The 72,089-nt window shown below is 33.5% G+C and overlaps 1 long non-coding RNA gene across 1 annotated transcript; it reads right to left on the bottom strand.

Moving 5' to 3' along the window:
* Nucleotides 1-29,651: 29,651 nt before the first annotated feature.
* LOC149926070 (uncharacterized) lies at nt 29,652-67,934 on the bottom strand. Its single transcript, XR_016477009.1, has 3 exons — nt 67,807-67,934; nt 65,869-65,954; nt 29,652-29,923 (listed from the first exon to the last, which is right to left on the bottom strand). It is a non-coding gene; the product is annotated as an uncharacterized LOC149926070 (long non-coding RNA).
* Between the last annotated feature and the right edge of the window lie 4,155 nt (nt 67,935-72,089).

Below are 72,089 nucleotides of genomic sequence, written 5' to 3'. Positions count from 1 at the left end.
TCTTCCAAACTATATTAAAAAAAAAGGATAATAGGAAGCGATCTTATTTTAACTCGTCACTCACTGGAATGTTTTGATTTCCGCTTACAAATTCGCTTCTGCTGGGATTCTGAAACCTGGAACTCGAGGTTAAGGGCCCGTTCCAGAGACGAAAAACGGGGCGTGTCTAGTAGAAATACGAAACTTTTTCAATAACGCGTTCCACCCCCCAGCCCCATACTAAAAAAAGCTATGGGCCATCTATACCGCAACCTAGAGGACAGCACCAAGCCTTACGCATTAAGTATCGTCAACCCGATATTAATCCTGCACTCCAGCTCTTCAATTTCGGTTCCCAAAGATCCTATTTTGTACTTTAACTCAACAGAATAGGTGCATTGTGACTGACTACCACCTTCCAAAATCTCGGAAAAGGCTGGATTTTTCCCCGCCCAAAGCTCCTATTTAAAAAAAACAAACGACATTAAATTATCTAAGAAATAGGCATGAGCGGCGTTGTTTTATTCAAGCAACTACGATAAATAATTTACAATTGCAGTCCAAAAATCACAAAACTTTTATTAATTCGAATTCTAGGCAGCAGCGCAGTTCAAACTTTTTATTCCGTTCGTCGTTGGTGCATCTACAGCAATCTTTCAAAATATTGCCAAACTTCGACGCAGCGGTTTTCGCCGCGTTAGAAAACCAAAAAAATGGAACAAATTTCTGAAATATTCTCAAAAGCGGTGGCTTATTCAAAAGGTAACTAAATTTTCTATCTTTTAATACCTAAATAACACTTTTATTACCAAAATAACTAGGATAACATCAGTAGTTGAGCGGATACCATTAATTAAAATTGTACCAGGATGTGCTTCTCCAAGTTCTCCAGCGCAGCGAAAGCCGTTAATTTTTAAAAATTTACCCGGAAAATTTCGGCGATAGGTAGGATTCGCGAGTAGCGACGTTCGACGATAACAAAATTTTTAAAAACCGTTAGGTAAATATCTGTTAATGGTTGGCAACCCGGCCACACGCAGTAGGTTTTCGGTCAAAGACTAAGCGGATAGTTTATTAGGATATGTAACATAATTACTCATAAGTATGCCACTGTACCTTTATTTCATTTAAAAATCTTCACTAACGGTTTGTTTCACCACGAACCAGTAAAAAGGTGGACTACGTTAGATTTTAACATTTTTATTCATCCTAGTAATTTCGGGAGTCACACTATTGGCTACTAACATTAATTTATTCATTTTACCCATGAATATAGAACTGTACCTTACCTGTATGGTGCTATCCCGATCCGGTAGAAGCCTAGAAGGCAGGGCTTACGAAGCTATGCCGCTACTACGTCAAATTGTTTAGCCAATTAAAAGCTAGAGGAAATGACGTCGCAACTCACTGGACGAGGTTGTAACTACTGTATAGAGATAGAAACATATCTAGAGCGGTTCTATATTCATGGATAAAATGAATAAATTCATGCTACTAACATATGTATTTAAGACAATGGAAAACCTCGATATTGAGAATGAATTTTTTGTGTCGGAATTTTAGTCAGCCCAATGTAGCTTTATTGAAATTTATAAACTCGCTCGGTTTGTGCGGATGAAGTTAAATAATGAGTAGTTTAGAAAAAGAAAAGGTTAGGGAAAATACCAATTCGGTTTGTGGGAATCTCGGGTTAAGTAGACTGTTTAGTTAAATTTGATAGTAAGAATTTTATTTAAACTGAGACCGAATAAGACTATTAAATAGTGTTATACTATTTACAGACGAGGCTTATAAACCCGGGTTTAGATCCCGTTTTTGAAACCAGAGCTTATTTAGCTATACTGAAATGTGCTATAAAAATTTAACTTTGGTTTACTGAACCCAGTTTTATTAGCCTCGTCTGAATAGGGTATAAGGAATATAGAGTTAAAAGAGTTATTATAAAATGAGACTAACAACTTTAAGTGTATAACAGTTATTTTTTATTGTATTTCAACTACAGATCTTGCACACAGCACACTAAAACTCAAAGCTTTAAAACTTAATTTTATGGAGAAGACAACAATTTTAGGTGGTTGTTTCGTAATTAATTTTTAAAGTTTGGCGCCATCTTCCGAATGTTTGACGAAAACGACTAGCGTCCTCCAAGTGGCGTCTGTCACCTAAGAGCAACAACCACAAGGAGAACGCAGCTAGCCTTTAAACACGCTAACAAAGTGTTGTGTACAAATTTCATTGGACGAGCCTTTACGGTGAGCGTTTTACAGGCGGGGGGAAGACAATATCCGAATTTTTCCCCTTCCGACGGCAGCAGGCGCTAAAACGTTTAACCAATGAAAAATGTACATAAGAAAATGCGTTTCCTTGTGTAGGGTGCTGTGTTTGTTGCTCCTAGGTTGCCTTTAACCTTGATATTGAATTTTTTTCCGCAGTTTTGCTCATCTCCGAGGGGGTAGCCACTTAAGCAATATGGTGTACAAATAGCGAGAAATCCAACTAATTATTTTCGGAAATCTATAAATCCACAAGAAATATAGGAAATATTAGAAATCCACGAGAAATATTAGAAACCTCGAGAAATCCACGAGAAATATTAGAAACCTCGAGAAATCCAAAGAAATATTGGAAATATTTTAGAAATATCGGAAATATTTGAGAAATATCGGAAATATTTGAGAAATATCGGAAATATTTGAGAAATATCGGAAATATTTGAGAAATATCGGAAATCTTTGAGAAATATCGGAAATCTTTGAGAAATATCGGAAATCTTTGAGAAATATAGGAATTATTTGAGAAATATCGGAAATATTTGAGAAATATCGGAAATCTTTGAGAAATATCGGAAATATTTGAGAAATATCGGAAATCTTTGAGAAATATCGGAAATATTTGAGAAATATCTGAAATCTTCAGGGCTCTATTCTGTTTCCCCTCTTGTTCAATCTGTTCATAAATGACTTAGCCTTAATTGATGATTCCGATACCCTCACCCTATATGCAGATGATACCATTAGTTTAAACGCTGGTCCGAACTTAGATAAATACAAACTTAATTTTAAGCAAAATTGATATTTGGTTGCGGAATAATTTTTTAGAAATAAATAGCGATAAAACGGTATTCATGATATTGTCAAATATAAACAAAGACCTAACTAGAAATAGACCAGTAGTTTTTGGACAAACCCCATTAGAAGAAGTCTCTACCTATAAATACCTTGGTGTTTGGTATGATCCGTTACTTAGTTGGAACAACCATATAAATTACATTGCTAGAAAAGTGTCGTATGGTGTCTATTTAATGCAGCAAAACCGTAATATATTTGGTAAAAAAACCCTATTACAATTGTATTATTCCCTCTGTATAACAATCTGGGGTAACACATCGGAACATAATCTGAATAGATTAATGGTATTGCAAAAAAGAGCCATAAGAATTGTAGAAAACACGAAGTGTCTAGCTAATAATGCAACTATTTTTAAGGATTTATGTATATTGAATATTGCTCAAATTTATGATTTTTTTGGTCTCATATTTATTTACAAATGTCTGCATTGCTCGTCCTATAATCCGTTTAAATATAGTAAGCTAGCGAAATATTTCACGCGCAATTCTTGTATCCTTGAAGTTCCATTTGCTCATACTCGTCTAAAAACCAACTCTATATTTTGTAAAACTGTAAAATTGTTTAATGAATTAAACCCACACTCCACTGGTCCGCTGAGTATGTTTAAACGACTGATTCGGGAATTTCTTCTGACCAATGGATAAACAAATTTCTTACAACCTATATATGTATAAAAAATATATATTATGTATAATCTGTAAGTTAAAATAACTCTGTCAGCGCGACGGCCTAAAAGTCGTTTTACGACTTGGCCAGTATATTGTAAAAGACAAAATTGATTTCCACAATAAGTATATTATTATTATTATTATTATTATTATTATTATTATTATTATAATAATATTTGAGAAATATCGGAAATCTTTGAGAAATATCGGAAATATTTGGAAATCAGAAATCTGGTGTAAAAAATGTTTCCAAGTGGCTACCCCCTCGCTCATCTCTATGGGACGCCATCCAGGTCAAAATTAAGAAGAAAAAAAACGGTATTTTTCGCCATACATCCCTTTTACAAGGACTATATAAAACATATCTTGCACTTCCGGGCTCTATGTAGTAATAATTCATATCATGATGCACGTTCTACCTACTATTGACGTCTTGTCATGAGTTCATTAGTCAAGACGCGTCGTCATGAAATTTATAGAGTTTGAAGAGCCATCTGTGGCAATTTGCGAAAGACTAAAATTGCTACCATGGTGCAATCAATGGTGAAATATTGGAATTGAAAGTGCGCTACTGATTTTTTAAGTATTTTGGGAGTCAGCTATTTAATTTCGCACTCAGACAAATCCGCAATCGGTATATTACGATAGGAGATTTCCTTCTACTTTAATACAGCGAGATGCTTTACGGAATCTTCTGTTCTCGAATCATCTTGGCCACTTAAGCTTGTAGAAACCACCGCGGCAAATGAGCACTCACACCACATTGTAGTAGGAATAGGGGTTCGCACATAACTTTCACCCTATGAAAATAAACCACAGCGCTTCGTTGATACACCGTCATTCTCCTCCGTTGTGGACAAACCCGAGCTTTCGTTAGATTTGACGGTAAAATGCGAATAATGTAAACCCCGTTGAGAATGGCAAATATGTTGTCGTTAGTGTTTTGCGTATTTTAAAATAAGGAAACCTCCTCGCTGGCCCGTAAAAAGGATTTCTTTTTTGGAATAGCGTCGAAAATTCTCAGGGCTATAACAGCGCTCGTTTCGTCGCATGCCCGAAGAAATAGCGCTCTTCAATCGTTAAAAGCCACGAAGGGTGCCATAAAACAACGGGAGGACGCGATATAGAAGCCAGCGAGAAAGAACGGCCCAGTTGCACGCCTCGTACCGGGGTTTTGGGAATGCAATTTCACTCGGAAATATAATCAACGCGCGCGCTTTTCAAGATGCACTTTTTCCTCCTTTCTTCGCGCTGTTTTTGGCTTAAGAACCGTAACGTCTCGTAAGAAACTACTGTAATTGGTACTTAATTGACGTTGCAGTTTTGGTATAATGTAACGGTTCCGGCTGTCCTGAGAGTTTTACAGGCTTACGTAGAAAATATCGAATCTTTCTCTCTGACTGCCGCTGCTACCCCTTCGGTCCTTGACTCACTCTTTCTCTGACCGCCGCTGCTTCTACCTCTTCTGTCCTTGACTCAATCTTTCTCTGACTGCCGCTTTTACCCCTCGTGGCCTTGACTCAATCTTTCTCTCTGACTGCCGCTTTTACCCTTCGTGTCCTTGACTCAATCTTTCTCTCTGACTGCCGCTTTTACCCCTCGTGTCCTTGACTCAATCTTTCTCTCTGACTGCCGCTTTTACCCCTCGTGTCCTTGACTCAATCTTTCTCTGACTGCCGCTTTTACCCCTCGTGGCCTTGACTCAATCTTTCTCTGACTGCCGCTTTTACCCCTCGTGTCCTTGACTCAATCTTAGTCTGACCGCCGCTGCTTCTACCCCTTCTGTCCTTGACTCAATCTTTCTCTGACTGCCGCTTTTACCCCTCGTGGCCTTGACTCAATCTTTCTCTGACTGCCGCTTTTACCCCTCGTGGCCTTGACTCAATCTTTCTCTGACTGCCGCTTTTACCCCTCGTGTCCTTGACTCAATCTTTCTCTGACCGCCGCTGCTTCTACCCCTTCTGTCCTTGACTCAATCTTTCTCTGACTGCCGCTTTTACCCCTCGTGGCCTTGACTCAATCTTTCTCACTGACTGCCGCTTTTAACCCTCGTGTCCTTGACTCAATCTTTCTCTCACCGCCGCTGCTTCTACCCCTTCTGTCCTTGACTCAATCTTTCTCTGACTGCCGCTTTTACCCCTCGTGTCCTTGACTCAATCTTTCTCTCTGACTGCCGCTTTTACCCCTCGTGTCCTTGACTCAATCTTTCTCTCTGACTGCCGCTTTTACCCCTCGTGTCCTTGACGCAATCTTTCTCTCTGACTGCCGCTTTTACCCCTCGTGTCCTTGACTCAATCTTTCTCTGACTGCCGCTTTTACCCCTCGTGGCCTTGACTCAATCTTTCTCTCTGACTGCCGCTTTTACCCCTCGTGGCCTTGACTCAATCTTTCTCTCTGACTGCCGCTTTTACCCCTCGTGGCCTTGACTCAATCTTTCTCTCTGACTGCCGCTTTTACCCCTCGTGTCCTTGACGCAATCTTTCTCTCTGACTGCCGCTTTTACCCCTCGTGTCCTTGACTCAATCTTTCTCTGACTGTCGCTTTTACCCCTCGTGGCCTTGACTCAATCTTTCTCTGACTGCCGCTTTTACCCCTCGTGGCCTTGACTCAACTTTATCTCTGACTGCCGCTTTTACCCCTCGTGTCCTTGACTCAATCTTTCTCTGACCGCCGCTGCTTCTATCCCTTCTGTCCTTGACTCAATCTTTCTCTGGCTGCCGCTTTTACCCCTCGTGTCCTTGACTCAATCTTTCTCTGACCGCCGCTGCTTCTACCCCATCTGTCCTTGACTCAATCTTTCTCTGACTGCCGCTTTTACCCCTCGTGGCCTTGACTCAACTTTCTCTCTGACTGCCGCTTTTACCCCTCGTGTCCTTGACTCAATCTTTCTCTCTGACTGCCGCTTTTACCCCTCGTGTCCTTGACTCAATCTTTCTCTGACTGCCGCTTTTACCCCTCGTGGCCTTGACTCAATCTTTCTCTCTGACTGCCGCTTTTACCCCTCGTGTCCTTGACTCAATCTTTCTCTGACTGCCGCTTTTACCCCTCGTGGCCTTGACTCAATCTTTCTCTGACTGCCGCTTTTACCCCTCGTGGCCATGACTCAATCTTTCTCTGACTGCCGCTTTTACCCCTCGTGGCCATGACTCAATCTTTCTCTGACTGCCGCTTTTACCCCTCGTGTCCTTGACTCAATCTTTCTCTGACCGCCGCTGCTTCTACCCCATCTGTCCTTGACTCAATCTTTCTCTGACTGCCGCTTTTACCCCTCGTGGCCTTGACTCAACTTTATCTCTGACTGCCGCTTTTACCCCTCGTGTCCTTGACTCAATCTTTCTCTGACCGCCGCTGCTTCTATCCCTTCTGTCCTTGACTCAATCTTTCTCTGGCTGCCGCTTTTACCCCTCGTGGCTTTGACTCAATCTTTCTCTGACCGCCGCTGCTTCTACCCCTTCTGTCCTTGACTCAATCTTTCCCTGACTGCCGCTTTTACCCCTCGTGGCCTTGACTCAATCTTTCTCTCTGACTGCCGCTTTTACCCCTCGTGGCCTTGACTCAATCTTTATCTCTGACTGCCGCTTTTACCCCTCGTGTCCTTGACGCAATCTTTCTCTCTGACTGCCGCTTTTACCCCTCGTGTCCTTGACTCAATCTTTCTCTGACTGCCGCTTTTACCCCTCGTGGCCTTGACTCAATCTTTCTCTGACCGCCGTTTATGGACGAATACATGTTGGGGTGTGGGACCTTCAATACCTGGTTCCACTTGTTATGGGAGCTTCACTGTCATTGTTGGTGTGTGAGTCCGTATTGTCCGCGTGGCACCAAATGGACCTAGGGTAGCTACCAACATTTGACCGCCGACAACAGGAACCAATCGATTTTTCGTAGTTTTAATCCACTCCATTTGGACCAGAACGATTTGAAACACTTAATACAATAATTTCTATTCGCATTCCAGTTCTCTAAAAATATGGGAAAACAAGTTAACTTCAAAAATAACATTACTCTAAAAAACAAACAAATATTAATCACTTGTCAACATTAGCTGAAAAAACAACTTCGCGACATCATAAAACGAAAAAAAAAACGCGCGAGGTTAATTGGAAATGGGAATTGGCCGAATTGGGAGAAATGACCTTGAGAGAAACTAAACCCTAATATGTTTTTGGGTTAAGTGGGAATTGGGCGAAATGGGAATACGGGATTAGGTTAAAGGGGAGCATACCAAAACGAGAATTAGTATTTTTTAAATATTTGTAAATCTCACGTAATTGAATTAACCCATTTTCTCAAGATTCAAAAAGTACATTGACAAAGTAAAAATGTACCACCTTTTTTACGAAAACTTCTAAATGACTTTCGTCATAATATTGATATTTTCTCATGATAAGTTTTAATATTTTAAAACTGAAAAACTAACTAAGTAATTAACCAGAACATGCATCTATAAGCTAATAACTAATTTATTTTTACGACCATTTGTAAAATTTAATCCCCTGCGGTGTATAATCTTGTGGGTATAAAACATTTCGTTTCATTTCCTTATTATTATTATTCACTAACTACTGTCAGGGAAACAAAAATTAAAAATTTAATTTAATTTTAATGCCCATATTAACGTTAGGACTGAGAGATTTTGAAATTTTTTAAAAAATACCTCAATTTAGTAGAAATTATTCATGAAAGGCAATGGGCTTAAATAACAAATAATCGAATTAAAGTCATTTAAATATTGCTATAGGCTAACTTCATTGGGCGTACAAATGTTATAGAAAACGTAATAAATGTTTCTATAAAATAAAATGAATAACAAGTTGGCAAGCCAAAATATACCTCTCCTCGGAAGAGTTTTTAATTTTCAGTGAAGCGTAATTGTATCCGTGGTTCTGCGGTAGAACGCTCACCTGTCGTGTAAGAGGACTCGGGTTCGAATCCCGGCCGATAAAAGATTATACTACACCCAATGACAAAAAGAGGGCGCTTTTGGAAAAACCTTTTCCTTGATTCTAAGAAACTGGGGACGCAGTGATTACCCTTTGCCCCGAAAATGCGAACGCGTTCGCAGGCCTGACAGACAGACAGACAGATCCACCCACAGACAGACAGACACGGTGGTTGTATAACCCCTCCTAGGGTACAAAGTCCCCTCGGAGAGGTAAAAAGTAAAAAATATTATATTTTGCTCATACGTCACAAAAAAGGCTCTATTAGAACATTCTTCACACGAGCGATTTGCAGGCGCGTTAGAAAAAGCTATATTCCTCTGGCGACTGTAGCGCGCGCTCGTAGACTTGTAAAAGTAAGAGACTGTGACGTCAGAGGCCACATATTATATTTTTTACTTTTTATTAATTTTATTTTATCGAAACATCTATTGTAATTCTACAACATCCAAATTTTTGGACATCGAATGGCTTCAAAACGTAATTTAAATTTTTTTTTAAAAACCTCAAGTGAAATTTCTAACTCCGAACACCGAGATTAGCCATTATTGCACTCTTAGTTTTAATTAATTATTAAGACAAAACACCTATAATAGCTCGCTAAGAATAAATAAATGTAAACTTCGCCAAACTATTGCGTCGCGGGAATATAGCTGAAACGTCGCGACGGAAAGCGTTGACGCAAAAATAACAACTGGGCCTAGGCCTGACCAACAATTTTTTTGCGTCGCCGTAATGATTGCAGCTGGAGAATACGATGAACGCCGTGAATACAGATTTCTAAAAAACATCCACTTTCTTATCTTACCCGGCATCTCTTTCTTTGATTAAATTGAAATCGTTTAAAGCAACTGTCGGCTCTTTCATTGCCACCTGTATTATGAAATGGCCCCCGTAATTCGAGATGGCCATGAATCTTTCCGATTCTTCAAAGAAAAAGCGACTTTACTGGAGAGCGTGGTGCCATCTATTTATGGCGAAGGAAGCTAACATTCAAAATAGCCAAGGATACCGTCGTCAGTAAGCCATCGTAGAGTATTATATTTAGACCTCTTATATTCTATTTAGTGGACTTTCACCTAAATTGTATATCCCATATAAAATATATTGTTTAAAATTACTGTCATTTATGTTATTGATCAATTTACAAACGAGCCAATCAACGCGAGGGGTACCTATAAGGACCCGCTTTTTGGGTCAAAATGTAGCTTAACTAACTTGATTATATTTCGACGCTAGCGACATCTGTCTAAAAAAGAACTACTTCCCGTCGAGCCGACACTTGCTTTAAATTTACCCTGCATATCTTCCTTTGGGGAATTTGAAATCGTTTAAAGTCTACCGCCACCCAAAAATTTAAATTTAATATTTTATTAGATTCTGTATAATTGTCAACACTGTCAAAATTTCAGATTAAAATATTAATTATTTTGTAAGTTATTCCAAATAGAAAATGTTAATTTTAGCGGACAAACTTCCGCTTTCAATTAACCCGAAAACACGAAATCTGGAATGTATGACGTAGAAGAAGCCAAACAAAATATATTTTACTCAAACCGCCAAATTGGCTAGATCACGATTACGTATGGCAACGTTTGGCTACACCCTAGAAATTAAAAAGCCCAATTTCCAGGACAAGTTACGTCGCGTTGTACGATAAAAACATAAACAAATAAAAAAAATCAGCTAGGCTAATACCCAAGGCACCACCTTAGGCCTAAGTCAGCAAGTGACTTTTAAAGCCATACTAAACATTGAAAAATAGAGGGCTCTGATTACCGTATCATGGTTTTAAATACCAGTGGATTAAACTATCTTTATCCCATCTGTATGAAAGAGGCATTTCTACCAGGGAATAATTATTTCACGGTTGGCGCTGCTGTAGTCTATAAGAGTACATTAGCGACACGAATTAAATCTGATTTACATTCGCGCCCGCCAAATTAACTAGCATCTGTGACGTCAGTGATGCTATAAATTAAGTCACGCGCACTTTTAAAAACGGAATTAATTTCTATAGAAGGTGCTATAAGGAGATACACCGTGGAAATAGCAGACAGTGCAGCACGACTTTAAGATTGACTTATAAAACTGAAATATTTAGGGAATGTGTCTTAGCATAAGTGTATACTATTGTTTCATAAGTGTGACACTTCACATGCAAAAGTTTTAATGAGAGCTATTCACAAGACGAACTGCATTTGTGGGCCAAAAGTCTTGCCGACCTATGTTTCTGGCTTCATCGCCGTTTTGCGTCCGCTCGCTCCCGCGACACACGTAGCCTTTGACAGCGCGTCGCTAGGGGGATATTTTCTTCTTGTGATGACGTCACTCATTACTAGCTCTCAGAAAAATATTCCCCAAAGTGACTAAACTTATGGGATGCTTTTTAATACGTGTATTGTCTTAAAAATATGTTCGGAGTAGCCACACCCTACCAGATGGCGCCAATTTCAACATTTTGGCGGGGAAAGAATAAACACTAAATAGCTTAACCCCTGTATAACAATCTTCCCCCGGGATCAGCGACGCAATGTGCCAGTTGAAACTATCATCGTGTCCAAGCGAGACCCAATTGTTTGTAGGTTTAAGCGGCTAGCCGACGTAACACGCATCCGTGCTTACGGCCACTGCGGAAAAAACCCCATTCCGCTCTCGTGAAATGGAAACGACAGCCGCTCTCTTTTTCAATTCAACTCGTGATTCTTCCCTCCCCCTTTTTCGCCCCCCCCCCCACCTCGAGTGGCGATTCTGTAAAAGATAGGAAGACGAAAATGGGGGGAGGGGGGTTAGGGCTCGACCCCCTCATTGTATAAGATTGCTTTAATTCCTTTGGCCATTTACGGCGCCGTTGACACGAAATGAACTTTCCGTTTCAAACTCGAAATGGTTTTCCAAATGATCTTACATCGCGCCAAGGCTCAGCTGACAGCCCCCCCCCCCCCCAACCCTTCTCGGCGAATAAATGTATTCATTCTCGCGCCTTTTTTAGTTTGGCTCGCGCGGCAACTGAATATAAATAATATTTTAACCGCTTCTATACCGCCCTTCGCAACACTTTTACCGAAATATTTTAGGGTCCCATTCGCACTTGCTCACGTAGGAGCATTTTGGTTCCGACTTAGACCAAAAGTTAAATGTTGTTTAACTAATTCGGTCTAAAATGTTAGTCAACAAATTGGGTCTAAAATTTTGCTTTCCAAAGTTGTATTAAATGTTGGTTAACTAATCCGGTCTAAAATGCTGGTCAACAGATTGGGGCTAAAATTTTGGTCAACAAATTGTGTGTAAAATGTTGCTTTCCAAAGTTATATTAAATGTTGGTTAACTAATCCGGTCTAAAATGTTTGTCAACAAATTGGGGCTAAAATGTTGCTTTCCAAAGTTATATTAAATGTTGGTCAACAAATTGGGGCTAAAATGTTGCTTTCCAAAGTTATATTAAATGTTGGTCAACAAATTGGGTCTAAAATGTTGCTTTCCAAAGTTATATTAAATGTTGGTTAACTAATCCGGTCTAAAATGTTGGTCAACAAATTGGGTCTAAAATGTTGCTTTCCAAAGTTGTATTAAATGTTGGTTAACTAATCCGGTCTAAAATGCTGGTCAACAGATTGGGGCTAAAATTTTGGTCAACAAATTGTGTGTAAAATGTTGCTTTCCGAAGTTATATTAAATGTTGGTTAACTAATCCGGTCTAAAATGTTTGTCAACAAATTGGGGCTAAAATGTTGCTTTCCAAAATTATATTAAATGTTGGTCAACAAATTGGGTCTAAAATGTTGCTTTCCAAAGTTATATTAAATGTTGGTCAACAAATTGGGTCTAAAATGTTGCTTTCCAAAGTTATATTAAATGTTGGTTAACTAATCTGGTCTAAAATGTTGGTCAACAAATTGGGTCTAAAATGTTGCTTTCCAAAGTTGTATTAAATGTTGGTTAACTAATCCGGTCTAAAATGCTGGTCAACAGATTGGGGCTAAAATTTTGGTCAACAAATTTTGTGAAAAATGTTGCTTTCCAAAGTTATATTAAATGTTGGTTAACTAATCCGGTCTAAAATGCTGGTCAACAGATTGGGGCTAAAATTTTGGTCAACAAATTGTGTGTAAAATGTTGCTTTCCGAAGTTATATTAAATGTTGGTTAACTAATCCGGTCTAAAATGTTTGTCAACAAATTGGGGCTAAAATGTTGCTTTCCAAAATTATATTAAATGTTGGTCAACAAATTGGGTCTAAAATGTTGCTTTCCAAAGTTATATTAAATGTTGGTCAACAAATTGGGTCTAAAATGTTGCTTTCCAAAGTTATATTAAATGTTGGTTAACTAATCTGGTCTAAAATGTTGGTCAACAAATTGGGTCTAAAATGTTGCTTTCCAAAGTTGTATTAAATGTTGGTTAACTAATCCGGTCTAAAATGCTGGTCAACAGATTGGGGCTAAAATTTTGGTCAACAAATTTTGTGTAAAATGTTGCTTTCCAAAGTTATATTAAATGTTGGTTAACTAATCCGGTCTAAAATGTTTGTCAACAAATTGGGGCTAAAATGTTGCTTTCCAAAGTTATATTAAATGTTTGTCAACAAATTGGGTCTAAAATGTTGCTTTCCAAAGTTATATTAAATGTTGGTTAACTAATCCGGTCTAAAATGTTGGTCAACAAATTGGGTCTAAAATGTTGCTTTCCAAAGTTATATTAAATGTTGGTTAACTAATCCGGTCTAAAATGTTGGTTAACTAATCCGGTCTAAAACGTTGGTCAACAAATTGGGTCTAAAATGTTTGTTTCCAAAGTTTTATTAAATGTTGGTTAACTAATCCGGTCTAAAATGCTGGTCAACAAATTGGGTCTAAAATGTTGCTTTCCAAAGTTATATTAAATGTTGGTTAACTAATTCGGTCTAAAATGCTGGTCAACAAATTGGAGCTAAAATGTTGGTTCACGAAATTTGGTCAACGAAACTGGTCTAAAATGCTGGTCAACAACTTGGGTCTAAAATGTTAGTTCACGAAGCATGTTTATCTAAAATATTGAACAACTAATCTGGTTTAAAATGTAGGTTAATAAACTAGAGCTGATATGCTGGTCAACAAATTGGGGCTAAAATACTGCTTAACTAATCTGTTCTAAAATGCTGGTCCACGAAGTGGATTAAGCTGTTGGTCAACGACGTTAAGCAAAAGTATTTTTCAACTAATCCGGTCTATAATGTTGGTCTACAAATACAGTCTAAAACGTTAGTCAACAAATTAAGGATAAAATGTTGGTCAACGAAGGTGGTCTAAAATGTTGGTCAACGTAGGTGGTTTAAAATGTTGGTCCCCTAAGTTGGACTTAAAAGAAATAGGCATCGTGTGAACAGGCCTTCGGTGGAAAAAGCATTATTTATCTGAAGTCTGGAAATGTATCTTAGCGGAGAAATCCGAACGAGGAAGCAGAAGTTTAAAGAGATTAAGACTTATTCTTTTCTTGACCTCTTACACGTATTCATGTATGTACCGGGCTGAAATTAAACTTTCGGTTTCCTTTGAATTTGCTCTTTAAAAAGCCCGGATGGATTCTTTTCGAAAGCTCTTGTTTTAAAATGTAAAATAATCTTTTATTCAAATGCTATAGTTTCGCGAGTGTAAATTGAGCGCTCCAAATGCCCGCTCATGTTTGATGTAGAATAACTAGTTCACTACAAAAACGTGGTTCTAAAACAGAACTTCCAGTGTGTTTTGTTCTAGAACATTCCCGGCAAAGAGTCATTCCACGTTTTACCATCATAAATTAATAATTTACAAATCTATATTTTTAATTATTTTTATAAATAAAGGAAAATTTTGGTTTCAGCTTTAATATCCTTTCTGACAGTTATAACTAATATGCAGGGTGATTCAAAGGGTTATGCAAAAATGTTAAGGAGTTGCAGGGGGTGAGTTGAGAAGTATGCCTGTTTTGTACCCATTTTCCTACGATGAGTTAAAAGAGCGCCAGACTAGCGGAAAGGAATTTTCGCCAGTTCTTCCTTTGTTGCGGTTTGAAAGTAATGCAAAATCGCGGTCCATCACGACTTTAAATACAGTTTAAGTTTACTTTTTTACGCTGGTTACCTCGATTTGTTTACATAGTCCCTTTTACATTTCCCTGCTGCTTGGGTTTGCGTTTGTTGCAGGCTATTCGAGGGGCTAGTAGGCCACACTTTGAAGCTCTCTGGCGCTCTTTAAACTCATCGGAGTAAAATGGGAAAAAACAGGCTTACTTCTCAACTCACCCCCTACAATTACTTCAATTTTTTGCATAACCTTTTGAAACACAATGTATAAAATTTTCAAATTATTTAAAGGTGGAGTACAATTCGAAATTTCAAGTCTTGTGTAACCCCACAAAGAGTAGTTCATAATTATGAAGATAATTATGATTATAACTTTGGAAATAATTTAATTTCGAGTCTAAATTAATATCAGTTTTTAAGAATAAATAAATAATAAATACATAACTTTTAAAATTAAAAATTAGCCTAATTTTCTGCTAATATCCCCCTATTTGGCTTTCCGCAAACGAGTTTGGAAATTTTTAATGATTAGGCTTAGATTCTATATCCGGTTTACTTGTCGCAGATTCTCTGCGCGGTACTGATGAGCCCGAAATATGGCTAAACCGGTCTACAGTTGGAAATTCAAGTTTGACTGGAAGTCGAGTTATTGGGTTCGAGTTTCGCAACTTTATTTAATTATCGACGACCTATTGGTACGAGTAACTCGTAATATTTATAAATACTTTAAATTAGTTTAGGGTTAAGCTATTTCAACATGGATTAAATAACCTTAATTAAGGTTATTTAATCCATGCTTTCAACTATGAACTTTTCTGCCTTTTCAAGTGTTTTAAATGTTTTTGCATTTCAGTCGATAGGTGGCTCTAATTCACTTTCATTTTTTGCTAATCGAATTGATACAATGACTCCAAAAAATAATTGATTACCAGGAAATCGAAATTTGAAAGACACTACATTTTCATGGAGGTAGGAAACACGGAATTCGGAAAATCCAGATTTCGCACTCCACGTAGAGCCTTGGCAGGAACACGTTTGAGCCGTTTTCATGACGTCCACTTTTAACCTTGACAGGGGTTAAGCCCTACCAAAAAACCACTGTTCAGAATTTGATACTAGCTTCGATCTCTGCAAAATATATTGTGCAGAAAATGGATACGAGTATCGTGCTTAAAACGGCTCTAGCTCTATTTCTATCGCAATTTAGTCGAAAGGTCGAAATAAATAAGGTAAGCGAAAAACCCTTTCTAGTGTATTCCGACAGTTGTTTCATTTCGTCCCGGTCAATAAACAAGCCCACATTTCGAAACTTAAAAAAACCCCAGCATATCGAAACCGCGTTCGTACGTTTTCAAGCTTAGAGAAATTGGATCTTCTGAGTAAATACGGGTCCATTACCCGTGCTAGAGAAAACACGTGTTAACTCTAACACAAGCGTTTTCATGCAACGTAGCACGGATTTCGAAATTCGTTTTACACCAAACACGGATTTACTACCTCCATGAAAACGTAGTCACCATAATTAAGAAATTTAATTGTTATAAAAAATATTATTTCATCGTTTAATTTGACTTTCTTTCAAATTAGTTGAAATAAAAAGTAGTCATTGTTAGTAATTATCACGGGTTAAGGGAGAGCGAAGTTTTAAACACAATGTATGGATCGGACATTCCCAAAAAAAGCGTACGGGATTTCGAAATCTCTGTGATTTCGCGATTTCGTCGGAGATTTTGCGATTTCATCAGATTTCGCGATTTCGTCAGATTTCGCGATTTTGTCAGAGATTTCTCGATTTTATTAGAGATTTCGCGATTTCGTCAAAGATTTCGCGATTTTATAAGATTTCGCGATTTCATAAGATTTCGCGATTTTATAAGATTTCGCGACTTCGTCAGAGATTTAGCGATTTCGTCAAAGATTTCGCGATATCATAAGATTTCGCGATTTCGTCAAAGATTTCGCGATTTCATAAGATTTCGCGATTTTATAAGATTTCGCGATTTTATAAGATTTCGCGATTTTATAAGATTTCGCGATTTTATAAGATTTCGCGACTTCGTCAGAGATTTAGCGATTTCGTCAAAGATTTCGCGATATCATAAGATTTCGCGATATCATAAGATTTCGCGATTTTATAAGATTTCGCGATTTTATAAGATTTCGCGATTTTATAAGATTTCGCGACTTCGTCAGAGATTTAGCGATTTCGTCAAAGATTTCGCGATATCATAAGATTTCGCGATTTCGTCAAAGATTTCGCGATTTCGTCAGAGATTTCGGGATTTCATAAGATTTCGCGATTTCGTCAGAGATTTCGGGATTTCATAAGATTTCGCAATTTCGTCAGAGATTTCGGGATTTCATAAGATTTCGCAATTTCGTCTGAGATTTCGCCATTTCGTCAAAGATTTCGCGATTTCGTCAGAGATTTCGGGATTTCATAAGATTTCGCGATTTCGTCAGATTTCGGGATTTCATAAGATTTTCGATTTCGTCAGAGATTTCTTGAGAAGTGTACGGGATTTTATACAAATGACCGACCCTTCGATTCTACGTAAATATACTGAACTTTACGCGGCGGTACAGTCTGTTACAAAAGTCTTCGACAAATGGAGTGTTTGCATTTATCTTAAGTTTTCTCGAAACGTGTAAACGATAGAAAAATGACACCGTAAACAATTTTTAATACTTTTTTATTTCCTTTCACGTGGAGTTGTCGTATTTTGCAACGCGATAATAGCTACGGCGGAAACGCCAGAAGTCGTTTTTGACAACTTTTCAAATAATGGAGTTACGCCCCTGAAACCGGCATTTGCGGATTCAGGGTGGTCGATTCATACTTAGAAAGTGTCACTGTCATTGCTCGACCACCAACGGTCGAGGAGCTATAGCCGGTTGCAATTTTCGATTCCATTTGGATAAAACTAAAAGACGTCAAATATCACTTACACGGCATTCCCCCGATAATGCTGAGCTTTTCAACAACAATTAATATTGTATAGGAAAAGAGACGAGAATGGAAGCAATTAAAGTAGAAAATAGGTGAACAAAATTGTAATCACCGCCGTAACTATTATCGCTTTGTAAAATACGACAACTCCACGCGAAAGGAATTAAAAAGTAATAGAAATTGCTTGGGGTTTCATTTTTCTATCGTTTACACGTTTCGAGAAAACATAAGATAAAAGCAAAAACTCCCTTTGTCGAAGACTTTTGTAGTGAGATTGGAAATAATTGAGGACGATTAATTAAGAAGAAGAACATTATCTAATACTGCAACAAATTACAAAATTTACACTATAAGACCATCGCAGGTTATAATTCTTTCGCGTCAACAGATTTTATCGCCGTCTAACTTTGGTTTCGACTTTGAAAACGAAAGAGTCATAGCCCTCGTGACCCCAGAGGACGGTTCCAAAATATGACCATATAAGGAGCGAAAATTATAAACAACAACAGTCCAGTAGAGGTCACTCGCAGGGGTCAATCATAAAATTGCGTTACAATGCAATGTAAAAAAAGGGGCTAACATAAATAATATTTATACAACAAATGTTCTAAATCAAGTTTTAACAGTCATTGGCTCTTGCGGGATTTAAAGAAGTCGAACGATTTTTGAGAATGGCTTACAGTCCTAAACTCGCTCCAATTTTACCAGTTGGGATTTAAAATGCACGGTAAATAATCTTTCTAAGACGACGATTTAATAGGCAAAACTATAAAGTCCAGGGGGGGCTGAAAAGATGGTAGCTACGTGCTTTGTGGAGAGAAATACGAACTATTATTCATTTTATTTTGCTAATGGCGGTTTAAATTTTGATAGATTCGTCTAAATTATCTATTTATTATTATTTAAAACATTTTGTAATAGAAAAGTGTAAGTTAATTAGCTGTCTGTAGTATCTGGAAGGAATATTTTTTCTTTAACGTCGTACGGCCAACTATTTACACGAGTTACCGAATCGAAGTCGGCTGCGAAAAGGTAGTCACGTGATTTTGTTTTCCGATTTTCACAAGTTAGTTAAGACCAAATTTACTTTATAGTATCGCCTATTGGCTGCGGATTACGTCATCTTAAAATGTAAGAAAAATGCGTAGCCACTATGCGAATGGTCATTTGACAAAACTCTAAAACGTTAGATCGTGATGTCCGAAATGTGGTTTCAAATATCATAAAAATAATTTTCTTTAAGTGTTTTAACGATAAAATATTTTTTGCGAACATCATATAAGCAAGTCAAAACTTAACGAAAGCAAACCCTACCTAACAATACTAATCTAGAATAGCATAGCTTAGCCTAAGATATTATTAACTTACCTAACCTAACCTACCCTATTTTAACAAAACCAGCCTAACCTTAACAAACCGAGCCTAGCATTAGCAAACCCATCTTTACCTCAACAAACTCAGCCTAACCTTAGCAACCCCATCTTAACCTTAACAAACCCATCTTAACCTTAACAAACCCAGCCTAACCTTAACAAACGGAGCCTAGCATTAGCAAACCAATCTTTACCTCAACAAACTCAGCCTAACCTTAGCTACCCCATCTTAACCTTAACAAACCCAGCCTAGCCTTAACAAACTCAGCCTAACCTAAACAAACTCAGCCTAACCTTACCAAACGCAGCCTAACCTTAACAAACGCAGCCTAACATTAGCAAACCCATCTTAACCTTAACAAACCCAGCCTAACCTTAACAAACCCAGCCTAACCTTAACAAACCCAGCCTAACATTAGAAAACCCATCTTAACCTTAACAAACCCAGCCTAACCTTAACCATCCCAGCCTAAACCTTAACAAACATAACTTAACTATCCCACCTGATATAACTTAACCTAACCAAACCTAACTTAATCAACCTCTACGCAATCCGACAAACCAAACCAAACTTAGCACTACCAAATTTAAATAATTTTTTAGCTTGTAGGTAGTTTTCGTAAGCAACTGGCAAGGTTAGGTTAATTTAGTTAGTAAACATTCATATGTGAGTAGTCCATTGCTACTTATAGTGAAATTCTTCGCCAATTATTGCATGGCGGTCGCAGATTTCCGAGGATAGCCAGAGTTCCTACACAGAACTGATGAGCCCCAAAAGGTCGAAACCGGTCTACTGTTGGAATCTCTCGCCTAAATTTTGACTTTTGATACAATTTAGTTAGCATATCAAAACTGAGGTCATTTCTTGAAAAATAACTTTTGGTTGCCTAATAATTATAATAATTATACAAAAACCAGTTCTTTGATCTGAAAAACGGTGTTTATTCTTTTAAATAGTACCAGAAATACATGTATTTCTGATAGTACTGTTATCAAGGGACATATATTAAAATTATTACGCGAGACTTACTTTACAAAGCCAGTGGCGGCTTAAGAAGGCTGGGTCCCCGGGGCGGCGGCAGTGTTTTGTGACACCCCCCAGGACCGTGCAGAAGTTTTCACGGGTCCGTCTTCTTCAAGTTTAATCGTTCTGATTTGCACCCCCCCCCCCTCGAGCTCCTCCGATGGCACCCCCTGCTGCCCTGGTACACGGGGCGGACCGCCCACCCCGCCCCTTAGGCCGCCACTGTACAAAGCAACAATCGCAATAAAATAATAAGATTTTTTTATTATTGCTCTGAGTATTTATGTGGGATTTTGATTTATTAGCCATCAAAGTGCCACATAAATTATCAGATAAATAATCAAAAAATCCCGCGACATTTAATTCCTTTTTATATTTTTTTATTTTTAATTTTTTTTAATAATAATCAGCTAGGCTAATACCCTTGGCACCACCTTAGGCCTAAGTCATTTTTAAAGCCTTTGCTTCAGGTGGCCGGGTTATACTGCGGAGGAAGGAGTTGTTTCGAGTTTGCACCGAGCGCCACAAGCTGATATGGAAAACGTCATTTTGACTTCACTCTATTAGGAAATGACGCTTAACGTTCGTATTCGAGAATTTTATTCTTGCCAAGTTGAAATTTTATTGAATTATTCTTTGTTACCAAATTGTGTTACTAAAATAACCAAATTATTTACGTTAGAAAAAAACGCTTAAGATGGTTTTTCTCTCAAATGGCCAATAAGCATAAATAGTTTTCGTCGTAGCTAACTTCTTAAAATGTTCCCGGAAATTCGTCATAGCACTACCAACTTCTATAACGCGCTTCCGCGATCGGGGTTGGCCGTTGTCAAAACATAGGCGCTGCTTCATTATGCTTAGGTTACAAACGTGTTCTAGTCTAAGTCTTTAATTTTTACAATTTTCTAGTCAGAGACTTAACATCACTATCACAATAATAATAGTAATGTCAGAGTCATCGTTAAATTAAGTCTAACAAATTAATCTTTTATTTCTATTAAAAAAGTATAAATATTTGAAAACATAACTTACCACAAAATTTGAAGTATGACTTTCTTTAAAAGTTGATCTTTAAAAAAATTATTTAATGAAGCTGGAACTCACTATTCAACTGTAAACTTTAAAGCAAATTCTATAACCACGTGACTATTTTTAAAGGCTTCTACCGTTTGATGGCGCTCAAATGTTTCCCGAAAGACATTTTACCCAGTATACCTTGCAATTTATGTTATCGCATACTATACTTTAATATGATATTAAATTAAGTTATAAAACCAACCTTTATACACACAATACAAATGTTGGCCTAATAATTCATAAATGGAGCCTTTGTTGATTCTTTTTTGGGGCCATTTTGGTTTTTGCGAGAGTTTCAGCTTTGTTTCTTCTTTGTGTCGAGGCGCCATCTGGTACGTCCTAAAAGCTAAATCTCCTTTTTATAGTTATGAGGCTTTAGGAATGAGTTTCGAAGTGGGAATTTATGTACCGGGGTCCACTGTTTCATTTGCTCCTAAAAGAGCTAGATGGCGCTAAGATCTTTGGCTGTCCCGTCTGCAAAACCTTTTAAACGCCGAAAGTCCAAATTTGGAGATATTAGTTTGGTCGTAGCTAAGCCTGGAAACAGATCGCTTCATCACGTGACCGATATAGGCGTTATAATTACTTGGTCGACCTAACCTAGGAACTTAAAAAGGCCGCATCCACGAGCAAGCTTCGAGTACGTTTAAAAATGACGAAATTCCCTACAATACGGAAATTTTAGTATCCTCGGTGACGAAATCTAGTAAATGTTGGATTTATATAGTTTTGACAAAATGAAAATATAAGTTAAGTTTGAGAAATACATAATTTTGACAAATCAAAAATTCTATATTTTCCTTGTAAAACCGCGATATGCAGTAAAAGATGAATATTTGGTCACATATAATAATAGTAATAATAATAAAATAATAATAGTAATAATAATAAAATAATAATAGTAATAATAATAAAATAATAATAATAGTAATAATAATAAAATAATAATAATAGTAATAGTTATAAAAATAAAATAATAATAATAGTAATAGTTATAATAATAAAATAAAAATAGTAATAGTAATGATAATAAAATAATTATAATAGTAATAATAATATAATAATAGTAATAATATTAATAATAATAGTCATAATAGTCATAATATTCCTTTTGTACCTCAATTTTAATCAATTTATATTATCTACTGTATTTCCACCTCAATTTATATAATCTACTGTATTATCACCTCAATTTATATAATCTACTGTATTTTTACCTCAATTTATATAATCTACTGTATTATAACCTCAAATAATAATATTAATAGTAATATTTTTATTATTATTTGCTCTGTATACATAGTCTCTTCGAAAATATCAATAAGCTTAGATACTTCTGGAGGTGGTTTATCCTGTCTATATTGCTATTGAAAATGTTTAAAAAAAATTAGAAATACAATTACACAAAAATAGAGCTCAGCGGAACAGATAAATTAACCGCCAACATTTCGATTATTCATAAAAATTTCGGTTAACTGTTTGTTTATGGTTATTATTCGCGGTTATACAGCGATTTAATATGCAAAAATTAACTTTTAATTTAGAAAAACCCCGAGCTCTACACAAAACAATAATAACAGTGTTGGTTTTGACGCGGTGTAGCTAAAAATAACATGCTCAAAAGTATATATCCGGTAAACAGCACATTGACATTTTATTTATTTTCAAATACATTTTACTGGAAATTTTAGAGCGCTTTTTTAAGGGTCTAATTTTTCATTTATACATAATGTATAGGGGAATTTAATAAAATTACGGAATACTCCTGACGATTGAAAAATTTATTAACAATTTTATACAATTTAAAATTAAGCCATTTTAAATTTTACAAAATTGTTAATAAAGTTTTCATAACTTCATTTTAAATTATATAAAAATGTTAATAAATTTTTCATAACTTAAATTTAAATTATAAAAAATTGTTAATAAATTTTTCATAACTTAATTTTAAATTTTATAAAATTGTTAATAAAGTTTTCATAACTTAATTTTAAATTATATAAAAATGTTAATAAATTTTTCATAACTTAATTTTAAATTATATAAAATTGTTAATAAATTTTTCATAACTTAATTAATTTTAAATTATATAAAATTGTTAATAAAATTTTCAATTGTCATGAGTATTCCGTAATTTTATTGAATTCCTCTATACATCTATCATCACCGTGGCAAAAATTAACTCCACTATTTATACAAAATGTGTCGAAATTGTTGATAATTGTTACAGGATATGTACAATTAGTTCTTCTAACTGTTAAAATGAGAAATGGCGTTTATTGAGGTTTGGCATTGGGGAGTGTTCGTTGTCATAAAGATAAAGAACTCAGGTCGGAATCAAACCTCGAAAGCCGCTCGTAAAAGTTCCGTTTTGGGCCATTAGAGACAGACTGGCTCCGTCGTTGCGACGCAAAAACAGGGCAGCGAACAAGCGCAAATGCCAAAGTGAATTGCATTTCGGTAATAAACATTTTTGAAGCCTTCCCCCGAGAACAAAAACATCATAACGGCGCGCTGGACTGCTATAATTATCTTCCCACCAAACCCCAAGGCCCATATTCACACCACGCGTAAGTGTGTCTGTCGAGGGGCCCAATAATATCCGTAAAAGGTGCGTGGGTTAACCGGAAGTTGATAATATATATCTTACGAGAGACGTGTCCATCTAGCCCATTAAAATGAGACAAGTACCATTACGCGGATTCCGATGGGCTCGGATCATCGGTACAGTGGAACAATAGCCCCGCCACTGCCTTTGTTCCCCTTTCTCGACTCCCCTTAAAGTACTTTTTAAGGAGATTCCAATGGTGAAAAAATTATTCCCCGCAAAGCATTATTTAAAAAGTTAATTAAAAATTGCCCAAAGACTATACATTGGTGCCTGACGGCGCCGCGCACTCACCTCGCTCGAGCGCTGGGGGTCCGGACCGGCGCCCCACCCACCCCGTTCTTATAATCATCGTGGGTGCATATATAAACCCCATTAACTATATCTCCTTAAGTATTAATTGCCGAAAAATAATGTTTCGCATTAAAAAACAAAAGAAAAAACTAGCGAAATGTGCTGACTAGTAAGTAAAACTTCCTGCACAGCGACTTCTCGGCAATAATGGCTAAACTGAGACACATATTTTCCTGAAACACCGTGTGTTGCGGCAATTTGGCGCTGCAGACCAAAGTTGCGTACAGCGTTGCCAGGTCCCAAAACTGAAATTATAGTATCGAACTATCGAAGCCCAAAAATTGTCGAATAATCTAGAAAATTATAGTACACAAGTACGGCCAACTTTGATTACTCGCTATAGCATGGTAGCACTTTATCATAGTTGGCCGTTACTAACATATTTTGTTTTTGTTAGGCTACAACACGCTTGATTAGTCAAGACGGCCGTATTTTCGAGTACAAACCAAACACTCCGTATATAATATTTCAATTCTTAGTCTACTAGGAGTAATATAAGAAACTGGAAACGCCGTTCGTATGTTAACAAAAAGGAACTTTCTAATATTTCTTAAATTATCGCACAAATATCGGAAATATAGTAAAACTATAGTACAATTATCGCAAAAAGCGTACTATATAGTACGCGATTGAAATTATAGTACGGAAAAATTCGAAAGGTAAAATTATCGAAATGTACTATAATTATAGTACGGTTGGCAACGCTGGACTTGCGTACGAAAAAGTTTGATAAAAAGAGTTTTTCCGAATTGAAACTTCGTTTTGACTCCTTTGTTTCGGCACTTTTCGTCTTTTATCAGAACGCCAAACGTACTTGGTCTGTTTGGTAAGAACCATGAAGTCGTCGCACTTGGGACACGTTACATCTTTCTCAATTAGGTTGAGGCTTTGCAGCCACTCGATTAATTGGAACGGGTCCTTTTTAAGATCGTGGAGTTCATACTGATTAAAGACTTTATTATTATACTTATATTGCGTTAAATAACGCTTATAATCACTCTCCTCGTCGCCAGAGTTACCAGAATTAGAATCTTCCGAACTTGCGAAACTACGCGAAGACATGGTTAGCGGAAAATGAATACATTTTGTGAAATGTTTCTTTGCTATCTGTTTCTTTGCCCGACGTCATTTTAATCCTTTAACAAAAGCTTTGTTTTGGGCACCGTCGTTTTAATCCTTAGACTCCACGTCTACTACAGCAGCTTATTTCGCGAATATTGTGGTCCTACTGGTGCCATTACCGCTCCCAACAATTGTTCAAAATAGATCTTTAAACTTACAAGGAGACGACCCGAGCTGTTACTGATTTTGGATTGGTAGACCTTCATCTAACTTGAAAAATCCTAAAGGGGTTTTATTCAATGGGCAACGGTTTTGCCATGGCAACGAAAAATGTTTTTGACAACATAAATGGTAATTTTCTTATTGAAAATAACATGGGATTTTGACCGATTCCAAGGGTCCCCCCCTGTGAAATTTTTTAAAAAATTGATTAAAATTGACGAAAAAAGTCAAAATTGATCACATTTTGATCAATTTGAACCAAATGGGTGAAAATTAACCGATATGGCTAAAATTGGAATAATGTGAGAAAAAATTAAAAAATACAAACATTTAAAATTAATGGGGTTTTTGATCGAAACTACTGATTTGTTTTGATTTTTTATACTTTTCTTTACAAAATTTAAAGATTTTGCTAATTTTGATCTATTATTGTCCAAATTTGGAAAATAATTTAAAAAAAGCAATTTTTCTATATAAATAAATTTCCATCAATTCCTATCAACTTTGATCGTTTTGGATCGAAACTATTGATTTCGGTAATTTTTTCAGTGTTATTAACATTTTTCAATTTTGAAAAAAAAAAAATATTTCAAACAATTTTGAGGTAGTTGGTCGAATTTAGTTTATTTTTATATAATTTTTACAAAACTTTAAAATTGGGCTAATTTAAACCTATTATTTTCCAATTTTGGTCAAGTTTGATCAAATTGACCAAAATTAATGCTTTGTTTTTCAAAAAATCGCAATTTATCTGTACATTAATCCAATTTTACACAACTTATAAATTTCCGTAAATTCCTATGAATTTTGATCGATACTACTGTTTTTTATCAATATTTTTTGCAATTTTATATATTTTTTTCAATTTTGAAAAAATATTATTTTAATAAATTTTTAAATGTTTGTATTTTTTTTTATTTTTTCTCACATTTTCCCAATTTTAGCCATATCGGTTCATTTTCACCCATTTGGTCCAAATTGATCAAAATGTGATCAATTTTGATTTTTTTCGTCAATTTTAATCAATTTTTTAAAGATTTCACAGCTATAAATTTCCGTCAATTCCTATGAATTTTGATCGAAACTACTGTTTTTGATCAATGTTTTGTCAATTTTATATTCTTTTTCAATTTTGAAAAAAAAATTGTTTTAATCAATTTTGAAATATTTTATTCAAAGTTGTTTTTTTATTTTTATCTCACATTTTTTCCAATTTAAGCCATATCGGTTCATTTTCACCCAATTGGTTCAAATTGATCAAAATGTGATCAATTTTGATTTTTTTCGTCAATTTTTATCATTCTTTTACAATTTTGGTATTTTAATTTTTTTTCAATTTTTTTAAATTTTTCCCATGTTATTTTCAATGGGAAAATTTCCATTTTATGTTGTCAAAAACATTTTTCGTTGCCATGGCAAAACCGTTGCCCATTGAATAAATTCCCTTTAGGATTTTTCAATTTACACGAAGGTCTACCAATCCCCCGAGTTTGATCAAAATCGGTGTGTAACACCTCGGGTCGTCTCCTTGTTATAGTATCTTTAAAATTAATTATTTGCGGCTAATAATTTTGGCACCATTAGGTTTCCCTTAAAGTGAATATAACCTCTGGTATTTTTGTCGCCCTCCAACGGTTTCGTCGTTGGCCGCTCCCTCCTATGGCTTTAGAGGTTTCGGCGCTACTCAGTGGTTTACTGGCGAGGTAATCCCAATAATTGTGGGGGTCTTCCATACAGATCACGCTGGAGGTTGTATTCCCTTTAATAAGTACGTTGGTAAGGCGGAACTAAAAAGTGGAAAACATGTGGCGGGGTTATTGTTCCAAATAGCCGAATTATCCGCCAAAATTATTTTCTCTTAAAGATATTAAGTGTAACAATTTCGTAGGGATATTTATTATTATTCCTGTACAAAAATAATTTAAGCAATAGAGAAATGTTTTATCTGTGAAAAGCAAAATTTATTTTCGTAGTAAACAATAAAATAATAAGCATTATACTGGAACTAGAAAGTCCATTCTATAGTACCATAAATCAATAAAATTGCTCAATAAGTGTCAGTTAGTAAAAAATTATTACTGATATAGCTGTGTAAAGTGACAATTATGTCATACCTAAAAAATAAGCACCTGGAATAAGATAACGTTGTGTGATCAGTCTAGAAATTGCTTTTTCGAAAATAGAAGTGAAGCGCAGTTAATATTTAATATTTAGAGAACCGCCGCACTTATATGAAATAGAATTATATACTAATGATAGTACCTTTCCTAATATCTTCTGTTTGAAGTCTCTAAAATAAATTCTTATTTAGAATTTGGGTTAATTCCGAGGGGTAAGACACTCAGTGTACACTGCCGTACCTTTGACAGTGCTAAATGGAACTCGCGAACTCTTGAAAATATGTTCCTTTAACTGTGCTAAATGCTCTAACTCGGTGTACAGATTATCTGAGACTGTCTTACCCCTCGGTAAATTCAGAGGTTGACTGCGATACGCTTTATAACACGAGAAGTTAAAAAAAAAGCAAAATTCTTAGAATTTCCAATTTGATTATTTCGTAAAACGACGCGAACTTGTTTTTCGGTATTTCCTTCGGCGATAAGCCTTATGTAAATGCGCCACAAAGAAAAAGGATTTTTTTTCCTCTTTATGAAACATTGGCAATGAAAGAAACGAAAAACTATTCATTCGCTTCTGTCGGAGACTTCTAAGTCAGACTGGCTGATTCAACCTGTATTCCCTAAAAACCTTAAGAAATGTTGTTCTTCGATGTATATATATTTTTTTGGGGGCAGAGCCATCTATCGGATGGGCCCCTTATTCCCCAAACTAAAAGTGGAGTTTTTGGAAATTAGGAGAACACACAACTTGAAAATCCCACGTGCGCCGAACAATTATTTTTCTTCTGTTCTTTACATTTTGTTTCAAACGTGCTTAGCCGAATAAATAACTTACGGGGGGAATTGGTACAGCTCCATCTACAGGAGCTTTGTTCGCACGGACAATAACGTCGCGACAAAAGTTGGTAAAGTTTTAAATTAGAGAGATTAAACACGTTCCATCAAACGTGTGAAACGGATCGTCAAGACAAGCTGAGCGAGTGATTCTATTATGGTTCTTTAGGTGGTTAACGCTCATCGCAAGAATGTGGTTATTTTCAATGGATTTTGCGTTAAAGGCAGTTTAAAGTAGTACGTTGTATGGCGGACTCAAGAATTTCACGGTTTTGCGCTAGAGGCTTAAGTCTTTAGTGTGAAACGTCTGTATAAAAATGTACGCCAGATTTCTGATTTCCGAAATATTTGTAGCACGTAGTAAATTTGTTGTATTTCGGAATTTATGGATTTCACGATATTTCCTAATATTTCTTCAAAACGTTTTCAATATTTCCTCAAAACATTTTCGTATATTTTCTGCAATGGTTCCGATATTTCTGATATTTCCTTCAATATGGTTCAATAATTCCCATATTCCCTACAACATTTCTCATTATTTCCCATATTCCCTACAACATTTCTCATTATTTCCCACATTTACTCCAATATTTATCAATATTTCAGATATTTACTGCGATATTTATCAATATTCCCGATATATTTTCCAGTATTTCCGACATATTTTCCAATATTTGTCCATATATCCTCCGATATTTTATCATTATTTCCAGGAATCCATACCTCTATTTTAGATTATACTTGGAATGCTTATCCTGCCGTATCGCGTATGGTAAGATCACTCGGACGGCTTTGGCCCCGCCTACGAGAGAATAAATCGCCTTTGCACGCGCTCCCCTCTCACGTTGTTGTTTTTTAGGTTAACATGGTGAGATAAAAAAAACCGTCAGCCACATCGAGAAGAAAATCTGCCGCGATAAGCTTTCCAAGTAGAGGTATGGCTTCCTGTTATTTCCCATATGTCCTCCAATATTTCTCATTATTTCCCAAATATCCTCCTATATTTATCATTATTTCCCAAATATCCTCCTATATTTATCATTATTTCCCAAATATCCTCCTATATTTTTCATTATTTTCCATATGTCATTTCCGATATTTTACCAATTTTTCTGTAATCTTTCCGATATTACTCATAATGTCAGAAGAAATATTTCTTCCTATGTCTTGATTTAATCCTTTGGATTTAAGTTTTCGCTTCAAACTTTAGCCTTATGATTTTACCTATAAAACTTTTGTCTATTTAATTTATCTAAACTAAGATTTTCCTTTTTAATTTTAGAACGTGCTTTTTATTGTTACATTTCAATTGTACAAACTTTTCCCATTTTTTTCAACCAGCTAACAAAATTAAAGTATTTATTTATACTTAATGTTTTAGAACCTGTGGATTCCGTAAGAATAGCAACTGCAATCACTAATTAGTTTTTCTATTCGATCCATGCATCGGTTCGCTTTTTTCCATGATGAGCCACCAGCAGCTCCGCTTTTGTAGCAGCTTTGGCAAACTTCTTGACATTTCCCTTGAGAGTCTCCAATCCCTAATGACAAAATATAAAAGATCTAAAACTACACTAAGAAATTGGGGTGTTGATTGAACTTGATTCAAACCGTTTTAACACTATTTGTACATTTTTTCATAAGTCGAAATTTGACACTGCTAGGGGCGTTTTATTACACAAATCAAACCCCATATTAACACCCTCGATATTTTTGTCTTAAAAATACGGTGTAAAAAATGAGATTTAAAACTCCTTTTCCACACTATTTAAACACTGTTTTATCATTCTTTGTTTGTGACACCAAATATTTCCAATAACCGTGTAATAACACACCTTTAAATAGTCATTTTGGAACTTGTAAGCTTTAAATCACACCTTTAAAGGTGTTAATACACCCATTTTAACAGTAAAATCACACCCGTGAAGGAGTTAAAAGTAACCTTTAGAGGTGTAAATAAGCCATTTTAAAGAATAAAATAACACTCTTAAAGGTGTAAATTCGCACTTTAAATATAAAAATTGTACCTGATGAGAGTTGAATCACACCTCTAGAGGTGTAAATAGGTTCGTATAAAGAGTAAAATCACACTTTTAAAGGTGTAAAATCACACTTTTAAAGGTGTAAAATCACACTTTTAAAGGTGTAAAATCACACTTTTAAAGGTGTAAAATCAGACTTTTAAAGGTGTAAAATCACACTTTTAAAGGTGTAAAATCACACTTTTAAAGGTGTAAAATCACACTTTTAAAGGTGTAAAATCAGACTTTTAAAGGTGTAAAATCACACTTTTAAAGGTGTAAAATCAGACTTTTAAAGGTGTAAAATCACACTTTTAAATGTGTAAAATCACACTTTTAAAGGTGTAAAATCACACTTTTAAAGGTGTAAAATCACACTTTTAAAGGTGTATAACCAGACTTTTAAAGGTGTAAAATCAGACTTGTAAATGTGCAAAATCACTTGGTAGGAGGTAAATAACACCTTTAAAGGTATTAATATGCCTTTTTTGTAAGGTACATTCCACCTACAAGAGCTCAATAATAATTTTAGTGGTGTTAATATGTCATTTTTGTAGTGTTCTAAAAACCTTCAATTAGTTAACATAAAACCCCATAGGAAGAAGTGTCGCAGTTTACAGCACGACAAACCGGGCGTAGCGGTAAAATTATGCGGACAATTTACAAAAACGGTAAGTATAACTAAAGCAACGCCCCCACGAACATGCTTTGCCTAAGACGTAATTCCAACTGCCACAAAGAGCAATAATGCCCGGGTGTTTTATACCGAAAACCAAGCGCGACAAAAAAGTATTCTTATTTGCTAAAAAACAGAAGGACGGAGAGATAAAATATGCATAAAAAACTACTAATTATTGATAGCTTAAGAACAAAAAATGCCTTCATCTCATTTTTCTTAAGTGATCACCCTCGATGAAAATATTACTTAAGGCGTAATGGCTGATTGTCTCGGACCAGGTCTGTTGTATAGAATTCACGGATGTTGATACGCTTTGCGCGATGGTGAAATTCGGGGTTATGGATCATTTCATTGGCCCAGGCGTTGTAGATTTAATATTGTTATTTAACTATTAAAAATGGCGTATTAACACTTTTAAAGGTGTGATTTCACTCTTAATAAAGGGCTTATTAACACTTTTAAAGGTATGATTTAACTCTAACAAAAGGGCGTATTAACACTTTTAAAGGAGTGATTTCACTCTTAATAAAGGGCTTATTAACACTTTTAAAGGTATGATTTAACTCTAACAAAAGGGCGTATTAACACTTTTAAAGGTGTGATTTCACTCTTAATAAAGGGCGTATTAACACTTTTAAAGGTATGATTTCACTCTAACAAAAGGGCGTATTAACACTTTTAAAGGAGTGATTTCACTCTTAATAAAGGGCTTATTAACACTTTTAAAGGTATGATTTCACTCTAACAAAAGGACGTATTAACACTTTTAAAGGTGTTATTTCACTCTTAATAAAGGGCTTATTAACACTTTTAAAGGTATGATTTCACTCTAACAAAAGGGCCTATTAACACTTTTAAAGGTGTGATTTCATTCTTAATAAAGGGCTTATTAACACTTTAAAAGGTATGATTTAACTCTAACAAAAGGGCGTATTAACACTTTTAAAGGAGTTATTTCACTCTTAATAAAGGGCTTATTAACACTTTTAAAGGTATGATTTAACTATAACAAAAGGGCGTATTAACACTTTTAAAGGTGTTATTTCACTCTTAATAAAGGGCTTATTAACACTTTTAAGGGTATGATTTAACTCTAACAAAAGGGCGTATTAACACTTTTAAAGGTGTGATTTCACTCTTAATAAAGGGTTTATTAACACTTTTAAAGGTATGATTTCACTCTTAATAAAGGGCTTATTAACACTTTTAAAGGTATGACTTAACTCTAACAAAAGGGCGTATTAACACTTTTAAAGGTGTGATTTTACTCTTAATAAAGGGCTTATTAACACTTTTAAAATTATGATTTCACTCTAACAAAAGGGCGTATTAACACTTTTAAAGGTGTTATTTCACTCTTAATAAAGGGCGTATTAACACTTTTAAAGGTGTGATTTCACTCTTAATAAAGGGCGTTTTAACACTTTTAAAGGTATGACTTAACTCTAACAAAAGGGCGAATTAACACTTTTAAAGGTGTGATTTAACTCTTAATAAAGGGCTTATTAACACTTTTAAAGGTATGATTTCACTCTAACAAAAGGGCGTATTAACACTTTTAAAGGTGTTATTTCACTCTTAATAAAGGGCTTATTAACACTTTTAAAGGTATGATTTAACTCTAACAAAAGGGCGTATTAACACTTTTAAAGGAGTGATTTCACTCTTAATAAAGGGCTTATTAACAGTTTTAAAGGTATGATTTAACTCTAACAAAAGGGCGTATTAACACTTTTAAAGGTGTGATTATACTCTTAATAAAGGGCGTATTAACACTTTTAAAGGTATGATTAACTCTAACAAAAGGGCGTATTAACACTTTTAAAGGAGTGATTTCACTCTTAATAAAGGGCTTATTAACACTTTTAAAGGTATGATTTCACTCTAACAAAAGGGCGTATTAACACTTTTAAAGGTGTGATTTCACTCTTAATAAAGGGCTTATTAACACTTTTAAAGGTATGATTTAACTCTAACAAAAGGGCGTATTAACACTTTTAAAGGTGTGATTTCACTCTTAATAAAGGGCTTATTAACACTTTTAAAGGTATGATTTCACTCTAACAAAAGGGCGTATTAACACTTTTAAAGGTGTGATTTCACTCTTAATAAGGGCTTATTAACACTTTTAAAGGTATGATTTCACTCTAACAAAAGGGCGTATTAACACTTTTAAAGGTGTGATTTCACTCTTAATAAAGGGCTTATTAACACTTTTAAAGGTATGATTTCACTCTAACAAAAGGGCGTATTAACACTTTTAAAGGTGTGATTTTACTCTTAATAAAGGGCTTATTAACACTTTTAAAGGTATGATTTCACTCTAACAAAAGGGCGTATTAACACTTTTAAAGGTGTGATTTCACTCTTAATAAAGGGCTTATTAACACTTTTAAAGGTATGATTTCACTCTAACAAAAGGGCGTATTAACACTTTTAAAGGTGTGATTTCACTCTTAATAAAGGGCTTATTAACACTTTTAAAGGTATGATTTCACTCTAACAAAAGGGCGTATTAACACTTTTAAAGGTGTGATTTCACTCTTAATAAAGGGCGTATTAACACTTTTAAAGGTATGACTTAACTCTAACAAAAGGGCGAATTAACACTTTTAAAGGTGTGATTTAACTCTTAATAAAGGGCTTATTAACACTTTTAAAGGTGTGATTTTACTCTTAATAAAGGGCTTATTAACACTTTTAAAATTATGATTTCACTCTAACAAAAGGGCGTATTAACACTTTTAAAGGTGTTATTTCACTCTTAATAAAGGGCGTATTAACACTTTTAAAGGTGTGATTTCACTCTTAATAAAGGGCGTATTAACACTTTTAAAGGTATGACTTAACTCTAACAAAAGGGCGTATTAACACTTTTAAAGGTGTGATTTCACTCTTAATAAAGGGCGTATTAACACTTTTAAAGGTATGATTTAACTCTAACAAAAGGGCGTATTAACACTTTTAAAGGTGTTATTTCACTCTTAATAAAGGGCGTATTAACACTTTTAAAGGTGTTATTTCACTCTTAATAAAGGGCGTATTAACACTTTTAAAGGTATGACTTAACTCTAACAAAAGGGCGTATTAACACTTTTAAAGGTGTGATTTCACTCTTAATAAAGGGCTTATTAACACTTTTAAAGGTATGATTTAACTCTAACAAAAGGGCGTATTAACACTTTTAAAGGTGTTATTTCACTCTTAATAAAGGGCGTATTAACACTTTTAAAGGTGTGATTTCACTCTTAATAAAGGGCGTATTAACACTTTTAAAGGTATGACTTAACTCTAACAAAAGGGCGTATTAACACTTTTAAAGGAGTGATTTCACTCTTAATAAAGGGCTTATTAACACTTTTAAAGGTATGATTTCACTCTAACAAAAGGGCGTATTAACACTTTTAAAGGTGTGATTTTACTCTTAATAAAGGGCTTATTAACACTTTTAAAGGTATGATTTCACTCTAACAAAAGGGCGTATTAACACTTTTAAAGGTGTGATTTCTTTCTTAATAAAGGGCTTATTAACACTTTTAAAGGTATGATTTCACTCTAACAAAAGGGCGTATTAACACTTTTAAAGGTGTTATTTCACTCTTAATAAAGGGCTTATTAACACTTTTAAAGGAGTGATTTCACTCTTAATAAAGGGCTTATTAACACTTTTAAAGGTATGATTTAACTCTAACAAAAGGGCGTATTAACACTTTTAAAGGTGTGATTTCACTCTTAATAAAGGGCTTATTAACACTTTTAAAGGTATGATTTCACTCTAACAAAAGGGCGTATTAACACTTTTAAAGGTGTGATTTCACTCTTAATAAAGGGCTTATTAACACTTTTAAAGGTATGATTTAACTCTAACAAAAGGGCGTATTAACACTTTTAAAGGTGTGATTTCACTCTTAATAAAGGGCTTATTAACACTTTTAAAGGTATGATTTCACTTTAACAAAAGGGCGTATTAACACTTTTAAAGGTGTGATTTCACTCTTAATAAAGGGCTTATTAACACTTTTAAAGGTATGATTTCACTCTAACAAAAGGGCGTATTAACACTTTTAAAGGTGTGATTTCACTCTTAATAAAGGGCTTATTAACACTTTTAAAGTTATGATTTAACTCTAACAAAAGGGCGTATTAACACTTTTAAAGGTGTGATTTCACTCTTAATAAAGGGCTTATTAACACTTTTAAAGGTATGATTTCACTCTAACAAAAGGGCGTATTAACACTTTTAAAGGTGTGATTTTACTCTTAATAAAGGGCTTATTAACACTTTTAAAATTATGATTTCACTCTAACAAAAGGGCGTATTAACACTTTTAAAGGTGTTATTTCACTCTTAATAAAGGGCGTATTAACACTTTTAAAGTTGTGATTTCACTCTTAATAAAGGGCGTATTAACACTTTTAAAGGTATGACTTAACTCTAACAAAAGGGCGTATTAACACTTTTAAAGGTGTGATTTCACTCTTAATAAAGGGCGTATTAACACTTTTAAAGGTATGATTTAACTCTAACAAAAGGGCGTATTAACACTTTTAAAGGTGTTATTTCACTCTTAATAAAGGGCGTATTAACACTTTTAAAGGTGTGATTTCACTCTTAATAAAGGGCGTATTAACACTTTTAAAGGTATGACTTAACTCTAACAAAAGGGCGTATTAACACTTTTAAAGGTGTGATTTCACTCTTAATAAAGGGCTTATTAACACTTTTAAAGGTATGATTTAACTCTAACAAAAGGGCGTATTAACACTTTTAAAGGTGTGATTTCACTCTTAATAAAGGGCTTATTAACACTTTTAAAGGTATGATTTCACTCTAACAAAAGGGCGTATTAACACTTTTAAAGGTGTGATTTTACTCTTAATAAAGGGCTTATTAACACTTTTAAAATTATGATTTCACTCTAACAAAAGGGCGTATTAACACTTTTAAAGGTGTTATTTCACTCTTAATAAAGGGCGTATTAACACTTTTAAAGGTGTGATTTCACTCTTAATAAAGGGCATATTAACACTTTTAAAGGTATGACTTAACTCTAACAAAAGGGCGTATTAACACTTTTAAAGGTGTGATTTCACTCTTAATAAAGGGCTTATTAACACTTTTAAAGGTATGATTTCACTCTAACAAAAGGGCGTATTAACACTTTTAAAGGAGTGATTTCACTCTTAATAAAGGGCTTATTAACACTTTTAAAGGTATGATTTAACTCTAACAAAAGGGCGTATTAACACTTTTAAAGGTGTGATTTCACTCTTAATAAAGGGCGTATTAACACTTTTAAAGGTATGATTTCACTCTAACAAAAGGGCGTATTAACAGTTTTAAAGGAGTGATTTCACTCTTAATAAAGGGCTTATTAACACTTTTAAAGGTATGATTTCACTCTAACAAAAGGACGTATTAACACTTTTAAAGGTGTTATTTCACTCTTAATAAAGGGCTTATTAACACTTTTAAAGGTATGATTTCACTCTAACAAAAGGGCCTATTAACACTTTTAAAGGTGTGATTTCATTCTTAATAAAGGGCTTATTAACACTTTAAAAGGTATGATTTAACTCTAACAAAAGGGCGTATTAACACTTTTAAAGGAGTTATTTCACTCTTAATAAAGGGCTTATTAACACTTTTAAAGGTATGATTTAACTATAACAAAAGGGCGTATTAACACTTTTAAAGGTGTTATTTCACTCTTAATAAAGGGCTTATTAACACTTTTAAGGGTATGATTTAACTCTAACAAAAGGGCGTATTAACACTTTTAAAGGTGTGATTTCACTCTTAATAAAGGGTTTATTAACACTTTTAAAGGTATGATTTCACTCTTAATAAAGGGCTTATTAACACTTTTAAAGGTATGACTTAACTCTAACAAAAGGGCGTATTAACACTTTTAAAGGTGTGATTTTACTCTTAATAAAGGGCTTATTAACACTTTTAAAATTATGATTTCACTCTAACAAAAGGGCGTATTAACACTTTTAAAGGTGTTATTTCACTCTTAATAAAGGGCGTATTAACACTTTTAAAGGTGTGATTTCACTCTTAATAAAGGGCGTATTAACACTTTTAAAGGTATGACTTAACTCTAACAAAAGGGCGAATTAACACTTTTAAAGGTGTGATTTAACTCTTAATAAAGGGCTTATTAACACTTTTAAAGGTATGATTTCACTCTAACAAAAGGGCGTATTAACACTTTTAAAGGTGTTATTTCACTCTTAATAAAGGGCTTATTAACACTTTTAAAGGTATGATTTAACTCTAACAAAACGGCGTATTAACACTTTTAAAGGAGTGATTTCACTCTTAATAAAGGGCTTATTAACAGTTTTAAAGGTATGATTTAACTCTAACAAAAGGGCGTATTAACACTTTTAAAGGTGTGATTTCACTCTTAATAAAGGGCGTATTAACACTTTTAAAGGTATGATTAACTCTAACAAAAGGGCGTATTAACACTTTTAAAGGTGTGATTTCACTGTTAATAAGGGCTTATTAACACTTTTAAAGGTATGATTTAACTCTAACAAAAGGGCGTATTAACACTTTTAAAGGTGTGATTTCACTCTTAATAAAGGGCTTATTAACACTTTTAAAGGTATGATTTCACTCTAACAAAAGGGCGTATTAACACTTTTAAAGGTGTGATTTTACTCTTAATAAAGGGCTTATTAACACTTTTAAAGGTATGATTTCACTCTAACAAAAGGGCGTATTAACACTTTTAAAGGTGTGATTTCTTTCTTAATAAAGGGCTTATTAACACTTTTAAAGGTATGATTTCACTCTAACAAAAGGGCGTATTAACACTTTTAAAGGTGTTATTTCACTCTTAATAAAGGGCTTATTAACACTTTTAAAGGAGTGATTTTACTCTTAATAAAGGGCTTATTAACACTTTTAAAGGTATGATTTAACTCTAACAAAAGGGCGTATTAACACTTTTAAAGGTGTGATTTCACTCTTAATAAAGGGCTTATTAACACTTTTAAAGGTATGATTTCACTCTAACAAAAGGGCGTATTAACACTTTTAAAGGTGTGATTTCACTCTTAATAAAGGGCTTATTAACACTTTTAAAGGTATGATTTCACTCTAACAAAAGGGCGTATTAACACTTTTAAAGGTGTGATTTCACTCTTAATAAAGGGCTTATTAACACTTTTAAAGGTATGATTTCACTCGAACAAAAGGGCGTATTAACACTTTTAAAGGTGTGATTTCACTCTTAATAAAGGGCTTATTAACACTTTTAAAGGTATGATTTCACTCTAACAAAAGGGCGTATTAACACTTTTAAAGGTGTGATTTCACTCTTAATAAAGGGCTTATTAACACTTTTAAAGGTATGATTTAACTCTAACAAAAGGGCGTATTAACACTTTTAAAGGTGTGATTTCACTCTTAATAAAGGGCTTATTAACACTTTTAAAGGTATGATTTCACTCTAACAAAAGGGCGTTTTAACACTTTTAAAGGTGTGATTTTACTCTTAATAAAGGGCTTATTAACACTTTTAAAATTATGATTTCACTCTAACAAAAGGGCGTATTAACACTTTTAAAGGTGTTATTTCACTCTTAATAAAGGGCGTATTAACACTTTTAAAGGTGTGATTTCACTCTTAATAAAGGGCGTATTAACACTTTTAAAGGTATGACTTAACTCTAACAAAAGGGCGTATTAACACTTTTAAAGGTGTGATTTCACTCTTAATAAAGGGCGTATTAACACTTTTAAAGGTATGATTTAACTCTAACAAAAGGGCGTATTAACACTTTTAAAGGTGTTATTTCACTCTTAATAAAGGGCGTATTAACACTTTTAAAGGTGTGATTTCACTCTTAATAAAGGGCGTATTAACACTTTTAAAGGTATGACTTAACTCTAACAAAAGGGCGTATTAACACTTTTAAAGGTGTGATTTCACTCTTAATAAAGGGCTTATTAACACTTTTAAAGGTATGATTTAACTCTAACAAAAGGGCGTATTAACACTTTTAAAGGTGTGATTTCACTCTTAATAAAGGGCTTATTAACACTTTTAAAGGTATGATTTCACTCTAACAAAAGGGCGTATTAACACTTTTAAAGGTGTGATTTTACTCTTAATAAAGGGCTTATTAACACTTTTAAAATTATGATTTCACTCTAACAAAAGGGCGTATTAACACTTTTAAAGGTGTTATTTCACTCTTAATAAAGGGCGTATTAACACTTTTAAAGGTGTGATTTCACTCTTAATAAAGGTCGTATTAACACTTTTAAAGGTATGACTTAACTCTAACAAAAGGGCGTATTAACACTTTTAAAGGAGTGATTTCACTCTTAATAAAGGGCTTATTAACACTTTTAAAGGTATGATTTCACTCTAACAAAAGGGCGTATTAACACTTTTAAAGGTGTGATTTTACTCTTAATAAAGGGCTTATTAACACTTTTAAAGGTATGATTTCACTCTAACAAAAGGGCGTATTAACACTTTTAAAGGTGTGATTTCTTTCTTAATAAAGGGCTTATTAACACTTTTAAAGGTATGATTTCACTCTAACAAAAGGGCGTATTAACACTTTTAAAGGTGTTATTTCACTATTAATAAAGGGCTTATTAACACTTTTAAAGGAGTGATTTCACTCTTAATAAAGGGCTTATTAACACTTTTAAAGGTATGATTTAACTCTAACAAAAGGGCGTATTGACACTTTTAAAGGTGTGATTTCACTCTTAATAAAGGGCTTATTAACACTTTTAAAGGTATGATTTCACTCTAACAAAAGGGCGTATTAACACTTTTAAAGGTGTGATTTCACTCTTAATAAAGGGCTTATTAACACTTTTAAAGGTATGATTTAACTCTAACAAAAGGGCGTATTAACACTTTTAAAGGTGTGATTTCACTCTTAATAAAGGGCTTATTAACACTTTTAAAGGTATGATTTCACTCTAACAAAAGGGCGTATTAACACTTTTAAAGGTGTGATTTCACTCTTAATAAAGGGCTTATTAACACTTTTAAAGGTATGATTTCACTCTAACAAAAGGGCGTATTAACACTTTTAAAGGTGTGATTTCACTCTTAATAAAGGGCTTATTAACACTTTTAAAGTTATGATTTAACTCTAACAAAAGGGCGTATTAACACTTTTAAAGGTGTGATTTCACTCTTAATAAAGGGCTTATTAACACTTTTAAAGGTATGATTTCACTCTAACAAAAGGGCGTATTAACACTTTTAAAGGTGTGATTTTACTCTTAATAAAGGGCTTATTAACACTTTTAAAATTATGATTTCACTCTAACAAAAGGGCGTATTAACACTTTTAAAGGTGTTATTTCACTCTTAATAAAGGGCGTATTAACACTTTTAAAGGTGTGATTTCACTCTTAATAAAGGGCGTATTAACACTTTTAAAGGTATGACTTAACTATAACAAAAGGGCGTATTAACACTTTTAAAGGTGTGATTTCACTCTTAATAAAGGGCGTATTAACACTTTTAAAGGTATGATTTAACTCTAACAAAAGGGCGTATTAACACTTTTAAAGGTGTTATTTCACTCTTAATAAAGGGCGTATTAACACTTTTAAAGGTGTGATTTCACTCTTAATAAAGGGCGTATTAACACTTTTAAAGGTATGACTTAACTCTAACAAAAGGGCGTATTAACACTTTTAAAGGTGTGATTTCACTCTTAATAAAGGGCTTATTAACACTTTTAAAGGTATGATTTAACTCTAACAAAAGGGCGTATTAACACTTTTAAAGGTGTGATTTCACTCTTAATAAAGGGCTTATTAACACTTTTAAAGGTATGATTTCACTCTAACAAAAGGGCGTATTAACACTTTTAAAGGTGTGATTTTACTCTTAATAAAGGGCTTATTAACACTTTTAAAATTATGATTTCACTCTAACAAAAGGGCGTATTAACACTTTTAAAGGTGTTATTTCACTCTTAATAAAGGGCGTATTAACACTTTTAAAGGTGTGATTTCACTCTTAATAAAGGGCGTATTAACACTTTTAAAGGTATGACTTAACTCTAACAAAAGGGCGTATTAACACTTTTAAAGGTGTGATTTCACTCTTAATAAAGGGCTTATTAACACTTTTAAAGGTATGATTTCACTCTAACAAAAGGGCGTATTAACACTTTTAAAGGTGTTATTTCACTCTTAATAAAGGGCTTATTAACACTTTTAAAGGTATGATTTAACTCTAACAAAAGGGCGTATTAACACTTTTAAAGGAGTGATTTCACTCTTAATAAAGGGCTTATTAACACTTTTAAAGTGATGAGTTAACTCTAACAAAAGGGCGTATTAACACTTTTAAAGGTGTGATTTCACTCTTAATAAAGGGCGTATTAACACTTTTAAAGGTATGATTAACTCTAACAAAAGGGCGTATTAACACTTTTAAAGGAGTGATTTCACTCTTAATAAAGGGCTTATTAACACTTTTAAAGGTATGATTTCACTCTAACAAAAGGGCGTATTAACACTTTTAAAGGTGTGATTTCACTCTTAATAAAGGGCTTATTAACACTTTTAAAGGTATGATTTCACTCTAACAAAAGGGCGTATTAACACTTTTAAAGGTGTGATTTTACTCTTAATAAAGGGCTTATTAACACTTTTAAAGGTATGATTTCACTCTAACAAAAGGGCGTATTAACACTTTTAAAGGTGTGATTTCTTTCTTAATAAAGGGCTTATTAACACTTTTAAAGGTATGATTTCACTCTAACAAAAGGGCGTATTAACACTTTTAAAGGTGTTATTTCACTCTTAATAAAGGGCTTATTAACACTTTTAAAGGAGTGATTTTACTCTTAATAAAGGGCTTATTAACACTTTTAAAGGTATGATTTCACTCTAACAAAAGGGCGTATTAACACTTTTAAAGGTGTGATTTCACTCTTAATAAAGGGCTTATTAACACTTTTAAAGGTATGATTTCACTCTAACAAAAGGGCGTATTAACACTTTTAAAGGTGTGATTTCACTCTTAATAAAGGGCTTATTAACACTTTTAAAGGTATGATTTCACTCTAACAAAAGGGCGTTTTAACACTTTTAAAGGTGTGATTTTACTCTTAATAAAGGGCTTATTAACACTTTTAAAATTATGATTTCACTCTAACAAAAGGGCGTATTAACACTTTTAAAGGTGTTATTTCACTCTTAATAAAGGGCGTATTAACACTTTTAAAGGTGTGATTTCACTCTTAATAAAGGGCGTATTAACACTTTTAAAGGTATGACTTAACTCTAACAAAAGGGCGTATTAACACTTTTAAAGGTGTGATTTCACTCTTAATAAAGGGCGTATTAACACTTTTAAAGGTATGATTTAACTCTAACAAAAGGGCGTATTAACACTTTTAAAGTTGTTATTTCACTCTTAATAAAGGGCGTATTAACACTTTTAAAGGTGTGATTTCACTCTTAATAAAGGGCGTATTAACACTTTTAAAGGTATGACTTAACTCTAACAAAAGGGCGTATTAACACTTTTAAAGGTGTGATTTCACTCTTAATAAAGGGCTTATTAACACTTTTAAAGGTATGATTTAACTCTAACAAAAGGGCGTATTAACACTTTTAAAGGTGTGATTTCACTCTTAATAAAGGGCTTATTAACACTTTTAAAGGTATGATTTCACTCTAACAAAAGGGCGTATTAACACTTTTAAAGGTGTGATTTTACTCTTAATAAAGGGCTTATTAACACTTTTAAAATTATGATTTCACTCTAACAAAAGGGCGTATTAACACTTTTAAAGGTGTTATTTCACTCTTAATAAAGGGCGTATTAACACTTTTAAAGGTGTGATTTCACTCTTAATAAAGGTCGTATTAACACTTTTAAAGGTATGACTTAACTCTAACAAAAGGGCGTATTAACACTTTTAAAGGAGTGATTTCACTCTTAATAAAGGGCTTATTAACACTTTTAAAGGTATGATTTCACTCTAACAAAAGGGCGTATTAACACTTTTAAAGGTGTGATTTTACTCTTAATAAAGGGCTTATTAACACTTTTAAAGGTATGATTTCACTCTAACAAAAGGGCGTATTAACACTTTTAAAGGTGTTATTTCACTCTTAATAAAGGGCTTATTAACACTTTTAAAGGAGTGATTTCACTCTTAATAAAGGGCTTATTAACACTTTTAAAGGTATGATTTAACTCTAACAAAAGGGCGTATTAACACTTTTAAAGGTGTGATTTCACTCTTAATAAAGGGCTTATTAACACTTTTAAAGGTATGATTTCACTCTAACAAAAGGGCGTATTAACACTTTTAAAGGTGTGATTTCACTCTTAATAAAGGGCTTATTAACACTTTTAAAGGTATGATTTAACTCTAACAAAAGGGCGTATTAACACTTTTAAAGGTGTGATTTCACTCTTAATAAAGGGCTTATTAACACTTTTAAAGGTATGATTTCACTCTAACAAAATGGCGTATTAACACTTTTAAAGGTGTGATTTCACTCTTAATAAAGGGCTTATTAACACTTTTAAAGGTATGATTTCACTCTAACAAAAGGGCGTATTAACACTTTTAAAGGTGTGATTTCACTCTTAATAAAGGGCTTATTAACACTTTTAAAGTTATGATTTAACTCTAACAAAAGGGCGTATTAACACTTTTAAAGGTGTGATTTCACTCTTAATAAAGGGCTTATTAACACTTTTAAAGGTATGATTTCACTCTAACAAAAGGGCGTATTAACACTTTTAAAGGTGTGATTTTACTCTTAATAAAGGGCTTATTAACACTTTTAAAATTATGATTTCACTCTAACAAAAGGGCGTATTAACACTTTTAAAGGTGTTATTTCACTCTTAATAAAGGGCGTATTAACACTTTTAAAGGTGTGATTTCACTCTTAATAAAGGGCGTATTAACACTTTTAAAGGTATGACTTAACTCTAACAAAAGGGCGTATTAACACTTTTAAAGGTGTGATTTCACTCTTAATAAAGGGCGTATTAACACTTTTAAAGGTATGATTTAACTCTAACAAAAGGGCGTATTAACACTTTTAAAGGTGTTATTTCACTCTTAATAAAGGGCGTATTAACACTTTTAAAGGTGTGATTTCACTCTTAATAAAGGGCGTATTAACACTTTTAAAGGTATGACTTAACTCTAACAAAAGGGCGTATTAACACTTTTAAAGGTGTGATTTCACTCTTATTAAAGGGCTTATTAACACTTTTAAAGGTATGATTTAACTCTAACAAAAGGGCGTATTAACACTTTTAAAGGTGTGATTTCACTCTTAATAAAGGGCTTATTAACACTTTTAAAGGTATGATTTCACTCTAACAAAAGGGCGTATTAACACTTTTAAAGGTGTGATTTTACTCTTAATAAAGGGCTTATTAACACTTTTAAAATTATGATTTCACTCTAACAAAAGGGCGTATTAACACTTTTAAAGGTGTTATTTCACTCTTAATAAAGGGCGTATTAACACTTTTAAAGGTGTGATTTCACTCTTAATAAAGGGCGTATTAACACTTTTAAAGGTATGACTTAACTCTAACAAAAGGGCGTATTAACACTTTTAAAGGTGTGATTTCACTCTTAATAAAGGGCTTATTAACACTTTTAAAGGTATGATTTCACTCTAACAAAAGGGCGTATTAACACTTTTAAAGGAGTGATTTCACTCTTAATAAAGGGCTTATTAACACTTTTAAAGGTATGATTTAACTCTAACAAAAGGGCGTATTAACACTTTTAAAGGTGTGATTTCACTCTTAATAAAGGGCGTATTAACACTTTTAAAGGTATGATTAACTCTAACAAAAGGGCGTATTAACACTTTTAAAGGAGTGATTTCACTCTTAATAAAGGGCTTATTAACACTTTTAAAGGTATGATTTCACTCTAACAAAAGGGCGCATTAACACTTTTAAAGGTGTGATTTCACTCTTAATAAAGGGCTTATTAACACTTTTAAAGGTATGATTTCACTCTAACAAAAGGGCGTATTAACACTTTTAAAGGTGTGATTTCACTCTTAATAAGGGCTTATTAACACTTTTAAAGGTATGATTTAACTCTAACAAAAGGGCGTATTAACACTTTTAAAGGTGTGATTTCACTCTTAATAAAGGGCTTATTAACACTTTTAAAGGTAAGATTTCACTCTAACAAAAGGGCGTATTAACACTTTTAAAGGTGTGATTTTACTCTTAATAAAGGGCTTATTAACACTTTTAAAGGTATGATTTCACTCTAACAAAAGGGCGTATTAACACTTTTAAAGGTGTGATTTCTTTCTTAATAAAGGGCTTATTAACACTTTTAAAGGTATGATTTCACTCTAACAAAAGGGCGTATTAACACTTTTAAAGGTGTTATTTCACTCTTAATAAAGGGCTTATTAACACTTTTAAAGGAGTGATTTCACTCTTAATAAAGGGCTTATTAACACTTTTAAAGGTATGATTTAACTCTAACAAAAGGGCGTATTAACACTTTTAAAGGTGTGATTTCACTCTTAATAAAGGGCTTATTAACACTTTTAAAGGTATGATTTCACTCTAACAAAAGGGCGTATTAACACTTTTAAAGGTGTGATTTCACTCTTAATAAAGGGCTTATTAACACTTTTAAAGGTATGATTTAACTCTAACAAAAGGGCGTATTAACACTTTAAAAGGTGTGATTTCACTCTTAATAAAGGGCTTATTAACACTTTTAAAGGTATGATTTCACTCTAACAAAAGGGCGTATTAACACTTTTAAAGGTGTGATTTCACTCTTAATAAAGGGCTTATTAACACTTTTAAAGGTATGATTTCACTCTAACAAAAGGGCGTATTAACACTTTTAAAGGTGTGATTTCACTCTTAATAAAGGGCTTATTAACACTTTTAAAGGTATGATTTAACTCTAACAAAAGGGCGTATTAAATCTTTTAAAGGTGTGATTTCACTCTTAATAAAGGGCTTATTAACACTTTTAAAGGTATGATTTCACTCTAACAAAAGGGCGTATTAACACTTTTAAAGGTGTGATTTTACTCTTAATAAAGGGCTTATTAACACTTTTAAAATTATGATTTCACTCTAACAAAAGGGCGTATTAACACTTTTAAAGGTGTTATTTCACTCTTAATAAAGGGCGTATTAACACTTTTAAAGGTGTGATTTCACTCTTAATAAAGGGCGTATTAACACTTTTAAAGGTATGACTTAACTCTAACAAAAGGGCGTATTAACACTTTTAAAGGTGTGATTTCACTCTTAATAAAGGGCGTATTAACACTTTTAAAGGTATGATTTAACTCTAACAAAAGGGCGTATTAACACTTTTAAAGGTGTTATTTCACTCTTAATAAAGGGCGTATTAACACTTTTAAAGGTGTGATTTCACTCTTAATAAAGGGCGTATTAACACTTTTAAAGGTATGACTTAACTCTAACAAAAGGGCGTATTAACACTTTTAAAGGTGTGATTTCACTCTTAATAAAGGGCTTATTAACACTTTTAAAGGTATGATTTAACTCTAACAAAAGGGCGTATTAACACTTTTAAAGGTGTGATTTCACTCTTAATAAAGGGCTTATTAACACTTTTAAAGGTATGATTTCACTCTAACAAAAGGGAGTATTAACACTTTTAAAGGTGTGATTTTACTCTTAATAAAGGGCTTATTAACACTTTTAAAATTATGATTTCACTCTAACAAAAGGGCGTATTAACACTTTTAAAGGTGTTATTTCACTCTTAATAAAGGGCGTATTAACACTTTTAAAGGTGTGATTTCACTCTTAATAAAGGGCGTATTAACACTTTTAAAGGTATGACTTAACTCTAACAAAAGGGCGTATTAACACTTTTAAAGGTGTGATTTCACTCTTAATAAAGGGCTTATTAACACTTTTAAAGGTATGATTTCACTCTAACAAAAGGGCGTATTAACACTTTTAAAGGTGTTATTTCACTCTTAATAAAGGGCTTATTAACACTTTTAAAGGTATGATTTAACTCTAACAAAAGGGCGTATTAACACTTTTAAAGGAGTGATTTCACTCTTAATAAAGGGCTTATTAACACTTTTAAAGGTATGATTTAACTCTAACAAAAGGGCGTATTAACACTTTTAAAGGTGTGATTTCACTCTTAATAAAGGGCGTATTAACACTTTTAAAGGTATGATTAACTCTAACAAAAGGGCGTATTAACACTTTTAAAGGAGTGATTTCACTCTTAATAAAGGGCTTATTAACACTTTTAAAGGTATGATTTCACTCTAACAAAAGGGCGTATTAACACTTTTAAAGGTGTGATTTCACTCTTAATAAAGGGCTTATTAACACTTTTAAAGGTATGATTTAACTCTAACAAAAGGGCGTATTAACACTTTTAAAGGTGTGATTTCACTCTTAATAAAGGGCTTATTAACACTTTTAAAGGTATGATTTAACTCTAACAAAAGGGCGTATTAACACTTTTAAAGGTGTGATTTCACTCTTAATAAAGGGCTTATTAACACTTTTAAAGGTATGATTTCACTCTAACAAAAGGGCGTATTAACATTTTTAAAGGTGTGATTTCACTCTTAATAAAGGGCTTATTAACACTTTTAAAGGTATGATTTCACTCTAACAAAAGGGCGTATTAACACTTTTAAAGGTGTGATTTCACTCTTAATAAAGGGCTTATTAACACTTTTAAAGTTATGATTTAACTCTAACAAAAGGGCGTATTAACACTTTTAAAGGTGTGATTTCACTCTTAATAAAGGGCTTATTAACACTTTTAAAGGTATGATTTCACTCTAACAAAAGGGCGTATTAACACTTTTAAAGGTGTGATTTTACTCTTAATAAAGGGCTTATTAACACTTTTAAAATTATGATTTCACTCTAACAAAAGGGCGTATTAACACTTTTAAAGGTGTTATTTCACTCTTAATAAAGGGCGTATTAACACTTTTAAAGGTGTGATTTCACTCTTAATAAAGGGCGTATTAACACTTTTAAAGGTATGACTTAACTCTAACAAAAGGGCGTATTAACACTTTTAAAGGTGTGATTTCACTCTTAATAAAGGGCGTATTAACACTTTTAAAGGTATGATTTAACTCTAACAAAAGGGCGTATTAACACTTTTAAAGGTGTTATTTCACTCTTAATAAAGGGCGTATTAACACTTTTAAAGGTGTGATTTCACTCTTAATAAAGGGCTTATTAACACTTTTAAAGGTATGATTTCACTCTAACAAAAGGGCGTATTAACACTTTTAAAGGTGTGATTTCACTCTTAATAAAGGGCTTATTAACACTTTTAAAGGTATGATTTAACTCTAACAAAAGGGCGTATTAACACTTTTAAAGGTGTGATTTCACTCTTAATAAAGGGCTTATTAACACTTTTAAAGGTATGATTTCACTCTAACAAAAGGGCGTATTAACACTTTTAAAGGTGTGATTTTACTCTTAATAAAGGGCTTATTAACACTTTTAAAATTATGATTTCACTCTAACAAAAGGGCGTATTAACACTTTTAAAGGTGTTATTTCACTCTTAATAAAGGGCGTATTAACACTTTTAAAGGTGTGATTTCACTCTTAATAAAGGGCGTATTAACACTTTTAAAGGTATGACTTAACTCTAACAAAAGGGCGTATTAACACTTTTAAAGGTGTGATTTCACTCTTAATAAAGGGCTTATTAACACTTTTAAAGGTATGATTTCACTCTAACAAAAGGGCGTATTAACACTTTTAAAGGTGTTATTTCACTCTTAATAAAGGGCTTATTAACACTTTTAAAGGTATGATTTAACTCTAACAAAAGGGCGTATTAACACTTTTAAAGGAGTGATTTCACTCTTAATAAAGGGCTTATTAACACTTTTAAAGTGATGATTTAACTCTAACAAAAGGGCGTATTAACACTTTTAAAGGTGTGATTTCACTCTTAATAAAGGGCGTATTAACACTTTTAAAGGTATGATTAACTCTAACAAAAGGGCGTATTAACACTTTTAAAGGAGTGATTTCACTCTTAATAAAGGGCTTATTAACACTTTTAAAGGTATGATTTCACTCTAACAAAAGGGCGTATTAACACTTTTAAAGGTGTGATTTCACTCTTAATAAAGGGCTTATTAACACTTTTAAAGGTATGATTTCACTCTAACAAAAGGGCGTATTAACACTTTTAAAGGTGTGATTTTACTCTTAATAAAGGGCTTATTAACACTTTTAAAGGTATGATTTCACTCTAACAAAAGGGCGTATTAACACTTTTAAAGGTGTGATTTCTTTCTTAATAAAGGGCTTATTAACACTTTTAAAGGTATGATTTCACTCTAACAAAAGGGCGTATTAACACTTTTAAAGGTGTTATTTCACTCTTAATAAAGGGCTTATTAACACTTTTAAAGGAGTGATTTTACTCTTAATAAAGGGCTTATTAACACTTTTAAAGGTATGATTTCACTCTAACAAAAGGGCGTATTAACACTTTTAAAGGTGTGATTTCACTCTTAATAAAGGGCTTATTAACACTTTTAAAGGTATGATTTCACTCTAACAAAAGGGCGTATTAACACTTTTAAAGGTGTGATTTCACTCTTAATAAAGGGCTTATTAACACTTTTAAAGGTATGATTTCACTCTAACAAAAGGGCGTTTTAACACTTTTAAAGGTGTGATTTTACTCTTAATAAAGGGCTTATTAACACTTTTAAAATTATGATTTCACTCTAACAAAAGGGCGTATTAACACTTTTAAAGGTGTTATTTCACTCTTAATAAAGGGCGTATTAACACTTTTAAAGGTGTGATTTCACTCTTAATAAAGGGCGTATTAACACTTTTAAAGGTATGACTTAACTCTAACAAAAGGGCGTATTAACACTTTTAAAGGTGTGATTTCACTCTTAATAAAGGGCGTATTAACACTTTTAAAGGTATGATTTAACTCTAACAAAAGGGCGTATTAACACTTTTATAGGTGTTATTTCACTCTTAATAAAGGGCGTATTAACACTTTTAAAGGTGTGATTTCACTCTTAATAAAGGGCGTATTAACACTTTTAAAGGTATGACTTAACTCTAACAAAAGGGCGTATTAACACTTTTAAAGGTGTGATTTCACTCTTAATAAAGGGCTTATTAACACTTTTAAAGGTATGATTTAACTCTAACAAAAGGGCGTATTAACACTTTTAAAGGTGTGATTTCACTCTTAATAAAGGGCTTATTAACACTTTTAAAGGTATGATTTCACTCTAACAAAAGGGCGTATTAACACTTTTAAAGGTGTGATTTTACTCTTAATAAAGGGCTTATTAACACTTTTAAAATTATGATTTCACTCTAACAAAAGGGCGTATTAACACTTTTAAAGGTGTTATTTCACTCTTAATAAAGGGCGTATTAACACTTTTAAAGGTGTGATTTCACTCTTAATAAAGGTCGTATTAACACTTTTAAAGGTATGACTTAACTCTAACAAAAGGGCGTATTAACACTTTTAAAGGAGTGATTTCACTCTTAATAAAGGGCTTATTAACACTTTTAAAGGTATGATTTCACTCTAACAAAAGGGCGTATTAACACTTTTAAAGGTGTGGTTTTACTCTTAATAAAGGGCTTATTAACACTTTTAAAGGTATGATTTCACTCTAACAAAAGGGCGTATTAACACTTTTAAAGGTGTTATTTCACTCTTAATAAAGGGCTTATTAACACTTTTAAAGGAGTGATTTCACTCTTAATAAAGGGCTTATTAACACTTTTAAAGGTATGATTTAACTCTAACAAAAGGGCGTATTAACACTTTTAAAGGTGTGATTTCACTCTTAATAAAGGGCTTATTAACACTTTTAAAGGTATGATTTCACTCTAACAAAAGGGCGTATTAACACTTTTAAAGGTGTGATTTCACTCTTAATAAAGGGCTTATTAACACTTTTAAAGGTATGATTTAACTCTAACAAAAGGGCGTATTAACACTTTTAAAGGTGTGATTTCACTCTTAATAAAGGGCTTATTAACACTTTTAAAGGTATGATTTCACTCTAACAAAAGGGCGTATTAACACTTTTAAAGGTGTGATTTCACTCTTAATAAAGGGCTTATTAACACTTTTAAAGGTATGATTTCACTCTAACAAAAGGGCGTATTAACACTTTTAAAGGTGTGATTTCACTCTTAATAAAGGGCTTATTAACACTTTTAAAGTTATGATTTAACTCTAACAAAAGGGCGTATTAACACTTTTAAAGGTGTGATTTCACTCTTAATAAAGGGCTTATTAACACTTTTAAAGGTATGATTTCACTCTAACAAAAGGGCGTATTAACACTTTTAAAGGTGTGATTTTACTCTTAATAAAGGGCTTATTAACACTTTTAAAATTATGATTTCACTCTAACAAAAGGGCGTATTAACACTTTTAAAGGTGTTATTTCACTCTTAATAAAGGGCGTATTAACACTTTTAAAGGTGTGATTTCACTCTTAATAAAGGGCGTATTAACACTTTTAAAGGTATGACTTAACTCTAACAAAAGGGCGTATTAACACTTTTAAAGGTGTGATTTCACTCTTAATAAAGGGCGTATTAACACTTTTAAAGGTATGATTTAACTCTAACAAAAGGGCGTATTAACACTTTTAAAGGTGTTATTTCACTCTTAATAAAGGGCGTATTAACACTTTTAAAGGTGTGATTTCACTCTTAATAAAGGGCGTTTTAACACTTTTAAAGGTATGACTTAACTCTAACAAAAGGGCGTATTAACACTTTTAAAGGTGTGATTTCACTCTTAATAAAGGGCTTATTAACACTTTTAAAGGTATGATTTAACTCTAACAAAAGGGCGTATTAACACTTTTAAAGGTGTGATTTCACTCTTAATAAAGGGCTTATTAACACTTTTAAAGGTATGATTTCACTCTAACAAAAGGGCGTATTAACACTTTTAAAGGTGTGATTTTACTCTTAATAAAGGGCTTATTAACACTTTTAAAATTATGATTTCACTCTAACAAAAGGGCGTATTAACACTTTTAAAGGTGTTATTTCACTCTTAATAAAGGGCGTATTAACACTTTTAAAGGTGTGATTTCACTCTTAATAAAGGGCGTATTAACACTTTTAAAGGTATGACTTAACTCTAACAAAAGGGCGTATTAACACTTTTAAAGGTGTGATTTCACTCTTAATAAAGGGCTTATTAACACTTTTAAAGGTATGATTTCACTCTAACAAAAGGGCGTATTAACACTTTTAAAGGAGTGATTTCACTCTTAATAAAGGGCTTATTAACACTTTTAAAGGTATGATTTAACTCTAACAAAAGGGCGTATTAACACTTTTAAAGGTGTGATTTCACTCTTAATAAAGGGCTTATTAACACTTTTAAAGGTATGATTAACTCTAACAAAAGGGCGTATTAACACTTTTAAAGGAGTGATTTCACTCTTAATAAAGGGCTTATTAACACTTTTAAAGGTATGATTTCACTCTAACAAAAGGGCGTATTAACACTTTTAAAGGTGTGATTTCACTCTTAATAAAGGGCTTATTAACACTTTTAAAGGTATGATTTCACTCTAACAAAAGGGCGTATTAACACTTTTAAAGGTGTGATTTCACTCTTAATAAAGGGCTTATTAACACTTTTAAAGGTATGATTTCACTCTAACAAAAGGGCGTTTTAACACTTTTAAAGGTGTGATTTTACTCTTAATAAAGGGCTTATTAACACTTTTAAAATTATGATTTCACTCTAACAAAAGGGCGTATTAACACTTTTAAAGGTGTTATTTCACTCTTAATAAAGGGCGTATTAACACTTTTAAAGGTGTGATTTCACTCTTAATAAAGGGCGTATTAACACTTTTAAAGGTATGACTTAACTCTAACAAAAGGGCGTATTAACACTTTTAAAGGTGTGATTTCACTCTTAATAAAGGGCGTATTAACACTTTTAAAGGTATGATTTAACTCTAACAAAAGGGCGTATTAACACTTTTAAAGGTGTTATTTCACTCTTAATAAAGGGCGTATTAACACTTTTAAAGGTGTGATTTCACTCTTAATAAAGGGCGTATTAACACTTTTAAAGGTATGACTTAACTCTAACAAAAGGGCGTATTAACACTTTTAAAGGTGTGATTTCACTCTTAATAAAGGGCTTATTAACACTTTTAAAGGTATGATTTAACTCTAACAAAAGGGCGTATTAACACTTTTAAAGGTGTGATTTCACTCTTAATAAAGGGCTTATTAACACTTTTAAAGGTATGATTTCACTCTAACAAAAGGGCGTATTAACACTTTTAAAGGTGTGATTTTACTCTTAATAAAGGGCTTATTAACACTTTTAAAATTATGATTTCACTCTAACAAAAGGGCGTATTAACACTTTTAAAGGTGTTATTTCACTCTTAATAAAGGGCGTATTAACACTTTTAAAGGTGTGATTTCACTCTTAATAAAGGTCGTATTAACACTTTTAAAGGTATGACTTAACTCTAACAAAAGGGCGTATTAACACTTTTAAAGGAGTGATTTCACTCTTAATAAAGGGCTTATTAACACTTTTAAAGGTATGATTTCACTCTAACAAAAGGGCGTATTAACACTTTTAAAGGTGTGATTTTACTCTTAATAAAGGGCTTATTAACACTTTTAAAGGTATGATTTCACTCTAACAAAAGGGCGTATTAACACTTTTAAAGGTGTTATTTCACTCTTAATAAAGGGCTTATTAACACTTTTAAAGGAGTGATTTCACTCTTAATAAAGGGCTTATTAACACTTTTAAAGGTATGATTTAACTCTAACAAAAGGGCGTATTAACACTTTTAAAGGTGTGATTTCACTCTTAATAAAGGGCTTATTAACACTTTTAAAGGTATGATTTCACTCTAACAAAAGGGCGTATTAACACTTTTAAAGGTGTGATTTCACTCTTAATAAAGGGCTTATTAACACTTTTAAAGGTATGATTTAACTCTAACAAAAGGGCGTATTAACACTTTTAAAGGTGTGATTTCACTCTTAATAAAGGGCTTATTAACACTTTTAAAGGTATGATTTCACTCTAACAAAAGGGCGTATTAACACTTTTAAAGGTGTGATTTCACTCTTAATAAAGGGCTTATTAACACTTTTAAAGGTATGATTTCACTCTAACAAAAGGGCGTATTAACACTTTTAAAGGTGTGATTTCACTCTTAATAAAGGGCTTATTAACACTTTTAAAGTTATGATTTAACTCTAACAAAAGGGCGTATTAACACTTTTAAAGGTGTGATTTCACTCTTAATAAAGGGCTTATTAACACTTTTAAAGGTATGATTTCACTCTAACAAAAGGGCGTATTAACACTTTTAAAGGTGTGATTTTACTCTTAATAAAGGGCTTATTAACACTTTTAAAATTATGATTTCACTCTAACAAAAGGGCGTATTAACACTTTTAAAGGTGTTATTTCACTCTTAATAAAGGGCGTATTAACACTTTTAAAGGTGTGATTTCACTCTTAATAAAGGGCGTATTAACACTTTTAAAGGTATGACTTAACTCTAACAAAAGGGCGTATTAACACTTTTAAAGGTGTGATTTCACTCTTAATAAAGGGCGTATTAACACTTTTAAAGGTATGATTTAACTCTAACAAAAGGGCGTATTAACACTTTTAAAGGTGTTATTTCACTCTTAATAAAGGGCGTATTAACACTTTTAAAGGTGTGATTTCACTCTTAATAAAGGGCGTATTAACACTTTTAAAGGTATGACTTAACTCTAACAAAAGGGCGTATTAACACTTTTAAAGGTGTGATTTCACTCTTAATAAAGGGCTTATTAACACTTTTAAAGGTATGATTTAACTCTAACAAAAGGGCGTATTAACACTTTTAAAGGTGTGATTTCACTCTTAATAAAGGGCTTATTAACACTTTTAAAGGTATGATTTCACTCTAACAAAAGGGCGTATTAACACTTTTAAAGGTGTGATTTTACTCTTAATAAAGGGCTTATTAACACTTTTAAAATTATGATTTCACTCTAACAAAAGGGCGTATTAACACTTTTAAAGGTGTTATTTCACTCTTAATAAAGGGCGTATTAACACTTTTAAAGGTGTGATTTCACTCTTAATAAAGGGCGTATTAACACTTTTAAAGGTATGACTTAACTCTAACAAAAGGGCGTATTAACACTTTTAAAGGTGTGATTTCACTCTTAATAAAGGGCTTATTAACACTTTTAAAGGTATGATTTCACTCTAACAAAAGGGCGTATTAACACTTTTAAAGGAGTGATTTCACTCTTAATAAAGGGCTTATTAACACTTTTAAAGGTATGATTTAACTCTAACAAAAGGGCGTATTAACACTTTTAAAGGTGTGATTTCACTCTTAATAAAGGGCTTATTAACACTTTTAAAGGTATGATTAACTCTAACAAAAGGGCGTATTAACACTTTTAAAGGAGTGATTTCACTCTTAATAAAGGGCTTATTAACACTTTTAAAGGTATGATTTCACTCTAACAAAAGGGCGTATTAACACTTTTAAAGGTGTGATTTCACTCTTAATAAAGGGCTTATTAACACTTTTAAAGGTATGATTTCACTCTAACAAAAGGGCGTATTAACACTTTTAAAGGTGTGATTTCACTCTTAATAAGGGCTTATTAACACTTTTAAAGGTATGATTTAACTCTAACAAAAGGGCGTATTAACACTTTTAAAGGTGTGATTTCACTCTTAATAAAGGGCTTATTAACACTTTTAAAGGTAAGATTTCACTCTAACAAAAGGGCGTATTAACACTTTTAAAGGTGTGATTTTACTCTTAATAAAGGGCTTATTAACACTTTTAAAGGTATGATTTCACTCTAACAAAAGGGCGTATTAACACTTTTAAAGGTGTGATTTCTTTCTTAATAAAGGGCTTATTAACACTTTTAAAGGTATGATTTCACTCTAACAAAAGGGCGTATTAACACTTTTAAAGGTGTTATTTCACTCTTAATAAAGGGCTTATTAACACTTTTAAAGGAGTGATTTCACTCTTAATAAAGGGCTTATTAACACTTTTAAAGGTATGATTTAACTCTAACAAAAGGGCGTATTAACACTTTTAAAGGTGTGATTTCACTCTTAATAAAGGGCTTATTAACACTTTTAAAGGTATGATTTCACTCTAACAAAAGGGCGTATTAACACTTTTAAAGGTGTGATTTCACTCTTAATAAAGGGCTTATTAACACTTTTAAAGGTATGATTTAACTCTAACAAAAGGGCGTATTAACACTTTAAAAGGTGTGATTTCACTCTTAATAAAGGGCTTATTAACACTTTTAAAGGTATGATTTCACTCTAACAAAAGGGCGTATTAACACTTTTAAAGGTGTGATTTCACTCTTAATAAAGGGCTTATTAACACTTTTAAAGGTATGATTTCACTCTAACAAAAGGGCGTATTAACACTTTTAAAGGTGTGATTTCACTCTTAATAAAGGGCTTATTAACACTTTTAAAGGTATGATTTAACTCTAACAAAAGGGCGTATTAAATCTTTTAAAGGTGTGATTTCACTCTTAATAAAGGGCTTATTAACACTTTTAAAGGTATGATTTCACTCTAACAAAAGGGCGTATTAACACTTTTAAAGGTGTTATTTCACTCTTAATAAAGGGCTTATTAACACTTTTAAAGGAGTGATTTCACTCTTAATAAAGGGCTTATTAACACTTTTAAAGGTATGATTTAACTCTAACAAAAGGGCGTATTAACACTTTTAAAGGTGTGATTTCACTCTTAATAAAGGGTTTATTAACACTTTTAAAGGTATGATTTCACTCTTAATAAAGGGCTTATTAACACTTTTAAAGGTATGACTTAACTCTAACAAAAGGGCGTATTAACACTTTTAAAGGTGTGATTTCACTCTTAATAAAGGGCTTATTAACACTTTTAAAATTATGATTTAACTCTAACAAAAGGGCCTATTAACACTTTTAATGGTGTGATTTCATTCTTAATAAAGGGCTTATTAAAACTTTAAAAGGTATGATTTAACTCTAACAAAAGGGCGTATTAACACTTTTAAAGCAGTGATTTCACTCTTAATAAAGGGCTTATTAACACTTTTAAAGGTATGATTTAACTCTAACAAAAGGGCGTATTAACACTTTTAAAGGTGTGATTTCACTCTTAATAAAGGGTTTATTAACACTTTTAAAGGTATGATTTCACTCTTAATAAAGGGCTTATTAACACTTTTAAAGGTATGACTTAACTCTAACAAAAGGGCGTATTAACACTTTTAAAGGTGTGATTTCACTCTTAATAAAGGGCGTATTAACACTTTTAAAGGTATGATTTAACTCTAACAAAAGGTTGTATTAACACTTTTAAAGGTGTGATTTCACTCTTAATAAAGGGCTTATTAACACTTTTAAAATTATGATTTAACTCTAACAAAAGGGCCTATTAACACTTTTAAAGGTGTGATTTCATTCTTAATAAAGGGCGTATTAACACTTTTAAAGGTATGATTTAACTCTAACAAAAGGTTGTATTAACACTTTTAAAGGTGTGATTTCACTCTTAATAAAGGGTTTATTAACACTTTTAAAGGTATGATTTCACTCTTAATAAAGGGCGTATTAACACTTTTAAAGGTATGACTTAACTCTAACAAAAGGGCGTATTAACACTTTTAAAGGTATGATTTCACTCTAACAAAAGGGCGTATTAACACTTTTAAATGTGTTATTTCACTCTTAATAAAGGGCTTATTAACACTTTTAAAGGAGTGATTTCACTCTTAATAAAGGGCTTATTAACACTTTTAAAGGTATGATTTAACTCTAACAAAAGGGCGTATTAACACTTTTAAAGGTGTGATTTCACTCTTAATAAAGGGTTTATTAACACTTTTAAAGTGATGATTTCACTCTTAATAAAGGGCTTATTAACACTTTTAAGGGTATGACTTAACTCTAACAAAAGGGCGTATTAACACTTTTAAAGGTGTGATTTCACTCTTAATAAAGGGCGTATTAACACTTTTAAAGGTATGATTTAACTCTAACAAAAGGGCCTATTAACACTTTTAAAGGTGTGATTTCATTCTTAATAAAGGGCTTATTAACACTTTAAAAGGTATGATTTAACTCTAACAAAAGGGCGTATTAACACTTTTAAAGGAGTTATTTCACTCTTAATAAAGGGCTTATTAACACTTTTAAAGGTATGATTTAACTCTAACAAAAGGGCGTATTAACACTTTTAAAGGTGTGATTTCACTCTTAATAAAGGGTTTATTAACACTTTTAAAGGTATGATTTCACTCTTAATAAAGGGCTTATTAACACTTTTAAAGGTATGACTTAACTCTAACAAAAGGGCGTATTAACACTTTTAAAGGTGTGATTTCACTCTTAATAAAGGGCTTATTAACACTTTTAAAATTATGATTTAACTCTAACAAAAGGGCGTATTAACACTTTTAAAGGTATGATTTCACTCTAACAAAAGGGCGTATTAACACTTTTAAAGGTGTGATTTCACTCTTAATAAAGGGCTTATTAACACTTTTAAAGGTATGATTTAACTCTAACAAAAGGGCGTATTAACACTTTTAAAGGAGTGATTTCACTCTTAATAAAGGGCTTATTAACACTTTTAAAGGTATGATTTAACTCTAACAAAAGGGCGTATTAACACTTTTAAAGGTGTGATTTCACTCTTAATAAAGGGCGTATTAACACTTTTAAAGGTATGATTAACTCTAACAAAAGGGCGTATTAACACTTTTAAAGGAGTGATTTCACTCTTAATAAAGGGCTTATTAACACTTTTAAAGGTATGATTTCACTCTAACAAAAGGGCGTATTAACACTTTTAAAGGTGTGATTTCACTCTTAATAAAGGGCTTATTAACACTTTTAAAGGTATGATTTAACTCTAACAAAAGGGCGTATTAACACTTTTAAAGGTGTGATTTCACTCTTAATAAAGGGCTTATTAACACTTTTAAAGGTATGATTTCACTCTAACAAAAGGGCGTATTAACACTTTTAAAGGTGTGATTTCACTCTTAATAAAGGGCTTATTAACACTTTTAAAGGTATGATTTCACTCTAACAAAAGGGCGTATTAACACTTTTAAAGGTGTGATTTCACTCTTAATAAAGGGCTTATTAACACTTTTAAAGGTATGATTTCACTCTAACAAAAGGGCGTATTAACACTTTTAAAGGTGTGATTTCACTCTTAATAAAGGGCTTATTAACACTTTTAAAGGTATGATTTCACTCTAACAAAAGGGCGTATTAACACTTTTAAAGGTGTGATTTCACTCTTAATAAAGGGCTTATTAACACTTTTAAAGGTATGATTTCACTCTAACAAAAGGGCGTATTAACACTTTTAAAGGTGTGATTTCACTCTTAATAAAGGGCTTATTAACACTTTTAAAGGTATGATTTCACTCTAACAAAAGGGCGTATTAACACTTTTAAAGGTGTGATTTCACTCTTAATAAAGGGCTTATTAACACTTTTAAAGGTATGATTTCACTCTAACAAAAGGGCGTATTAACACTTTTAAAGGTGTGATTTCACTCTTAATAAAGGGCTTATTAACACTTTTAAAGGTATGATTTCACTCTAACAAAAGGGCGTATTAACACTTTTAAAGGTGTTATTTCACTCTTAATAAAGGGCTTATTAACACTTTTAAAGGAGTGATTTCACTCTTAATAAAGGGCTTATTAACACTTTTAAAGGTATGATTTAACTCTAACAAAAGGGCGTATTAACACTTTTAAAGGTGTGATTTCACTCTTAATAAAGGGTTTATTAACACTTTTAAAGGTATGATTTCACTCTTAATAAAGGGCTTATTAACACTTTTAAAGGTATGACTTAACTCTAACAAAAGGGCGTATTAACACTTTTAAAGGTGTGATTTCACTCTTAATAAAGGGCGTATTAACACTTTTAAAGGTATGATTTAACTCTAACAAAAGGGCCTATTAACACTTTTAAAGGTGTGATTTCATTCTTAATAAAGGGCTTATTAACACTTTAAAAGGTATGATTTAACTCTAACAAAAGGGCGTATTAACAGTTTTAAAGGAGTTATTTCACTCTTAATAAAGGGCTTATTAACACTTTTAAAGGTATGATTTAACTCTAACAAAAGGGCGTATTAACACTTTTAAAGGTGTGATCTCACTCTTAATAAAGGGTTTATTAACACTTTTAAAGGTATGATTTCACTCTTAATAAAGGGCTTATTAACACTTTTAAAGGTATGACTTAACTCTAACAAAAGGGCGTATTAACACTTTTAAAGGTGTGATTTCATTCTTAATAAAGGGCTTATTAAAACTTTAAAAGGTATGATTTAACTCTAACAAAAGGGCGTATTAACACTTTTAAAGCAGTGATTTCACTCTTAATAAAGGGCTTATTAACACTTTTAAAGGTATGATTTAACTCTAACAAAAGGGCGTATTAACACTTTTAAAGGTGTGATTTCACTCTTAATAAAGGGTTTATTAACACTTTTAAAGGTATGATTTCACTCTTAATAAAGGGCTTATTAACACTTTTAAAGGTATGACTTAACTCTAACAAAAGGGCGTATTAACACTTTTAAAGGTGTGATTTCACTCTTAATAAAGGGCGTATTAACACTTTTAAAGGTATGATTTAACTCTAACAAAAGGTTGTATTAACACTTTTAAAGGTGTGATTTCACTCTTAATAAAGGGCTTATTAACACTTTTAAAATTATGATTTAACTCTAACAAAAGGGCCTATTAACACTTTTAAAGGTGTGATTTCATTCTTAATAAAGGGCTTATTAACACTTTAAAAGGTATGATTTAACTCTAACAAAAGGGCGTATTAACACTTTTAAAGGTGTGATTTCACTCTTAATAAAGGGTTTATTAACACTTTTAAAGGTATGATTTCACTCTTAATAAAGGGCGTATTAACACTTTTAAAGGTATGACTTAACTCTAACAAAAGGGCGTATTAACACTTTTAAAGGTGTGATTTCACTCTTAATAAAGGGCTTATTAACACTTTTAAAGGTATGATTTAACTCTAACAAAAGGGCGTATTAACACTTTTAAAGGTGTGATTTCACTCTTAATAAAGGGCTTATTAACACTTTTAAAGGTATGATTTCACTCTAACAAAAGGGCGTATTAACACTTTTAAAGGTGTGATTTCACTCTTAATAAAGGGCTTATTAACACTTTTAAAGGTATGATTTAACTCTAACAAAAGGGCGTATTAACACTTTTAAAGGTGTGATTTCACTCTTAATAAAGGGCTTATTAACACTTTTAAAGGTATGATTTAACTCTAACAAAAGGGCGTATTAACACTTTTAAAGGTGTGATTTCACTCTTAATAAAGGGCTTATTAACACTTTTAAAGGTATGATTTCACTCTAACAAAAGGGCGTATTAACACTTTTAAAGGTGTGATTTCACTCTTAATAAAGGGCTTATTAACACTTTTAAAGGTATGATTTCACTCTAACAAAAGGGCGTATTAACACTTTTAAAGGTGTGATTTCACTCTTAATAAAGGGCTTATTAACACTTTTAAAGGTGTGATTTCACTCTTAATAAAGGGCTTATTAACACTTTTAAAGGTATGATTTCACTCTAACAAAAGGGCGTATTAACACTTTTAAAGGTGTGATTTCACTCTTAATAAAGGGCTTATTAACACTTTTAAAGGTATGATTTAACTCTAACAAAAGGGCGTATTAACACTTTTAAAGGTGTGATTTCACTCTTAATAAAGGGCTTATTAACACTTTTAAAGGTATGATTTCACTCTTAATAAAGGGCTTATTAACACTTTTAAAGGTATGATTTAACTCTAACAAAACGGCGTATTAACACTTTTAAAGGTGTGATTTCACTCTTAATAAAGGGCTTATTAACACTTTTAAAGGTATGATTTAACTCTAACAAAAGGGCGTATTAACACTTTTAAAGGTGTGATTTCACTCTTAATAAAGGGCTTATTAACACTTTTAAAGGTGTTATTTCACTCTTAATAAAGGGCGTATTAACGCTTAAAAGATGCGTCATAACTGATTAAAAGTGCGTTTACATGTTATTGGATTTATTGTTTCTCGAACTGTGGAGAGTGCTTAAAACCGGTTTAATTTTTTGGTTAAGGTGTTGAATCTGGGTTGGACTTATCAAATTGAGTGGAAATGGTGTTAGAACGGTGTGAAATGAATCACAATTTCTTGGAATGTTTATCTTATTTAAACATTTGTATAATGTTGTCGCACTCTTTTTACACCTTTAAAAAGTTGCTCCGTTTTGGAAGTGTTAAAACGGTGTGAACGAGGTGTAACACCTTTTAAACACCCCTATTTCTTAGAGTGTACCGTCACAAATGAAAGTTCCACAATTCCTTTTGTATTAATACTATTAAAAGTTAGAATAAAAGATAGCTAATTATTGCGTAAGTAAAGTGTTTTATTCGGCGCCATTGTTATTATTAAGATTATTTTTGTGTTAATAATACACTGTTTATAAAACAACTAAAATTTGACTTTTAATTTATTTCGAACCATTTAGATACTAAAAAAGGTCTAATTATTTATTTTAGACCCCATTTGTTACTCTTTCATGTTGAATATAATACCTTTTAGGGTATCTAGTCCTTGTGGTAAAGGTTTATAAGTTTTTTTAAATACCCATTTAATTCCGTAAACGATAGTATTTCAATACTACGTTTTTTCCTTTGTGAATATTTTCTTTAAATCAAGTGTCGGCTCTATTTGAAGTAGCTCTTTTTTAGACAGATGTCGCTTGCGTCGATATCAAAACAAGATGCTGAAGCTACATTTTGACCCAAAAGGCGGGACATAAAAGTATGCTTCGCGTTAATTGGCTCGTTTGTTAATTTTGTCAATAACTTCAATTATAGTAATTGTTTACAATATATTTTATATGTGATATATAATTTAGGTTAAAGTTCACTAAGTAGAGTAAAAGTGGTCTAAATATAATACTTTATAATGGCTCTCTGACGACGTTGTTTCGCTATATTGAATTTTAGCTTCCGTTCAAATTAATAGATGGCTCCACGCTCTCCACGAAAGTCATTTCTTTTCGAAGATTCCGATAGATTCATCGCCATCTCTAATAACAGGGGCATTTTCATATTACGGGTGGCAATGATAGAGCTGACAGTTGCTTTAAAGTAACAGAACTCGAAGAAATTCCAATCACGTGGAATATTTATCAGTTGTTAAATGTTTCAATGTTTGATTACCGATTTTAAATATCGGGGAGATTGATTAAGGTGTACACTGCTCGAATAGGGGCGCCTAGTAGCGTCACTAGAATTTAGAAATTGGTGGCGCTTAAGCCATAAGCCCTGGTCAGGAGCGTCCTATTTAGGGATATGGGGGGTGGAAACCCCCAAAAACATGTTTTCGAAAGTTGAAAAATCGAGGCAAAATGAAATTTTTGGTGGCATTTTCCGAAATAAAAATAAACATTTTGTCTAGTGAATAAGAAAAGTCAATAGATTTGTCCAAATCAAGGCTTTTTCCCGTAAAGTAGGCGCTTTTTGGAAAGTAGTTGACGCTTCAGAAATGTTTCGGGTGGCTCAAGAGCCGCCTAAAACAACCTAGCGACGCCACCGCGCCGAGGAATTTTTGATTCATCAACTACCGAAAAACTTATATTATACTTTGCGTTTTTCAACCCCCCATTGTTCCGTGATATCAGGGATGCTTATTGGGCCATTGTCCCCGGCCGGAAACCAGATAAATGTGGCCATGTTAATGGTTAATATATTGAATCTATATTGAATAATTTAAAAAAAGGGAAATAAAAAAGAACTATAAAGGACTGAAAATAGAGTTTAAAATGTTTAACTTCTTACGGTTTATGAAGCAAAATAGATAAAAAAGTGTAAAATAAGTAATTAAACACTCCACAAAAGAACTCAATTTGGAGAGCAGGCTTAAGTTTATTCTGTGGCAATACCCTGAATGGTTTTAAACATTGTAATTTTTAAAGCACTTAAGAGGTCTAAAGTAAGACCTTGATTTCTAACAGTGTATAGAATATTGTAGTGAGTGTCAGGTAATGGAACCCAAAAAGTCAGCCTATTTGAAGGATCATGAAAGACTTGTTGAAAATTGAAAAGCTTTCAGTGGGTGGTTTTTTTTCGCCTGTCCCAGGACAAAAAGTGTAAACTTTTTACCCTAAAACGTTTTATTCGCCTGTTCTCAGGGTAAGATTTACCCTGTCCCGAATTTTGTTTGCTTGTGCAGAGCTCAAACGTTACACTTTTTACTCCTCTTCGAAAGGAGGTGTAGAGGGAGTAATCTAGCTTATATAGAAAATTCATCTGTTTAAATTTCGTTCCATGTAAACATGACGGGTTTTGAACACCTTCACATGTGGCAAGCTTTTAATAACGAATATCCAATTGTTAAATGCTATTTAATGACTTTAAAAGTTGCTTGGTGACTTAGACCTAAGGTGGTGTCTTCGATATTAGCCTAGCTGATTATTATTATTATTAAATAAATAAGAAAAATGAGTCCTATATTGATGATTTCACCAAAACAAATATATAACCTTTAACCTCTAACTACTCCCTTCTTACTTCAACTCGTTTTTTTCGTCAAGATTGGAGTAAAATGACGTCATAGGGCTACACTTTTGAACCTGCTCAAAAAACCCAGAACAGGCGAAAAAAAACCACCTACTGGTAACAGTAACATGTTCTGACTAAAAATCCGACACCAAAAATTCCTTCTCAATTTAGAGGTTTTCCATTGGCTTAAATACATATGTTAGTAGCCAATAGTGTGACTCCCCAAAATAACTTGGAAGAATAAAAATGTTAAAATCTAACGTAGTCCACCTTTTTACTGGTTCGTGGTGAAACAAACCGTTAGTGAAGATTTTTGAATGGAATAAAGGTACAGTGGCATCCTTATGAGTAATTATGTTACATATGGTAATAGTAACATGTACTTGGCCAAAATAATCATAAATTATTGAATCGGAACGTCAAATTTATTATAGTAGGTACACACTTCTTTGGGCAGGTAGTTATTTTTTTATTTGAGATCACCATCACACTAGCCTGGCATTAAATTTGCAAACGAAGGAATAGGTTGTGCCAGAAATAAGGACTGTTTTACAAAAGCGCAAAAGAGTTCACACTGGTGTGCGTAATATTGTAAATAATAATACACTATTACGTGTGAGAAAATGTTCGTTCGTCCCAAAGTTGAGGGACGCGCCTTTATGAGCGTAAGTGTAAACAAAGCCTTAAGCTGGTTTCACACTCGACGGAAAATATGCCGGAAAGACGATAATAAACGCCGAGCTGAAAATTGGTTCCCATTCGATATACCGCTAACGTTCAACTTTACGCTGCAAATTTTCCGTCGAGTGTAAAACCAGCTTTAAGCTTGGTTTCCACTAGCGATAGTCGTAAAGCATTTTCTTTACGCGCGTCAAAAACGTTTGTCCGTCCTGAAGCTGAGTGTTGTGCCGTTGCGCTCGCTATTGGAAACCAAGGCTTACAATTAAATTTAGCGCGCTTATTAATGTATTTTTATTTAAGCGTGAGGAAACATTTGTTAAGTGTCCACTAAATGGTTATTTTAAAGCACTTAACGGGCCAACTAACTGCGCTTAATTCCGCTAAATACATACATACGACTCTTCTAGCTTCTCCGTCTTCAATTTTGAGTAGAGCGACGCAAAAAAGAAGCCAAGCAAAGATAGCAGACATTTCGTTTCTGTAAAATATTAAGGTAAAATATTATACGCCTTAGAATGCAATACTGATGCGACGTCGGCTTATTTAAAGCCTGGTTAAAATGATCGTATGATTCGCCTCCAATTGCTCTGCTGATTGCTGAGATCAATGATTAGTTTCAATAACAGCTCTATAACTAGTGTTGTAAGTCGGAAAAATTTCCGGAAAATGACCGCCGAGTCTTTTTTTTCGAAAAAAATAAAAAAGTTTTAATTCCATGTTTAGTCTAATATACTGTTTGCAAATTTAAATAAAGCGGCATTTTCAGATTTTTTTCTCAAATCTAAAAGTAAAACTAAACCTCTAGAGTAGTTTAAACTGATTAACAATGTAACACTATTAATGTTTTGTAGTATGTTTACTGATATTAGACAGGCTATATCGATAAAAATTTAAAAACATTAAAAATCTTTAAAAAGTAACTTATTGTTTAATTTTTTATTTTTTCGATTTGCCGAAAGTTTCCACAATTCGGAAAATATTCCGCATTTTATTTTTCTGGAACATGAACAACACTAGCTCTAACGGTGGTGCATATGGCGTAGCAAATTGATATGGTTGAACACAGGATAGATGCGTTTTATTGTCCAAGAGCGATTTTTAAAAAATTGATACCACCAGGGCGGGCAAAATTTAACCTCTTCCCAATTGTATCCTTATGACCCCGGTATAATATTCCGTCATGATAGCAATCTCTGGCAGTGTAACCCGGCCACCTGAATTAAAGGCTTCAAAAGTCGCTTGATGACTTAGGCCTAAGGTGGTGCCTTAGGTATTAGCCTAGCTGATTCTTGGAGGAGGGAAGTATTCTGGAGTGAAAAATCCAATAGCGGTAATAAGAACGTCCTTCCCCGCCTATTGCTGGTAGAATTACCCAGACTAACCCGGTTAAACCGGTTTTTGGTCGGACGTCAGCTTTATCTGCCATCATTCTGGCTTGATGACGTCCGACCAAAAAGGGCATGATGGGAATTTTACAAAGCCGCAGGTGGCACCCGACGTTTCCACTCCAGAATACTTCCCTCCTCCAAGGCTGATTATTATTAGGTTGCTGAAGGGGAAAGGGGTTGAAGGTCATTTTGGGAAATATTTCGCCTTTGTCTACTGTGATTTCCATGCGGATCTCTATATAATTGTTCTCGCAAAAAATGATTGGAATTTAAAGGTTATAGTGTAAATTCTTGGGTCAAACAATGATTTCATATGTATTGCAATCCGCGTGGAAGTCAGAGCAGGTGACAAGATAAGCTTAAATGATTTGCTTAAATGATCTTTTGAGCATCTTTCCCGCTTAAGCACCCCCCCCCCCCCCCCAGGGATTGTTATCAGACCCGAATTTTGTAAGGTCCCGAAAACGAAAGTATACCGAATCTGATTTTGGATTTATTTTATTTTAACAGTGATTAAATGCGTCTTCTCCGAACCCTCTGTTGCACGTGAATATTTCTCAAATTTTCACGCAAAGTATCAACATATCTAACGAGCTTTGACAGGTCGTTTTAGTCGCTGTCCTAAGTGCTTGTAGACCCCGAGGGTTATATACTTTGACCTCAAATATTTAATAAAGGTCAAGCTATGGGCAAAATTTCCTTCAAATCGCCAATATTTTTTAGCTAACTGACGTACGAACATTTCGTCATTTGAGTCGGTGATAAGGAATCTTCGCTTCAGTTACTATGTATTAAATATGATATTAAAATGCCTTTTCTATTTTCAATATTTTGAATTAAATATGATAAAGGGATTTAATTTGTGTGATAGTTTACAAAACCTAAGATACTTCTAATTTCACAAAAATTAAAACCATGAATAATTCTGAACTCTATACTTACCTTTACGTAAGGTTTGACACTAAACTCTGTTACTTAAAAAAGTTAAATGTTTCTTACTAAAGATCAAAGTTAAGAGACAGTCAAAGCGAAACCTCTACCAAATTGAACTACTAAATTGAAATCGTAGCACCGAATTTTGTCGTGAAATGTGGGTCCTCAATTGTTTTGTCGTTTTAAATGATGACGCTTAACAACTGTCAAGAGGCACTAGCAATCTGACCTACATTCAACAGCACAAAAGTATATCAATTATAGGACAACGATGGCGACAGTGTTCTGCGTCATAAATTGTCAGCAGAATTGTTATATTTTCTAGTTTAAAATAAATTTAATTTTGTACAGTTTGAAACAGAGAGAAAGTTTTTCCCTCCATAATCAGCTAGGCTAATACCCAAGGCACCACCCAAGGCCTAAGTCATCATGCGACTTTTAAAGCCATTAATTCAGGTGCCCGGGTTATATTGCGTAGGAGGGTGGTGGCAACTTCAGTAAATAATACGTCGATGGTGACCTTTTGGAACGCGTGTTCTAATCACTGGCACTACCAATTTATTTTTCGCATTTTCCATCATTAATGTTCTCATTCCCAAAAATATTTCGTGTCGATAATTAAACAGTTTATATTTTTACCTCTCCGAGGGGACTTTGTACCCTAGGAGGGGTTATACAACCACCGTGTCTGTCTGTGGGTCTGTCTGTCAGGCCTGCGAACGCATTCGCATTTTCTGGGCAAAGGGTAATCACTGCGTACGCAGTTTCTTGGCTCACTGCGTACCCAGTCGACTAACCGTTTTAGCAGTTTAAAGGTAGGCAAAACCACCGTGTGACGGTAAGCGTAACGGATACATTTGCGCTTGCGTTGAGTTTGGTTGGTTGGTTTGGTTTTCGTTAACGCCTACCGTCGCGCCGGTTGTCAAGGGTGTGTTTTTTTCAACTCCTTTTTATTGACTTTTGTGATGGAGCGAGTGCTGAGTGTTACGGCAACCTCACAACGTCCATTGGCAGGGCTTCCACCAATTGTTCACGATATTCGTCTTAGTATCAATTTGCGATCGCATCGGGCGGGTTTCGAACCCGAGACCGCCTGCTTGATAGGCGGACGTTCTACCACAGAACCACCGACACCCATTACGCTTCATCGAAAATTAGACCTTCAGCTTTATCGGAAGCGTATTTAATAGAGTATGAAATTTTGGTTTAATTGATATAGAACAAGATTTCGTGTAAGATTTAAATTATTGCATCGAAGAAATTCTAATTTAGCGATTTCTCTATTGATGAAAAACAAATGCGCCACCCAGGGTTTGAACCCGGGCCGTTCAGGTAGGCTGTTGAGCGCTCTACCATAGAACCAACGATTGCTCCTTAGCTATACTGCAAATAAGACACTCATCGTAAGTATAATAGTTAATAAAGTCTTGAATTTTTTTACGAATAAAATTATGAAAGCCTAATCTGGTTTTTTTTACGAATAAAATTATTTTATTTTCTATTTCTCATTTTGTCGCTTTGTTAACTTAATAACGTTTTGGGTCTAAAGTTGGTTCTTTGATCTATAGATATTGGAAATTTGTTTAAAACAATAAAATTTTTAATATTTATAATTAAAATAAAAAATAATCTGCTGGTTAGTGGTATAGCACCGGGATTAAATGTTTTGGAGGCCGCTTTTGATGACGGAATATCACTGAGTGCCGTGTTCAGTAGGTAATACACCCTAGGGCAAATTCTTCCGAGGAGAGGTTTATTTTGGCTAGCTTGCCAACTTGTTATTTATTGTGTCATAATCTTCCGCTGTTGATTTTCAAATTCAAAAATTTTCAAGTCTAAAATCCATTTTCTTTCATCCCTTCGATAACTACGCAATTCCTCCGTTTCAAATATAAAATGTAATTTTTAATAAAAATCGTTCATGATATTATATTGATGAGGTTCATATTATAAAAATATATTATTTTAAGCTTTATTATACCCAGGCGAGCCGTCTAGACTTTTAACATGAAACTCGATGCCTTCATGCTATTAGAAAGTGAAGGGGAAAAGTAGACATTTTGGGTGTTGAGATGCCTTTTCGATTTTACCCCATAGTCAATTCTCCACGCGTGTACAGGTAAAACTGCTTGTTTTATAATTATACATTTTTTAAGGAACTACGTTTATAGTTTTATTGAATTTCTTAGCTATATAATTTCTATTAAATTTAAATGGAAGGGTAAGAAAATAATTTTCTAAGAATATTGCAGGTTTTCTTTATAAATAGGTCACACCCGGTGGCGATCATAAAAATAAGTAAAATGGCGTCCCTGCGATGCGCAAGCTCGAGTTTCTTAAGCCTTGGGCTCTTGGTGATAATAATGTCGTATAAACAATAACAAATATAGCTGTTACTATTATTATTGAGTGGGGTGGCAAGCCAAGCACTTCGACCATTGTGCATCCCCAAACTGGGTGACTTAAATAAGTCCTATTGCTGACACAAAGCTTAAAATCTGCCTGGCCGTGATGTTAGAGACGTCATACGTCTCCAACCGGTGCATAGCCAAATGCTCAAACCTCTGGCCTGCATAGTAATCGCAGCTACAGAGTACATGTGAGGCAGTTTCCTCCTCAGCTAGACAGGCTCTGCAAATCGGGTCATCGCGGACCCCAATAAGAGTTAAATGTCTGTTTAGATGGCAATGGCCTGTAAGTAGGCCAATAACCATCCTAATTCTAGCCCTAGAGAGCGAGCGTAGTTCTCTGGCTCTCTCCCTAGAAGGGCCAAGAGTAAACTCTTTGGCCTGCCTTTGACCCTCAATCTCAGACCTTTGTCTGAGTTGACGATCTGACATAAACTTGGAGATCAAGCTGCGTATTAGTCCCCGGGAGATGGTGAGAGCAGGTTCAGGCCCAATGAACCCAGCCCTCGCACCTTCATTGGCCAAGGCGTCGGCCCTTTCGTTCCCAAGATGCCCCTTATGCCCAGGCCCCGAATAAAGTTGAACTTTATTTTGCAACCCAAGAGCACAGAGGAGATCCAAGCAGCTAAAAACCAGTCCAGAAAAAATACTATACTGGCTGAGAGCTCTAAGAGCGGCCTGTCTATCCGAATGAATCTGGATAACCTTCCCATGATTCCCCTGATGTAAACAGTAAGCAACACAGGAGAAAATTTCTGCCTGGAATACACTAGTGTGTATCCCTAGGCTTTCATAAAAGCCAAAATTGTTAGTAAGGCAATACATCCCCACACCAGTGCCATAGTGCGCCTTAGAACCATCAGTAAACCAGACGATCTCTTCTCTGGTACCGAGGGTCAAATTACTCCACTCCCCACAGCTGAGGAAGTTGACCTCAAAAGGTTTACTAAAGTGTAGTTTAGTAACCATCATATCAGAACCCATTGTCAAAATCGGCATCTGATTGGAAATATCCCGATAGAGCTTGGTGTGGCTATGCTCCCAATTATTAGCCTTCCACCAGCCATTTTGGTTAAGCCTATAGGCACCTTAAAAGGCAGCTTCCTCAATAAAAAGGTGGAGAATTTCCAGAGAAGCTCTTGGGGCTGTTCTCATGGCTCCTGAAATATAGCTGTTAAATGTGTTGTAGTGGTCATAGGCGTCAATAATCAAATCGAATTCGTAATGAAGTAGATTCGAATCAAGTAAATCTTAAATTGCTTGAATACATCATTTCTGTTTGTATAATTGTTAATAAGCTCCATTTAAAACAGGTTATGTTATAAATTAACCTTAAGTAATTTTTTTAAATGAGAAAAAATAGTTATTAAATAAAAACGGGGGGTTCCGGGCTCCCCCCCCCCCCCCCCCCCAGATATGAAAACCAAGACTTATTAAATAATACTTTCATCAACAATAACTCCCAAACTAAGCATTAATGAGTAATTTTCCATCAGATTTCGGTCTGTTTGGGAGGTCTTGGGAGGTAGAAGCTTTCCGCAGGGGCAAAACGGAAGGGGGGGGGGTTGATTGTGGGAAGCCCCTACTATGGAAAACATTTTTTTCAACGTCTTCTATTAAAAAGTTGGGACATTTTCAAGAGGTTTGGTCAATATCCAATTTCGTATGCTTATCTCACTTCCTATTAAAACTTCTTAATAAAACCGTAAACGTAGCTCAAAAATGATAAGTACTAACTAAAAACAAAATTTTCAACCAAGTCGGTCTTAATTTAAAAACAAGGATGTAGATTTTAAATGGAAAATTCGCGAAAATCCTCTCCGGGATGGTCACTAACCGCTTTTGTAGCAGCTGAGGCAAACTTCTTGACTTTTCCCTTGAGGG

Source organism: Leiobunum rupestre, chromosome 10 (genome assembly GCF_980474605.1).
Source record: "Leiobunum rupestre chromosome 10, qqLeiRupe1.1.hap1, whole genome shotgun sequence".
Lineage (NCBI taxonomy): Eukaryota > Metazoa > Arthropoda > Arachnida > Opiliones > Sclerosomatidae > Leiobunum > Leiobunum rupestre.
Note: the sequence above shows the minus strand (reverse complement) of the source record. Positions and strands in the feature narration are given on the sequence as shown.